This window comes from Haemaphysalis longicornis, unplaced genomic scaffold (genome assembly GCF_048455015.1).
Source record: "Haemaphysalis longicornis isolate Haplotype H1 unplaced genomic scaffold, Haemaphysalis longicornis Haplotype H1 scaffold_10, whole genome shotgun sequence".
NCBI lineage: Eukaryota > Metazoa > Arthropoda > Arachnida > Ixodida > Ixodidae > Haemaphysalis > Haemaphysalis longicornis.
In genome coordinates this window covers 138,292,205-138,363,604 of record NW_027526204.1, presented here as the reverse complement: position 1 = coordinate 138,363,604, position 71,400 = coordinate 138,292,205, and the positions used below count along the sequence as shown (strand labels likewise).

Genomic DNA, 71,400 nt, shown 5'->3' with positions numbered 1-71,400 from the left:
GATGATGTCATGGGCAGTGATCACTATCCTGTGGCGTTGTCGTGGGTCCCTCGAGGGCGAATGTTATTACAGCCGCCCCAGTGCCATCGGATAGAGGAACACTTTTCATGGGATGATTTCCGTACAACGCTCAGTGAGGTGGACGTGCCCACGGGATTAGACGAGCTGATCGCTCAGATCAACGATGCCAAGAAAAAAGCTACAACGAAGCTTTCAGTCAAATTCGATGCTCCGAAGCCGGACTCCCACCTTTTGAGATTGTGGAATCGTAGGCTTCGTGCTCTCAAGGCCTATCGCCGATCTGGCCGGACACTCCGTCGGAGGCGCACTCTCAAGCGAATTTCTCAAGAGGTTGAGCAGATGTACGATGAACCTCGCGAGGCAAGATTGGCAGCTGCTGTGCCACTCGCTCAGCGAAGCCGCTAACTTGTCGAGGGCCTGGCATATTTTTCGAGCTATGCTTGGACGCAAGAGGCCTATTTTCCCTTCCGAAAGCATAGCCCTGAAATTGAACGTCTCTCCGGAACAGCTAGACATACAAGCAGGGGAGATCTTTTTTCCTCAACCTGAGAATGTGAACGCCTTGCCTGCGGACCCGCCATCAGATGCAAAGGAATACGACGTTCTCTTCACGTTAGACGAACTGGATGCTTCCTTGTATGATCCCAACACTAATAGCGCTCCGGGGCCGGATGGTGTGCAATATTCAACACTTTTGAACCTTCCCAAGTCACATAAACTTGCCTTGTTGAAAGTGATCAACGAGTATTGGACCAACGGTTATCTTCCCCTGCCTGGAAGAAATCAGTAGTGATACCAATACCCAAACCTGGCAGGCCGAGTCGGACATTACAAGACCTCAGGCCGATATCCCCAACATTCAACCTCTGTAAGGTCATGGAACGCATGGTTCTGAGAAGACTATAGAGTGGTACTTAGGCAAGTACAACGTTCTGTCCCCTATGCAAGTAGGTTTTCGCCGCGGGCTTTGTGCGCAAGATATTCTCAGGAGGCTTCATGACGATGTTCTCGCGTACCCTAGCAGCGCACAGCTCCGAGTGGTAGTTGGCGTAGACGTGAAAAAGGCGTTTGACTCCGTGCCCCACTCAACCATACTTAACCGGCCCCACGCCATAGGGGTATATACGCGGAAACCTGTACCGCTTCGTGAAAGCCTTCCTTGCGGACACAACTTTCTCAGTAATGGTTGGGGATACTCAGGGTGAATGGCACAGCCCCTGAATGGCACAGCAACCAAACAGGCGTCCCACAAGGCGCTGTCTATCCCCGGCTCTATTTAACATTGTCATGTCAGGTCTCCCACCAATGCTGACGTCGATACCCGGTCTTAATTTTGCCGTGCATGACTACCCAGCAGTGCGGCACGAAAACCTATCCAGAAAAAAAACCGAATGCGTGGCTGTCGTGAACAGTCCGCGGCTGCGATCCGAGGCCGAACGAAACCGTATCTCCCTTCGTTTAGGGGGCTCAGTCATATGCCGGAAACGAATAATTCGTATACTCGGCATGCTTATTGACGAGGACGGAAAAGCTAAAAGCTGGCTTCATAGCACGATGAATACTTGCCATCAGGCCTTACACCTTATGCGTCGCGTCTCCGCCTGTGGATGGGGAATCAAAGAGGCGGGGCTTTGACAGATCACCTTAGCCCTCATAACGTCAAATATCCTGTGCGCATATTCGTACATGAGACTTAACGCGACCCAATGCCTTCAGCTTGAGAGAATAAATCGCAAAGCGATGCGCTTGGTCACTGGGCTACCGCAGCACTGCCCAGTAGTGGACCTGCACGCATGCAGCAGAATCAATGCCCTGCAGCATGTGGCAGAGCAGCAATCGCAAGCCCAGCGCGTCCGTTTTTCCACAACGGTGGCTGGCCGTCACATCTTGCGGGCATTGGGATATGACGTCGACAACCTGGAGCCGCTCTCGTCTCCTGCCCCACCATGGGAACTCATCGACTTAGTGGATGGTATACCATTACCAAAGAACACGAGTTCATCTAATCCGCAAAGGCGCAGAGCTGCCGCTAAACGCCACATGAAGATGTCACACAAGCTATCACTAGAAGGGTCCGTCTAGGGATAGCTTGTACACTCATGCCGCCCAGTTCCAAAATGGCGCCTCAATAGCGTGCCACGATTGTGAGACAGACACGGCTGTAGTTCAACGACTCACCGAGGAACACACGGCCACCAATCTTGAGTTCATCGCCATACGCCTTGCCATTACTCGAATAGCGGAAAGGCGGGATCCGTCATCTCGCACCTATTAAATTTACACCGACTCGCAAGCAGCGTACACCGCCTGCTGTGCAGGGAGCGTACTACTCCGTTCTTGACACAATTCAGAAAGAAGCCCGTAGCCTACGGGAGGAAGGCTCAACATAGTCATCAAATGGATTCCTGCGCATGAGGGAATTCCTGGGAACGAAAAGGCACACCGGGCAGCGCGCGCTGCAGCTCTTAATTTCCGCACCTTTGCCTGGATGCGCTGTCGTTTCCACTTCTTCTGCCATTGCCGATGTTGCACACCCCCCGTCGCCTCTAATGGATAATGCCGAGACACGGCATCGTGCTCAATGCTTTCGCCGCAGCATTGAGCACGATGGCCAACTCCGGCACTTGGCCAACCCCGAGGAAAAATATCGGCGACCGCCCAGCACTCTTCGAAGGATAGAGGCGGTAATTCTTCGCCGAGCCCAGACGGGCCAACTTCTGTCCCCAGCGCGGCTACACCTCATCAACCCGCGCTCATACGTGACCCCACAGTGCCCGTTATGCCCCGCAAGAGGCACGACTGAACATCTTTTGTGGAATCGCCCTGCCTTGACCGCGGTTCGGGAGACTGCACTTCAGCCTCTCTGCGGACGCCGACCTGGCACCCTCCAGGAGTGGATCGATCCACCATCGCACGTTAAACCATCGGACGCACTCCGGCATCGGACGCATTCCGGCTTTTCTTCAATATTTAAGGACGAGAGAGGACCCGGCCGTTTCTTCCCAGAGCCGACCTCGGGACCACCCCACCCCGAAGACGTGGACAGCGACCCCCCCTTCCCCTCCACCATAAATCCCCGATTTCTTTCGCAAGGTTTATAACATGTACAATGCAGAAATAAAGACGTTTAAAAAAAAGCTTGGTTTGCCTTTAAATGCAGAAATAAAGACGTTTAAAAAAAAAAGCTTGGTTTGCATTTAAAGGGTGCTCCACACTGAGTGCAGGTGCACTGCGGTGAAGTTAGCCCCTCTCGTCGACGGAGTTGCCATGGAAGAGTTGCACGGTTCGGGGAGGGGACACTTGCGGGAAAAACTAAGCAATGATCGACATCACGATGAAGAAAATACATTATAAAGCGCGTGTACATCCGGCGGCAAAATAAGCCGGGGCACGCGAGCGCGTGGCAAAATGCATCGCCGTTACATCTGACGTTGCACTTCTGGTGTCGAGACATCCATGCGCGCGTGCGCGTCCAGTCCCTGTATATTAACCTTGTCTTTTCTTTCGCTTCAAGATGCAAGCTGATAGTATTGAGCGCTTGACGCTAGGGGTAACTCTTTATGCTCAACACGTCTCGTTGGCACACGCTTCGGCGGCGAACTGCAAGGGGCTCTATCTGCCTGGCTCTGGTGAAGGAGGCATTGCAACGATATTTCGATATCTTAGTTTTAAGGGCGGTAGCGCTTGTTTAGCTGTATAAACGCGAAACTTTTGGTCTGTGTCAGTCTATTCAACGCGTATTGCAACCTATTGCTATTAGAGGCATTTTTTTTTTTTTTTTGCCTGAACTGGCTGCACTGGTGCAAGCAGTGCAGCATTTGTTCATTTTTTTTTTTACTAATGGATATCCCCAGTAGCACTTTGCACTGGTCTGCATGACACGTCTGCACCAGTTAAGGATGTTTCAGGTTTAAAAAATGCCCCTATTTTTGTTCTTTTTTGTTTAAACCCACGACCACGCCCATCTCTGTTTTTTTCGCAATACCTGCCTTAGAACTTGTGCAAGGTTACTTCTCATCACACCTTATTCAAAAAATCTCCTTCACGCCCCAATTCTTTTCCGCGTTGGTGTGCTCATTTTTAGTTACCAACCAACGGCATGTTTTAGGCGAAAAATACACAGACGCGATGGGATAAATGTGGCCCGGATCGCTACCGAGACGGCAGGACATATCTGTGCAATCGGGGCCGAGCGAGCAACGCACACTTCACCGCCTAAGCGTTTGTGAGCGAGGCATGTTGGGGGAGAAAGTGACCCCTATGGCCAAACGCTTAATGCGATCAGCTTGGCTGCTTTAAGTGAAAGAAAAGACAGGGCAGCGAGCGTGGTTGGACGCGCACGCGCGCATGGATGTTTTGACACCAGAAGTGCAACGTCAGATGTCGCGGCGATGCATTTTGCCACGCGATCGCGCGCCCCGGCTTATTTTGCTGTTGGGTGTACAAACAGCTAAACAGCTGGAATCTCAAGCTGCCGCCCGTCTCGCACAAGCTTCGGCGCAGTAATCTCTTCTTAAAAGCACTTGTGCTGTCATCTGCATTTCTTTACACTATTATCTATTTTCGAGCAGTTGCAAACAAAACCGTGCTGTCTGATAGATTCGTTACAAATATGTCAAAAAACAAAATAAACGCAACCGTTAAAAAGTTATTGCAGGCTCAGTGAAAATACCGCATAAAGACCAAAGAGAAGGCCGGTTAATTTACGTGAACTATTTTAAAAAAAAGCACCCGAAATATGTTGCCGAAAAAAGGTAAGCCGAATACGCGAAAGCAAAAAGGAATAGCTCCACGATCTAGGTTAGTTCGGCATCGGGACGCAGCCGCAGTGTGAATTAAATAGTGCAAGAAAACGTCGTTTACCTTTGTGCTTTCAACATTTATTGGGGCGAAAGAAGTGACGGGACGGGAAGGACGTTACTTGAACACTCGAAAGCGACGCAGGCCACCTCTTCACAAGTTCTTTTCTCCAGAAGAAAGCGAGGGTTGGGAGCAAGGAAGTTTTCTTGCAAAAAAAAAAAAAAAGTTTTTTTTTTCTTCTTTTTTTGTTCCTTGCACAAAGTTCCGGGCACCGTCTCGTGACGTCATCTTATGGAGCCTCCGCCTTCTTGACCCGCCGGTTGCTCTTGGTCAGTCCCTCAGCGGCGGGGGCGGCGATCTTGCCCTGCGGAGCAGCCCCTGCAGTGCGGCCCTTGGCCGGCGGCTTGGCGCTCTTACCGGGCTCCTGTGGCTTTGTGAGTTCTTTCACGTTCGGGGTCGTCTTCGGCTCGGGGTCTTCGGGTGAATCACCCGCCTTGTCCTTCGCCGGCGGCTTAGCGGTCTTGCCGGGCTCCTTCGACTTCAGAGCGTCCCCCGCGCTCGGGTCCTTGGGCGCGGGCAGGTTTTCCAGGCCCTTCAGCTGGGCACGGTGTTTCGGGACCGCCACCGTCCTCTTGGACGTCGGAAGCTGCTGGTGGTCCTGGATCTGCTTCTCGAAGCGGCGCTCCTGCGACCGCGTACAGGGAGGCGAGTACGCGGTCGCAGGCTTAGCTCCGGGGGCTCCGCGGACGCCCGACTCGCCGTCCACGTTTTCGACCCCCGACGACGACGTGGTGGCAGCCACTTCGGCCTTGGACTTCGTGGCTGGGCCTTTCTTCATCCCTCCGAGTCGACGGCTGCCTGGGGACGTCTGTACTGTGGGGAACGGCTTCCAGGCGAACGGCTTGTCGGTGCTCGCGGGCACTCGCGCTCGAGCCCTGCTGCGAATGCGGACGAGGTCACGGCAGTCACGGGTTGGTCACGGCGCGCTCATGGCATACCGTGACGCCACCTGTGTGATGTCATCGGTAGGATGCCGCGCGGGTAGCTGACCGAAAGGGCGAAGACGGCAGGTAGAACCAATGGAGTCCTGGGTTAAGGACCTTGCCCACCTACCAGCTCTTCGGTTGAATAGTTTTTTCCTCCTCGTCGTCCGCTATTCGCCGCGAGATCGACATATAGGGGGCGACAGCGCCGCGCTGCTAGTGTGGATGCTCCGCTGAGCGGCCCGGAAGAAAGCACACTGTGGGCACCCTTCGTGCCTTTTCGCGCCGTATGTGAGCGTGAAAGGCGCAAACAAGAGTGGTATGCTGCATCTTGGTTCCTCAACGTTCAATGCATTGCAAGGAAGCGGCAATGAGCTTTCATTGCTACGTCAAAAAAGCGGCCACTTATCGGGAATCTCAGAAGGGCTGCAGTAATGACAATGAACTTGTACGCCGTGGCTCGAAGCAAGCTCGATCTTTCCAGACTATGGCTTTATGCCTTCAATGAAATTTTAAATAGAAACAAATCAGAAAGCCTCGATATCTGGAATTCAGTTTACAACGGCTGTTTAAATCGCTTTCAGTGGTAGCATGACACATTCTTGCATTTGTGGGATGCCCTGAAACGGTAAGATCACTTAGGTGTCCCTACATTTTTTATAAGAGCTTACGATAGACCTGCGCAGAGATATAAATACAACCGTTCTAACGAGTCTTTTACGCGCAGCTTTAGTTTTTAGCGACTCTGAAGGCAGGTTTGATGAATAACGGTGCCGAACCCCTATTTAAGGCTTTCGTCACAAATGAACCTTGCGAATTAAGTTGCTAACGCGCGCAGTACGATCAACATCTCATGTTTAGCTAGACTTGCAAAGTGACAAGCAGGTATACAGTGTGTAAACCCAAGCTTCTGGGACGTCACAGTGAGCCCAGATTTTCTGTTACGGCTGCACTGTTGACCATTCGTGTTCCTTTTAAAATCTAACAGGGGCCTAGACAGCGAGATGTGTCTGCATTCTTGCGCAATGTCGCTTACGAACCATACAGATGGCAAATGAAGTTGCCCTGTTGCAGATGTGGTAAAACGTTCCTTTTTATTTCTCGTTGCGAAACAGCGCAACGGATTCCCTGTAACTGCTCTGTGTTGTAAACTAGTCTGAACCTCGCTTTTGTCTTGGCATTTAATTCTTGGGGGTGGGTTTAAAAAGGCACGGATAAAAGTTTTCTGCGCCTTTGGTTTTTTCTTTTGCGGGGGGAAGGGGGGGGGGGGGGGGGAGGGAGGGGGGTTCGGCCAACGTTCTAAACGCAGCGAGAACAGAACGCATGTAACGCGAAAAGCCAAACGTTGGCTATTAGTATTAATTGCTACTGAAAGTATACGCTAGGCGTCGTGTTCCGTGGCGGTGAAAAAGCAGTACTTTAACAAGTAGACGCCAGTATTTTCAGAACTGATTAACTCCCCTTTTGGCCCGCGATTGTCCAGGAATTGCGGCTCGGCTTTCTTCAAAATAATGTTTAAAGCCAGCATTGTGGGAGAAATAAAACTATCCAGCGAGTCGTGGCGTACACCCTCCACATATGTCGGCAATGAAGTGCATTATATTACGCGATTTTTCATCCTTTAAACCAGTGTGTCGAACCGCAAAAAATACGGGTTCGGTTACGGTTCGGGTTCAGGTAAATTTATTTTGTTCCGGTTCAGTTCCGGTTCGACTAATTCTATCCACGAACCGGTTCGCGAACCGGTTCAGAGTGTTGAACCGGTTCGGTTCAGAACTGAATTATTAGCAAGGCGTGAAAAATCAGTTTTGTATACTTTAAATTCATCAAAACTGAAGTACTTTTTTTCTTCACTCGAACTAGTGGTTTTTTGAAAATGAGCTGCAATACTACTGTCAAATTTGAAAATATTGGCCAGGTGTAACAGAAAATGTACCAGCCTCTTTTTCACCACCCCTACTGTCATCCTAGAGACTACACAAAGCCGCCGCCAAGAGACATGAGTGTGTTATTTATTGGTGCCCCTTTCTTCTTTTTATTGTACTGCTTAGATGCTAATAATGACTTAAGACATTGCCCATTTTGCTTGAATTACTTCCTTGTTACGTCACTGCTGATGCTGGGTGGCAGAAAATTTGAAAGTTTTTTCGGTGTTTCTCACCCACTTCTTGTAAAAACAACTTCCTTAACGAGTCACCAAAGGCAGATCTTTCAAACAAGGCAAGGTAGGGCTTTGTTTTCATGGTCCATTTAGGATCCTTGGCCAAGCATGTAAGATGACGCGGCGGAAAAATATCGCCGACCAGGGGCTGCGGCCCCTTCGTTATCGGGCTTACTGCGACAATCAAGAGCGAATGCTGCCTGCAAAACAATCAACAAAGAAAACTTCCACGTAAAGCGCGCAAACACACGCCCGCGCACACAACATGGCGTTTTATTCGCCTGTGAAGAGCAGCTTTACCTGTACAAGAGACTACCAAAGACGCTAGTGGAAATCAGCGAAACCAAACGTACAGTGCCCAACACTGGGCACACCTGTCAATTCGAAAGAACACAGTCTCTAGAATTTCGAATAGACACGTATCTTCGCTTACCTCACCCGCCGCGGTGGCTCAGTGGCTAAGACGTCGTGCTGCTAAGCCTCAAAAACGCGGTTTCCATTCCCGGCCGTGGCGGCCGCTTTTCTGATGGAGGCGAAAAGCGAAAACGCCCGTGTGTTCGAGGTTTCGGCGCTCGCTAAAGATCCCCAGGTGTTCAAAATTCATCCGGAGCCTTCCACTGGGCCGCGCCTCATCACCTGTGTAGCGTCGGCGCGTTAAACCTCATAATCAATCAATGTTCTCTTTCCCCGTGCAGTACGTTTAAGAATCTTATTTCTCCGGCCCCTTCGCCCTATTTTCCCCTCTTCCTCGTTTCGTGAGGTTCGCCTCAATTGTATAAGGCCGATGTCTCGAACCAATAACAAACATATGTGCGTCCCTTTCTTCGTGCGTCCCGTTAGTGGCGCTGTTTTAATTGTTGTGATTATGCACGTACCTAAAAGCCAAAATTTCAACACTCTTTAGCTGCTGTAAATAGGCATAGGCAAATGTAGGGCTTGAACCTTGGCTGGTACACAGTGCAACAATCTCGTGGACTGATTGCACTTGCACTGTCCCAATGAGGGAGAAAGAGAGAGCGACAAACGTTTTATTGAGCCTTTTAAGGCCCCTTGTGGGGGCGTGGTGACAGGCGCACCAGCGACCGCGGGAAGGGTGAATTCGGTGCTTCAAACATCGTGCAGGCTGCCAAGAGTTTGACATTTCTTCTTCCCAGCCTTGCACCCTGCTTGCTCGACCATCAGCAACATACCATTGCAATTAGAAGCCTTAATAGCTATACTGGTGTGCAGTCGTTTCACCATGTTGTGGCTATGGCGTTGTGCTGCTGAGCCGAAAGACGCGGGTTCGATTTCCGGCCGCGGCGGCCGCTTTTCTGATGGAGGCGAAAAGCGAAAACGCCCGTGTGTACGAGATTTCAGCGCACATTAAAGATCCCCAAGTTGTCAAAATTAATCCTGAGCCCTCCACTGCGGTGCGCCTCATCGCCTGCCTTGCGTCGGCGCATTAACAAACCTCACAATCAATCAAGTAATCAAATTGTCACCATGTTGTGACCGTGATGAGCGTGTTCGGAGCGTTTTGATTCATTGAACGGGTAAAAGTGAGCGAGAGATTGCGAAGTTGATGGCGCGTGAAAGAAAGAAGCCCCTAATGACACTTACCACCCGTTATCAATAACGGGATGGTCGAACCGTTTTGTCGAGAACCGGAAACCGTTATTTCTTTTTTCGGTTCAGTTCCGGTTCGGGTTCAGCCGGCTCAAAAAATAATGGTTCGGGTTCGGGTTCAGTTCCGGCAAAAATACCGGTTCGGTTCCGGTTTTCGGTTCGGTTCGGTTCCGGTTCGACACCCTGCTTTAAACTTAGGTCCAACTTACGAGGTTAAGAAGTGAGCATATTAGGCGTTTGGTTATGCTGAGTGAAACACATTTCTGTACAAGGTGATTCATGTCGGGATTTGAAAATGGGATACCTATATAAAAATGACACACGAAATGCCACAGGACAGACGCAAACTCACAACTGCTTAATTTTACTGAGAAATCCCCCTGAAATACTCTTGCGCATCCACAGAAACGCATTGCAACGATTGTCCAAAGATGGTATTTATTTTCGAACAGGTACGGGAAGAGTTCGATCACACAGGCTCTTGCGGGTGTAAAATACGTCCCCGGTAATGTATGGGCGACAGCGCACGGGTCATGCGCAGTGTTTTGTTTCTTTTTTCTAAAAGGACACAGCGCAATTTTACAAGGGCGTGGCAAATGCACAGGTACGCACAGGTCCTGTCGCTTTTTACCCGTTTCGCGTAGTAAACTTTTATCCTTTAAATAACCACCACGCTACTTCCAAAAAGCATCATTTGACGTTACCGAAACGGCAGACGAGATAAGTGCAATGTGTCGAAGCAATGTTTATAACACGTTTCACATTCAAGCGGTGACATCGGCAACGGTGTTTCGTAGAACTAAACTAGTGCATTATCCCGCTAGGGCCACTGATTATTGCGTTTCTAGACAAAATCTGGAAGCAGAGGTAACTATGCATCTGCTTAGTGCTAAACAACTGCACATATTCGTTATTTATCGTGCGCAGCGCGCGTCTTGCGCGGCGCGCAACGTGAACGAGCGATAATGAGAGAGCGCCATCCACACTAGGAGGGGTTCGTCCCGCCGCCGCCAGGCGCCGACTGTGTTCGATCTCGGGGAGAACAACGTGGCTCATTTCCTGCGCTTGTGTGACCACGTGCTTCGAGTTGTGGCCACAAGAGGCTGATTTATCTATTTATTATTTGTTTAACCGAAGGCCCAGGGGCATTAGAGGAGTGGTTATAAAAAAAAAAAAACGAACGAGGTCGCCCACTTTTCTTACATTTTTATCAGCTCAAATAAATGTTTCTGCGACAAATGTGGTGCTACGTTAATAAAAAAGATACATAACGTTGCCCCTGAGTACGCAATATTTTCAATGACCAGTTGGTCATTGGAAATGTTACCAATTTCTGCCGCGATCACGATGATTACTCGCAGCCGGTACTGTCCTGCAGGACGATGAAGTTTATTTCGAAAACGCAGTAATAGTAGAGAACCTTTATTTGGAAAGGAGGACCAATGGTCGCAATAAAAAGAAACGGATGGAGAGAGAGGGAAAGGGAAAATAAATACATGCTGGTAAGTTATCGGTTGATTGAATGAATGGGCCAGTTTTTGGTATCCGCCGTTAATGGGGGAGCTCATGGTATTAGCAGTGGAGCGATTAGTTCGTATAGGTTCAGCGGTTCGATGGAGCTACATACGTTGGAGGACACTCAAACAACAGAAAGGCACGCTGTAAGCTCATTATGGCGTACGTGCGAAGCATGTACGCCGATCTGTGTGCGCAATTAATACAAGAGTCCTATTGCAACAAGGCAAGTAGCTGAAACAGCGCAGGGACGGGACAAGCGCTGTCAACTGTGCATATTATGGGAAAGAGAGAGAGAAGGCTCTTTCTTAAAAGAAAGATAAAGAGAAAAAAGAGAGAGCCGACATGTTCGTCGGAATTTCGACACCGACTTGCTACTCGGCGCAGAAAGGCCAGATGCAGATATCGTCCGCATAAAGTGTGCCGTTGACGGCAGATGGGAGTACTTGCTTTAGGTGGATTAAAGTAAGGTTAAATAGCGGAGGGCTCAAGACGGCTCCTTAGAATAGCGGGAAGTTTCAGGAAGCAGGAATAGCAGGCTTGTTTAGAATAGCAGGAAGTTGGGCCTTCCGGAGTGTACATGAAAAGTCCTCGCTCTTGCAGGTAACTTGAAATCCAAACGTAAAGTTTTCCACCAAACCCAAGAGCAGCAAGGGATGTCAGAATGGCACCAGGAAAAACTGAATCAAATGCCTATTTACTGTCTAAAAATAAGGCAATAGGAACATATCCATTGTGTAATTCTTCTTCCAGAGATGAGTGCAGTCACGTTGTCAATGGCTGCTCTATTTTCACGAAAGCCGTTCATCTAAGGCGGATAGTTTTTTGCTCTCAAGGTACCAGTCCATTCTTATGAATATCATTTTATCCATAATTTTGCCGACAAAGCTTAACAAAGCTATTGGTCGCAAAGATTCATACGTCGTTGGTGGTTTACCAGGTTTTAGGACGGCCACCAGCTTAGCTAGTTTCCATTGGGACGGCACTGTGCCACAGAGCCAGATTGGATTATAACATTCCAGGAGACGCAGTCGAGAGTGATGGGACAGGTGAGAAATGGCCTCGTAGGTTATTTCTTCTTGACCTGGCGAAGAACGTGTGTTGGCACTAGAAATGGCTTCGTTGAGTTCGCGTATGAAAAAGGAAGGTCGATGGCGGGGCAAGCTGCAAGCGGGACTTCGGAGGGGCAGTGTCGGCGGTACTGATCTTGTAGGCAGTAACCTACAATACTCTTCAGCCACCTCTTTCAGTGAAATGTCGTCGTGCAGCAATGGCTCTCGGAACGGGTACAGCTGCTGAACATTGCTGCGCATTCCCTGAACGACGCGCCACATTCCCGATGGAGGCTTGCGAACGTCCAGTTTTATGGGAGCCCTTTTGGATAAGCAGCCAGCGCTCTATGTGTTCCTACTCGTGCTTCATCTGTAAACACTATCATCACCGGTGGTCAAAATAATTTCCATCACAATTGTCGTCGTCTTCATCGTTGCTTACCCACAATCAACATCACCGTCTGGGGTTGTTCGACGGCCGGCCCGCATGCCCGAATAAGAAGTCTTGCACAGAGTTACTCTTGTCTTGCACCCCTCCGCCTAACGACGACAATGCTTGAACACGAAGTGATGAATTCTTTGATTGGCCAATCCCACACTGCGACTATGTGCTGCTTGGAGGTGCGCGCCACTTTTATAGAGTATCCACAGCAACTCTCGGGTGTGCAATCCGCAGGCCTAACGTTCGGGTTCGGAGTGTACAGCAGCGAATTGGTACCTGCTGCTTGACGGCCGCTTCGACCGTGTCGAAATGGAGCTATCGGATAGGCACCGACTTCATGACGCGAGGTACCCAGGTTCGATTTTGGCCACGAGAAGCGCTTTTTTTCTCTTTCACTTCACCCACGACCACTCATCATTATCGTCAGAGAAAGTTGGCTTTCCTGCGGGGCGTATACTTTGCCGTACAGCGGCATCAGTTAGGAGACTGAAGCTTCGCTTTAAACGGTCGCCCCAACTCTCGTCTCTCAGTATTTATTGCCGTCTGCAATATACAGGAAAGAAAATTGCGTAAGAAGTCACAACTCTTTACATGAGAGTGAACAAGGAGGGGGAAAACGTACTGTAGAAGGAGTAGGAGGGAGAGGTAGCCTTTTGTGGCAGGAAGACTCTACGTCAAGTGGGGGAAGTGGGAGTAGAAAATGGGGTTTTCGTAGCTTGGGACATCTTAAATGCGGACAGTTCGGCCCAAAACAAACAGGTGGGATCCTTGAGAAGGCTGCGGAGAGGCTGCGTGAAGTGAGAAGAGCGACTCTAAACTGCCCGCGCTAGCGTAGAAATTTGAGCTTGTTAACTTTCAAACGTGTAGCACAGAAGACGAGAGACACATACAAGTAGACACACACTAGCGCCGTGTGTGTCTACTTGTCTGTGTCTCTTGTCTTCTGCGCTACATGTTTGAATGCTCGCGCTAGACCGCTTTTTCGAGAAAAGTGTGCAGTTAAAGCCACCATGGAGGATCGACATGCGGGCGAGTTGGTGCTGCTTATGCATCTTGAACGGCAGAGTAATAAACAAAAACAGGAGGGAAAAGAAGACGACGGAGTCGTCCTGTCGTCTTTTTTTTCCTCCTGCCTTTGTTTGCTGCGCTGCTGATTAAAATGCACAGGACAAAATATGTTTTGTCACTCCTGGTGCGGCAGAGCTAACAATTCGCGACTCGTTGATTTCTATTCTGCGGCCGGGTCACCATTTAAGAGGAGTTGAAGCACTAAGTAAAGTTCGCCTACTATTGCGCTACAATGTCTCATGTATTTTGTTGGCGAAATGTATCTTCGTAAACCAAGACTGGTTTCTAGAGCTTTCTGTGGCGTCTCTCTATTTGCACAGGTTTTTTTATATATCGTAATGGTGTCAATTTCGTGAAGCTGATCTCTGCTGACAGGAACGTTTCTTGTTCACTTACATCGAGTATATGCAAGCAAACACATTTCGCAACAACTAGGCATGGTTTATTGTTAATGAACCCAATCGGCATGCTTCAATGCCCGCATTGTTAAAGGAGCGCTGACATCACTTTTCGGTGTTAATATTATTGCACAGTTCTCTTCCTTCACTCAACAGAATACTCTGGCTGAAATATGAGCGGCCTGCGACGCGAAGAACGTAGTTCAATTGGATCGCATTTATCGCGCCGACGGAGAAGCGCGCGGAGCGGCACTCAGCAAATGGACATGAGCATGACATCACTCCAGGAGAGGAAAAAGAAGTGACGCGATAGCGCTAGTCAAGAACTCGTGACTTCACTTCACGCGCGCGGCCCCACGAGCGGCGAGCAGGCGCAACACCCTCTCAAGCAGGCGCCGGTGACGTCCGCACAAAGCGGTGAGGTGAAACCGGGAGGCTGTCATATGCGCCGTTCGGGATGAAAGCGCGGGAATTTGAAACAAACGATTTTCAGGCCGTTCAATGTAATTAACTATCGCGGGCTGAAGTATTTGAAGTGCTGTTTCAGGTTCGCCACACCATTAAGCATCGATAAAAGCAATAAAAGTGTAACATAAAATTTTCGTGTCAGTGCTCCTTTAAGCGCAAAACAAAGCTCGACACATCTAGGCAGAACTAAGCACATAAAGAAGGATTTCCGTTATGTGAAAGTAAAAAAAAAAATCACCGAGCAGGCAAATGCAGGAAGGACGGGGAACTCGAAAGCGCGTCATCCCTATTTCATATTTGCCGCGCTTTCGAGGCGCTTTTTCAAAGAAAGTGCTACGAGTTGTGCCGTGCCTCCGCCAGATGGCGCCACGGGTCCCGCGACCGAGAGAAGACGCAGTGAAACATCCCCCTCGCGAGGGGCACGATCAAATGCAGAGCATTTCCGGGGGCGCACGACGTTAAGTAGTTTGCGTTACGTTAATGTTGTCGCACTTGTGGCAACTGCTGAGAGAGAGCGCTCGTCAGCAGTAATTTGAATGAGTCAACGATATAAGGCGCGTTCGTAGCGTCCCAATCTGTGTCGGCTTTGTGGCGCAGTGGGTAGAGCACCATGTACATTGCGTTCCGCCCGCAGGGTCGAGGGATCGAAACCGGGCGCCGGATAGTATTTTTTTATATATAGTAGGGAGGGGTGCGGTGCGGACTACGGACGTCAACGCGGGGGACATCGTGAGTTACTGAAATGCTCTGCATTTAAAATTGATTAGCCTTCCCATTCTGTGAAAAACGATCCAATGCTATCCTGGGTAGGCCAGACTATGCTCACATAAACTGTAAATCGAATGCATCGTTTCTTCTTTCCCGCCAATGTAATGCGGCCCTCACAGCCATGAGGTGCCGCCTTCCAAAATTGAACATATTTGAGCAAGCCCGCTGGATCTGCATTATTAGGCGCGTGCCCGTTTTGTAATCAACCCGAATTCTTAAACCGTTTTTGTTTGAATGTAACCACTTCTCAGAGCTACACTCGAATCACTTGGACTTGAATTAAAAGCCTTCTTACTTCTCATCCGGCGGTAGCAGCCCACAGGCGAAGCAAGAAAAAAGTTCCCTTCTTCGTGAGTTCATCATAGCCCCCGAAAGATTCCTACGCTGATCATTATTTGCCCACCCCTACGGATCCTATGTGCTCTTTTTCTTACCAGTTATTGTTTTGCCATTCTAAAATAGGCATTTTTAACTAATTAGACCACTCACAAGCCCTGGCCAATTCCTCTCAGAGGGTATGCGTTATTACCCCGAATGAGAAGAAGGAGGAGGACGAGCTGCGACCGCTCACCAAGAAACATCATCATCATCGTTGTCGTCGTCATCATCAGCATCATAATTTTCACAAGCAGTGAGGATCGAGCGACTGTATGCATTGGCCGGGGCGCAGCTTATTAAAGAGTGCACGAAACAAAACACGTTTGCTTGTAATTTGCGATTGAGCATACTTCCTAGCTAATTAGCTGAATGAAACTGACAAGGGCCAGAGTTTTATTCGAGCGCACGCGCATGGGGCGGTCCGTTTTTTTCCCGTATATACAATCTTATGTATTGACAGCACACGGGGATTCCGCAATATTTAAAACTTGGCTAGGAACTACATAACTAAGAACATAGACGAAACTCAGCGTAGTGTTACAGTCGGCTTAGCGGCAAATTTTTATATAATTTGTTTCGGAAAAGTTTAGTTACAGCCATTTTCTGCGACACTCCATCCGTAAATGGCCATGTGTTGGCAGCACGCGGGAGTGTTGTAACGTTTACAACTTCCCCGTGAACTAACTAGCTATGACAAGTAAATGAAACCCGGCGTAATGATATAAGCGCCCCAGCGTCCAACTTTCGGGTAATTTTTTTTTTTTCAAGATACGTACATTATAGATTTAGAGCTACGAAGCATTCACCAGAAAGTTCGCTTCGCCGTCAAATTCGGCGATGAGCTTTAGCCGGGTTGACTACATCTGCGGTGACGACTCCAGCCAAGTCATGAAGACATGGAGGAAATGAAGATCAAGCAGGAGGACTTTATTCGCCGGCCCCAATGAAGGTTTCCCAATCCAATCCAATCTGTTGACGCACGCAGTTTTGTTCATAGCAGCTGAGCTATAGTATGCGCTGTAAAATTAACCCATACTCATGGTGGTACACGGAAAAAAGCCAGAACAAAACAGTGTTGTGCATGAACATGTCTAGCAATTTCCGTCAAATGGTGCGCCTTTGAGGAACCTAGTAAATCCATTTCGTTAAGCATCTGGTAAAGTCTTTATCTTGAGCGCCAACTTCAAGGACATTTTCTGAAAAAATTCTTCAGTTTTTGCCTAATTATATAAACGCGAAAAGTCGTCACTCGCGGGTGTTTACGGCATACTTTGGAACATTCATTGAACCCCTGATACACTAGCGTCCGAGCGTCATTTGGACCAAATGTCATTTGACTCAAATGCGAAGTTATGCTGCTCCACTGGGTTTTGAAATGCCATTCGGCTCAAATGACATTCGAGCCGAATGAGCACCCAGAGAGACATTTGGGCTCTGGAATGCAATTTCGATTCTATAGCACTCTCGTGCGCAGCATTTCAAGTAAGCGTAAACAAATACATTACTGACAAAAATATTCTTAATTGGGGGACTTTGTTTACTTTTCATTCACTTAAGTCATGATATCAAGATGTAATAATTTCATACTATCTGCATCAATGGCAGCAAGCGACAAACCAGACAGCATAAAATAGCACAAAAAAAAACCTCAATTACGATCCAGAATTAAGCAAAAACCCAAAGCTTACGTTATTTATAATTTGATATCATTTTAATGACAAAGACTGCTGCTAAATTTGACTGTTGCATTAATGTGTAAAAACAGAACTCGACAACAGCAGCGATACGCAGCACGGCGAGGGATTTTAGAAGTTTTGAAATGCCATCGAAATTGTAGTGGAGCACGGCAGATTCTGAATGGCATTCGAAGCACCTCATTTGAATCAAGTGACATTCGGTTCGAATGACATTCGTACGCCAGTGTAGCAGGGAAATTTTTTAGCTTGTATACCTGCCCCGGCAAACTTTACAGAACACGATAGAAATTATGAGTGGTCGTATACAATACCGATCATGTTCAAATTGATGTCATGATCTCGAATTTTAACTCCGAACAACGTGAAAGATGATTTTCTTTTTAAAAACGCGAAACGGCATATTTTTTCCCTGAAAGAGAGTTGTACCTCGCTTTAGACGCAGAGTATAACCAGAGTCCTTCATTGCTCTCTGGTATAACCAAACCACGGAAAGACGCGGACAAGCAACATGAGAGCCCTTACGAACATCATGCTTGAGCTTTGTGCTCCCTCCCGACCCTCTTAGTCGCAAAAAAAGAAAAAAAAAGGTACTATCCGCTCTATATGTATACATGCTGGTAAGCACACTTTAAGCATTTGAAGGTAGATGTGAATTTAGAGAACAACGCAATCGCCGCTCAACTTCGACGTGGTGCTCTTGCGACCAGTCGTGGGCAACTGTTGACCACCGCTTTGACTGCGCTGCCATCAGCACGAAAATCCAAGGCGCAATTTTAAAATCGGTCAGCTTATAAAATACCTTTATATTGGAGACTTTACGCTGCAGGGAAAGGTTCTTGAACTTTGAAATGAGGCGTCAGACAGGTGAGCTGCTGTGCATCAGTAGCCTTAATTTTCCGATGGTATGTCCGTACATACGCATTTTTGTTGCCTTGTTACATTTCTTGAGGCTTTCATTTATGTTGATTCAATGCGTGGGCGTTGAAGTTTGGCTACTCGTCATTTACACTCCTTCTTTCAGCCTTGGATACTGCGTTCCTTAGTTTAAACTTAACTATATCATACCGCCATATTTCTCATCAATCAGTGTTCCGTTTATGTACTTCTTACACTCATGTGGTCTGCGTTTGTATTTGCTAGGGCTATATATAGTCTTCACCTGTCTCCTTTTTTTGTTCCTCAGTTTTTGTGGTTTGGCACGTTCTATCATCGCTGCACTACCTGACACTTCTTCTACTAGTGATCTTTTCATTTTCTCCGCCTTCAACCTTCTATTTTTTTTTTTCGATCAGAAACAATTCATTACTGGTGACAACAGGCCAGTGGAAACACTTGCCAATATTCAGCTGCATCGTTGTGAATAACTCAATCTTTTATTTTTTCTTCAACCCGGGTTCAATAATTTCGGGCTTAATAGTGCCGCCCCTCCCCGACCCCCTACCCCTAAGAAAAAAAGACCATTACAAAGCGGGACATAGTACAAGTATCGCAAGGTGGCCTCACGTCTTGCTCACCTGACGCGTTCTTGACCCCGTTGTAACAAACTCGCTGTACGCTCAGTAAGCAGCCAACATATCGTACCACGTACTCTGCAGACACAAAACAACGACGAAACTTCGCCTTCCCACATCGGTAGGCCACAAAAGATGCGCTTTTTAATATGAAGGAACGTTTGACACCTAGCAATTCACACTCACCGCTTCCAACTGCACCGTCTTCTTAAAACTAAAGCAAATGGAGGATTGCTCGACATTACTATAGCGGGCCGTTATTACAAGCGATGCTGTTTAAGTTGGTGGTTGGGCCGGCGAACGTGCGCAAGATAACGTGGCCGAGCGGTGACGTCATCATCGCGGCCCGGCACCGCTTTACCGTAGATTTTCCTCGCCTCGCGCGGGCGGGACTCGTGTCGCCACCTGTCAGAGGCGAGATACAACTGGTACAAGAATGGCTGTGAAAATGAGTCGCGCGGTGCACGTTCTATCGCTTGTTGCGACGAGTGGTGCAGTTTTGGCGATGGAAAGAGAAAAATTAATGCCAAAATGAAAGAAGCCAAAAGGCCGAGAAGCGATAACATTAATAAACTTCTTAATTAGCGTCCCACACGCCAGACCACACGAGCGAACTGTGGCCACCGAACGAGCTAAACATTTTGAGCAAACGCCCGTCCCGCTGCACCCTTCGCTACTCTTGGAGCTTCAGCGTAAATACGCGGTGGGCACGCGTACATTGTACTTTGATGACAGAGTGTTCATTGCTCTTTGGGGCGACCCCACGCAGAAAACTTGACCGAGTTTTCAACCATAATCACCCATAAACTTAACCGAACCAAGAATAAGCTATAGGTGAGAACGCCAGCTTCGCTGTTTGTCCAGTCTTCGCGCCACTAGTGCGAACTTCGTCGCATTTTCTTTACACGGGCTAAATAATTCGCAACACGCACAGTAAGCATTCTGGAAGAAGTGTCAGCGTGACTCAGGGATAACTACGGTTATCGGACAGTCCCGCGTGTCATGATTCATACTTCGTAACGAGAATTTGGAGCGCCTTAACATCAAACCATATGGCTTTTCGCAGCGTGAGTAGTATCATCCTGAAAGGATATGAGTTACCCTAATTCTTTCAAATTTTCCCGGTCCCAGTTAACAAGCCATATCATATCTGCTTATCCCTGCACAACCCTCTTCGTGGCAAGCACAAAAGAACCGGAAACAGAGATATGACTAGCGACTCCTTTTTCTTCTAGCTTCTAATCGGACTGATTATTACCTCCCTTCGGAAGCTCTGAAAAACCTAAGTGGCTCACCCTATCTAGCACTTCTATTCATTCGTCAGTAGAACACCCCTCCTCTGCCCCTCTTTCAAGCTTCCCTTTATATTGATGTTAGTCACCACATACATGGGCGAGTTGTGTAGCATGGCGCCGGAAGCAGTACGGAGGAGACTGGTGACCCCGTTCTCTTTTCAAGAAATATCTGGTTAGATTGTAAGAAACTCTATCTCGGCACAACTGACTGTATACGTGTATGCATGACTCAGGTGAGCGCTTGTTTGTATCTGGGGTGAACGGGAAACGAGAAAGATAAAAGGGAAAGACCGGGATCGCGTTCCTTTAAAAACGAAGGACAGGATCCCGGTTGTCCATACTCTTCCTGCTCGTCAAGTACACTGCAGCCGAAGCGAGGCGCCATGGACCTCCGGACCCTCATCTCATTTTTCGTCTGCTGCTCTGCGGTTGGCCTAACGGGTAAGCGTTGGTGAAACGTCGTCTGCAATGTTTTTTTTTTCCCCGATCCACGCTTTAGTGTCTGTTTGTGCGTAGATGCGTTTTAGTACGCTTTTTGTTTCTTCGTAAAGACGCTATTTTCTAGCATTTATGCTCACTTACATTTAGAGTATACACAGTAACACTGGCACTTCAGTGTCCTGGAAAGACATATCACTAAATGAGAGTCCTTTTTTACTATCAACCATAATTTGGGGTTGATTGCTTGATTCGTTTTCGCACATTTATTTCTGTGGGATAATTCTACTGCTCAGCGAACGGGCTAGTAGCTGCTCGCATACAAACGCATGCTTGGCGCTTAATTAGCTGAAACGGGCAACCGGAACAATGTGCAGTTTCTTGTCTACCCCACGCGGTGCCTCAGTGGCTAAGGCGTTCTGTTGCTGAGCCCAAGGACGCGGGTTCGATTCCCGACCATGGCGGCCGCTTTTTTGATGAATGCGAGAAGCAAAAACGCACGTGTGTTCGAGATTTAGGCGCACGTTAAAGAGCCCTATGTGGTCAAAATTAATCCAGAGCCCTCCACATCGGCGCGCCTCATCGCCTTTGTATCGTCGGCGCGTTAAAACTCACAATCAATCAATCAATCAGTTATTGTCTATGCGCTTCTTTATTATTATTTATTTATTACTGCAGCCTTACTTACTGCAGCCTTCTGCGTAACAGCTTGAAAAGGACGCGCGAATTTCACCCCAGTCGTGAATGTTATTTTTCATATAATGACCAACGCAGTAACTCATGTGAGAGTAAAATGCCGGTGTTGACGTTTGGGACGCAGTGCATGCAGTGCATCGATCTGCAGCTGCGTTTGTGCTAGGACAAAGCGAAGTGATATTTACAGGCACAACGCTAAATATGCTCTGCTAGATTAAAGGTACATGAATCGGCATACAACCTTTATTTTTTTAGTGTTCCTTCCAGCATAAAATCAGAGATTTAAAATGGATGCTTTAGAGTCAGCAGCTGAAAAGAACTCACGAATCTACTTCACCCCACAATTAAGCTGACATACCAGTCATTGTAAACTAAGAACCAAATTTCCGCAAGTTACTCGACTCAGTCTGCACTATCACGTCGTGCAAGCATGACGCTTTTAACGCCATGTCGCCACAGCGCCCATCAAATTATTGCGTCGAAGTTCGGCCTCGTCATTTGTCAAATCCTGGTACGCGATTGGTCGTCTGGGGGCTTTATGGCGAGCCAGACGGTCGGTGAACTTTTTAGGGAGCAGATACGGTGCACGCTGTCATGCTGTCGTTTCGTCCATCCACTCGTCGTGCCCGTGCATTTCGTCCCCGCACTGTGCTGATGTGAAGTGAAGTAACACTGTCTACCTTTCGTGTGCAGTGGCCAGCTCCGTGTTCCCCTTCAAGCCGTACTGCCTGGCCTGCGTGCCGCGCAACTGTGGCCGTCCGCGTAGCCCCTGGGACATGCTGCCCGGAGGCCGTACTTACGGCGGCACAAACTCCACGCGCGGCCGCTACCCGTGGCATGTGAGTGGAGGGACGTCTCCTCTTTGTCAAGGGGCCCTGAAACACGTTTTATTCGGCGCCTAAAGCTCGCTTAGAACGTGGTCAACGAGCACGTCATTTGATTAGGTGACCACTAAATTAGGTGACCACTAGCTGCCCTAGCTCAAAAGATTTTTTTTTTTCTGGTGTTCTTCGAAGTCCGGACATTTTTTGTGTGCTTTCAAATTTCGCGCTACACTGCGTCAGCAGTGACGCAATAGAGGGGAGCCTTATCAGTGTGTTGACTGCACGCTAGCAAAGAAGGGATTCGATCAAACCGAAATAAAGGCTGTAATGCAATTATGGCACAATGTATCTTCAATCAATGTATAATGTATCTTGGCGGTGGCTTTTGTCGGTGGCCGTCAAGCACCACTAACGAGATACTATGACGTAATAAGGACTAGGCGGAAAAGTGACTGTCGCCGCTGCTTCATCTGTTTTCCTTAATATCTCGATTATTTATCGACACTCTGTGGTAAAATTCGTATCCTTGTTATCGGGACGAAGCAGTCTTTTAATGCACCAAACGTGTATTTTGTCTTCATGGCCCCTCAGTTCCAACTAACCGCATACTTTTCATCCTCCGCAAAGGCCATCATCTACGCCGACGGAGTCCCCATCGGTGGAGGCGCCCTCGTCTCCTGCAACTTCGTCTTGACCACGGCCTACCTGGTGCAAGAGTGAGTACCGGCTCCGGATAAATGATCTTCTGCAGAAGCTTAGCCGGAGAGTCAAGTAAAATTCAAATCAATCCAAGTCAAGCCAGAAAGTCAGCGGCGGAAAACGAAATCTTGAGCAATTCCGAAAGCTGCTAAAGATGCGAAAGCCCATATCACATTTGTCGCAGATTTTTCTACCAGTTATGGTTAGATGCGGAGGAGACAAGTATAGATACGTGGTGATGGATGTGAATGATAAAAAAAACAACGTCTCCGCGACCTCTGTACCTACCACATCCTGCACAGCTGCGCTTGAACATAGCGGGACTCAAGGGACTAAGGCCGGTCGACAGACAGTCGAGTGACAGAATAAACACGACACATAATTTAGCAACATGATCGATTTGTCTGGCCTGTATTCCATGGTTCTGAACAGTTGAGCGCGAAAAATACACAGGAACTAAAAAAAGGACATGAGACAAAGGCGTCTTTGTCTCGTATCTTTTCTTCAGTACTGCCCTGTCTATTATTTCCGCTCAACTGTTCAGAACCATGGAAGACGATTTGCTGCATAAATGCTACCGCATTTACCCGTAAGACCATAATTGGTAGCGTGACAGTACATAAACTCAATAAACACGTCAATTTTCCCCACACTTCACGCTGTCACTGACGGTTGTCCGCTTGTTGATGGCGCTGTCGTGTTGAGGCCTGAAGGCCACCTTTGAAGGAGAGCTCCGTTGGTGTTGGGTATTTTGTGAGGGTGGGAGAGAGGAATGGGAGGCACAGCCGGTCATGCTATAGTACCGGTGACGGTCTGTGAATTTTGTGGCCTCTCATACGTTTCGTATACTTTCCAGCTACCGTCCGACGCGGCTGGAGGTGAAGCTTGGAAAGACTGACCTGGACAAGGAGTCGCCCACAGAAAGGACCTACGCCGTGCGTATACATCGCTCTCGCGCATGCGCTCGCAGAAAACTTCGAATGCGAACAAAAACGTCACTTATTTAAGCGGCACGACCGCCAACTCAGTCGCCTGATGCGGGCGGAGCACGCCCGCCAGCAGGCGTTGGCAGACGACGTTGCCTATCCTTGCTGTGAAATATCCTTCGCCTTCGGACAAAAAATGTCAAAAACGTCTGTTCAGTGTGTTCATGCACATTCGACATAATCTTAAGCGTAATCTGGGATCTTTGCAAACTCATTGTCAATGGCAGCACTTCGAAATAGTAGCCGGGGAGCTGGAGTTTCATTTCTTTTTCTTTGAAAGCCTGCATGCGGAGAATACATCGAAGTATGCAAAGTGCCACCTTTTTCTCTGGCTGTCGCAAATCATAAATGCTGAGCAGCGTCGCTGCTTCGTCCTGTCATAGGTATCACGGCATCACTCTTACCACGTTCGGTGTGAGCCCCGAACCGACCCTCGCGGTGATCATGAACGTGCCCTGTGCAGGTGTACCAGCGTGTGGTGCACCCCCGGTGGGACCCCGAGCGTGACATGTACAGCTACGACCTGGCCCTGCTCCAGCTCGAGCGAGAGGTGGACTTCGCCTCGGCCAACGGATACATCAACGCCATCTGCCTTCCCGAGCCCCGCGTCGACGCCCAGGGTTGGCTCACGCTCACCGGATTCGGCTATGACCAGCAGGGTAAGAAGAAGCCCGACTGCGATATACAGTGGGCACCCAGGAAATTCGAAACTCTTTCCTGGCCGCCCGCGCTTCCCAGCGAGCTGCGCACAACTCATGTGTGTTCTTGCAGGCCGACGCAACAGCGTCATGCAGGAGTTGAACATTGAGAAGCTCCCCAACGAAAAGTGCCCCTTGTTCAAGAACAAGCCGTACGCCTTCTGCGGAGTCGGAAAGAACGCCGGCATCTGCACGGTAAGCGCCGCAGCACTGCCAAGGGCCCTTGCGCCCGGTGCCATATTTCTCCTCTCTTGTGCGAAACTGTTCGCTCACACATTGAGATAAAGAAAGCCGTATAAAGATACGCAAATATTTCCGTTGAAAGTCGAACAGTCCGTGGTCTACTAACGAATTACATTACTTCCGCAAGCTTTAAGCCACTTACACTGCTGCCCGATGTCCTCTTTTGTCGTCTTTGGACGCGTCTTCGGTCCCGAAGGCAAACCGTCGATATGCACAGTTTTAACCACGTGTCTATATCAGAAAGCAATTTGTCCTAATCAAGGTAATGATATGGTCAGCCTCAATCTTCATTGACTTGATAAGCGTGTTCACGATCATTTCCGCACACGTGTGATATGATATGTCTATGTGCGCAGGGCGACCGCGGCTCCCCGGTGGTGCAGATGTCCCCGACGGGCGAGTTCACGCTCGTGGGCGTGGCCAACGACTACCAGTGCCAGGCCGGCAGCACGGACGTGTACACGCAGATCTCCTACTTCCTCAAGTTCGTCTGCAACATCCCAGTCGAGGTCTGAATGAGTCTCCGCCGTGCAGCACGCGCCTCCATCGTCGTTGTCGCTCGCTTCTTGTACATACATCGTCGATCACCGTTCCAACTCATTGGCGCAGCCAGGGGAATGTGGCGCAGGCGTATAGCACGCGAACTGACGAACACAATAAAGACCCAGAGATGAAATGCATCGTTTGCGAGTCTCTTTCTGCGCATTATTCACTGGGTCTCGGGGTGGATGGGGATGTCGCGAAACGTGTAATAACGCTTCCGCATAACTGGAAGCAGAGATTTATACGCACCCCCTAACACCCCCTCCCAAGAGCATTTCGACACCCCCAAAGATAACACAACCACGAGGGATTTATACCCCCCTCCCCCCCCCCCCTCCCCCCAAATCGACATTCTGGATAACCCACTGACCGGAAGATATAGTAATAATACATTATTCATACTCGGGGCGCGCGTGGAGCCAGGCGTACACGACCGCAATAGCAAAACTGAGGCTTGCGTACCCAACCTGGGACCCAGAGAAGTCGCTGTGGGGAGGAACTAACCACCTCCGTGCGCGGATGAACTTTCAGTTTGCGTATGAGCTGGAATGCCCAACTATGACCCAGATTATTCTTGTTCAATGCAAAGAAGCTCCTAGGTTGGGGCCTGTATTCTATAATAGACGTCTGAATGGTGAAAACAAAGGTGACGCGATCGCGTTTTCAGTGCTACTGTTTTCGCTCATGTTCTTGCAAGCACGTGTTCTTCTTCAGCGTTGTACGGATTTCCAGCTTGATCGTATAGAGTGATCGGAAAAGGGCCACCTTGAACTAATGAGAAACGTGTGAGGACAGAACGAGCTAACGAAGTTTTTTTCTCAACAAAAATAAATTTGAACACTATATCGCTTCGAGCGCGGATGTCAGGAGTGACCGCTGAGCTGGAGCCGGCCTTGTGCATACCCTGGAGGCCCATGGACACCCCAGGAAGCAAAACACGAACAAATTTGAGAAAAAGTATTGCTCTTCCTCGCGGGTTTTCCCTGCAGGCACACGGCTGAGAATCAAGGATGATTTTTTTGAAGGGGCGGCGTTGTCGAAAAAATTTTCAGTCAATTACAATCAACCGACAAATTTCGATCAGCGATCAACCAATTAGTAAACCAATCAATCAACCTACCTACAAATAACGACTTCAGCTGCTGTTGTTCGCCCCTTGAAAGTTTAACATTTACCTCGATCTGGTGTAGAGCCCAACCCGCCAACCGTACAACGTCGTCTAACTTCAAAGATAAGATAAATGGAGCACAGCTGTCACGGCGTGCTGTAAAAGAATTATTACGGTACCAAGTCACAGCTGCTCGTATCAGCGAAGCGAGAACGGAAAGGGCCGCGTTTTACGTTCTCCACGAAGCGCACTTGTGGAACCCGAGCGCAGGCACACGGGTGGTCGGCCGTGAACCGCGCACACTCGTCGCTCCCGCGATAAAGCCGTACGCCATGGAAAGTGTTACGAAAGAGGTTGTTACAAGCCCGGACGTCTGGAAATCTGCCGCTCCGTTCAGGTGGGAATCGACTTCTTTTCAGCACCGCCTCGCGCTCTCGATTCCCTGCCCACGGCTGCTCGATGGCTTAATTGTTTCCATCGAGAGGCCGTGCCCTGCCCGTTCGGGCGTTTTTCTAATGTATATGAAAAGCGAAAACGCCAGTGTTTCGACATTTCTACGCAGTTAAATGTCCACGGAGAGTCCAAATTAAATTCGTAGCTCTCCACTGCACACCGCCAGTTTGCTCTTGTGTTAAGTCCAGATACGAAAGTCTTGGGACAAGGTAAAAATATGCGGGCTCCGCAAAACAAGAAAAATTGGGAAAATAAAATAGTAAAGGAATCGGCGGGGAGATGCGCTTACATTTTAGCAGCAAAAAACAGAACTGAATTTATTTTCACTAACAAAAAATATCAATGAAAAGAGGAGCAGGCAAAGGGCTTCACAGAGCCCCTTCTGGTAAGTACTCAACGATTTTCGTTCTTCGACGTAAAATTCCCGTTAAGGCTGGTCTTTCTCGACATTATTATACTGAAATACTAACATTTGGCCCTAAAAACCATTTGTGATCGGTGGGCGCCATATTTTGTGCCCAAACTTTGTATGGTCGTGAATAATGGCCTGCTTGGTTCCGGACCTTTTGAACGGTTTGTGTCTGCGGAAAATGATCGACTCAATTCTTTCATCATAGCTCAACTCTACTCGAGAAACAGCGAAATTGATGATTACCAGAATTGTGTTTACTAGCGACAGCTACTGTGGACGGATATGGATGTATGGATGTATGGATGGAAAAAAAAAACATTTATTAGAGAGTAAAAGGAAGAGGGGTACTGGGGAACGAAGCAACAAAGATGGTAGGTGGGACCTGAACAGGGATTTATACACCCCCCTCCCCCCAACACACCCCCAGCACCCCCCCCCCCCCCCCCCCCCCAAAAGGACTTCGACACCCCCTTCCCCAACGTCCTCCCAACACCCCAAGGACTTTGAAACCCCACCCCCTATCCAAAATCAAAATTCTGGATAATCTCCCGGACCCGAGGTCCCAGGCTCCAGATGCAACTCTTCGTCCTCTCGAATCTCGATTAGTGAGCGCCGATCATGAAAGGACGAGCTGGCCAGGGCCGCCCCCCATGTCTCTGTTGTAGTCGTGCGTGTGGCGTTTCCGTCTCCATGCCATATCCGAGAGCAAGCGCATGGAGGTTGCGTGAAATGAATGGATACTCCTGAAATAAATAAATGGATGAAATAAATGGATACTTCACCCCTAATTCCCCCCCCCCCTTCTCTCTCTCTCTCTCTCTCCTTTATTGGAAGGGAGAGCAGAAGGGCCTTCCGCTCTCTGCGAACAAAGTCTTGAGCTAACGCCAAAAAACTAGTGGACTTTCTAATTTTCCACTCGTTAGTCCTCGCGGAATAAATCTGCGGGCCCTTAATTTTCTGGGTACCGCCACGTCACGATGGAAGAAGTATTCTTCCGTCGTGCTCCACGTCGTTTCGAATTCTGATTCCGGGACTTTGGGTTGACCGAACGGACGCGGTAAATGACGATAATGATGATTAGGTTCCTTGGTAAAAACCATGTGCCTACTCCACCATACAATCATCAGGGCAGTTGGCACATCCAAATCGGCCCTCGTTTTTCTTCAAACAAATTAGAGACTACTTCGATGCACCAACCCCTAAATACCGGGAGAAAGCACCGTACGTTCCCGCCTCATTGCATGCAGATATGTGCAGAGAATGCACAGGGTTTTCAGAGAACGCACAGGAGCTGGTCGACGCCAGCTCCTCGTATGCCTTTATCAGTAGGGTGACACGATCGTTGTATGAGGTCGTTGCTTTTTAGGAGCGAAGCTCCTAAAGCCATGGGTCTGTCCATCCCTTGTGTCTCGTGGTACGTGACCGCCGCATGCTTTCGGAGATGTCGCAAAGTGGGCCGCGTTGCACGCGCAAGAACCGGCTGCAACCGGCAGCGCAAACTCGGCACCGGGAGCGCGAGCTTGTCTGTGTTCGCCAACGGAGGCGCGAGCGCACGTGCACTGCGAGGGGGAGATCACGCAAGAGATCACGCCACGAACGCAGGCAGTCGTTCTCGGAGATCGAACGAGACGCAAGGACCTTTGCTCGTTTTCTCTCGTCTTGTTCGGGCACAATTTCGCCCTAAATAAAAGTTCTTTCTTTACCGTTGTGTCCCATCCTACGTGTGGTGGTGCGGGGTAGTCCTCGATGGCGCGGGGTCTTTCACCAGGTCTGGGCCTGGGAGCATTGACTCCGAAAATAACAGTTGATTTGTACAATGTACGCACACAGTCTTACGTCTTTCTTAATGATGTAATGGGCGAAGGCAAAAGATAAAGGTTAAGGCAAAGGCTGCTGCACCCCGGGGATCCTTTCCCCCGGGGTGCTCCAGCCTAGCCCGATCGGGGCTGGCTGGAGCGCCCCACGGAAGTGACGTCACCTGTTTTTTGTTATTATTTCTTGAATTTGGTCGTCGTTGTTGATCGCCGAAACTAGTACGAAGTACCATGCCGGCCGTGCAAAGCGGCCGTGCCGGCACTCATGTTTAGGTCGGCTGTGCTTTTCATTGTTTATTGTTTACGATGTTCACGATTTACGATGTTCACGCCCTTTTTGTACGCGCCGTAAGCGCAGGCTGACAACTCTCCTCCTTGGTACATCGGCTGTCGTTCGGTGTTGTATTATCTACGGCGCACCTGCGCGGGCAAGGCAAAACCACTCCGAGTGGAGGATTCGGAGGATCGTGTTGCACGTTTAAATTCGCCGGCTTTTGTGACCGCACTTCTTTCTTTCTTTTTATTTTGGAAGGTGTGTGCGCGCCCCATATCACGCCATCAGGTTTGATCTGCTGTGGCTCAATAGGGAAGAATGGGTCTGTGTCCTCAAACGTGGGCACTGGCTGAAGACTCTGCCGGCAAAGGTCTAAATAGTGCTCCACGAAGGCTGCTGGCGCTCCCATTTAGATCATAGAATCTGTGGCTTTTGTGGGGAAAAGAATAGGCCGAATTCAGGAATACCTTTGAAGGCCCTCATTTGACAAGAGTTCTCGATTACTGGTGCCCAGTGCACTTGATCTTCCACTCTGGTGCACTGTAGTACGCGCCGCTGAACACCAGCGTTTTTGTCCGTATAGTTTTGGCGCAGCAGCCTGAAATGTTTTGAAAATCACCATACTTTCTGTGCATAAAGAGACCAGCAGGTGCCTTATTTTGGGGAGTGAAATCAGCACAGCTGCGACAAAAGAGGCCTGAATTATATTAGATGTGACAAAAAGATGTTTGGAGTAAACGCGTGTTAATATGCCGTCGTGCCTACAACTATCTGTATATTTGGTCATGTTGTACCAACTTTTCCGAGCTTCCAAAGTTACAAGGTACACTGCAGTGCTGATCACAAAGAGCCAAAAAATTTGGCTTCTGGCACAAGCACAACTTTGCCACCCTTGGTAGTGATGGCCTGGAAAGAATCACGCCGAAGCAGGAAGCACCGACCAATCCAGGAGATACACTGTACTTCATTTCACCAACTTCACACACCGTTGTAAAAATTGTGCTGGTAACTAATAAACAGCGAGAGCACAGCGCTGTACTACACGCTGGTAAGGGCAGCAAATGTAGCGCCAATATAGTCTCCCACATAAACTGTGCCCACAGCTCCTGTCAACACCAAATTGATAAAAGCGTTGTTGCACATAATTTGTATACAAACGTCATGTAAGTAGTGCGCATGTTGCTTCTGGTCATAGCAGCAGCTGTCCAACAGCCTACCACTGCAAGTGATGAAGAACCGGCCAACCATGTGACGTTTGTTGTCCAAAAAGAAAGAAGCATGCAGGCCTTCGTTTTCTGACAAGCAGACTGGATGCTCATCACCGGCTGAAGTTCCCCAGCAGTCAGAGCTGTGTGTGCGCATCCGTTTACGCGTATGCGTGCTGCCACGTGCACCTGCAGCTGGCAGCACGTGGCAGCAAGGTTCCATTCTGCCAAGGTGCCGGTTTAGCGCCGCAGTGAGAGGATTTGGCTGCTGCTCTGGCGAAATGAGTTCAAGTACACCAGTCCATACAGCGGTGGCCCCGCCGACGCCACGTATATGTACGGTCAGTTTTCGCGTTTGATGTTACACCTTCGTCTTTAAAACTGGCGAAACTTGCACTAAGTGACGCAAGGCGAGCTGGAGGATTTCTTTTTAGATCCTCCTGAAGCACTGAATGACCCCACCACGTATTGCGAAATTTGTTTATTTACGTGTTCCGTCGTCGCTTCTCACTGTGGCAGTAGTAGTCATCGTCATACAGTCGAACACGCATATATCGAATTCCAAGGGGATTTCAAAAAACTTTGATATATCGATAATTCGAAATATTCAATATGCCCATCTAAATCTTATCTGAAAGCTCCGCACATCACAGAGCTCTTCAAAGTCGCGATAAGTGGTAACTTGCGGTGCAGCATTCGATATATCGAATGCGCCCGTGATCGGGAGCTCAGTACACGCGTACAACGGCGCTATGCTTTTGCACGGGATTTCCAAGGGGATGTTCAGACTGTTCGATATGGACAATAATTCGATATAAGCGTGTTCGATATATCCGTGTTCGACTGTATAAGGTCCCTAAAATTATCGTCATATCCATCTTCCGCATGCATGACTGGCTGACCCGGATTGCTTTGTCCGCAGGCTTTCCCATTCCTCCTAAAGTGAAATGCGTCGGCACGCGGTAGAACCGGCTTCGCGAGCTGGGCGTCTGCGAGGTGTCTTGCGCTCATCCTTGTGGCGCAGACGTACGTGACTGTTTTCCTGGTATTTTTCCGAGCACCACGGGCAAGCCAGGTTGATGCCGCACGCTCATCGCAAAACGCTTGCACACGTGCGTGGTAAACGGCGGGAGTAACTATGACATGTTTTCTGATGACGCCGCACACATTACGGCCAGCAACGTATGGCGGCTGGTCGTAATTATTATTCATTTTATAATGGGCACAATAGCAGTATTGTCGTAAAAAAGAACTGCAGCTAAATTATAAATCCTAATTGTTGTATGCTAGTGACATGTTGCAAGAAAATCGGAAATGTAATAGTTATATCCCTTCGCTCAGCAGCTGTACAAGTTGTACCTGCCCCATGGACCTTCAAATGCTGATTAGTCTCATGGCCAACACATGAGCCATACATGCTCAACTGTTCCCAAAAGGACTAAGCAAACACACAACCTCCAAGGAAACACATCCGGCATTGGGAAGAAACATTTAAAATTGGCTCACTTTATTTGACCAACAACCAGTACATTTTGCTTTTATAGCCCACAAAAGACCATCGCCAGCACTGCATTATGGCTGAAGAACTTTTCTGCAGTTGGCTTTGGCAACAAGCAGAATGCACCATTATGAACTGGAAACACATATGACAAGCCACAGCTTTTACCAGCCCATTGGTTGCACTGGGTGTCAAGAGATAAAAAGGAAGAACCAGCAAAAATGCTTTAATGTATTTAATGTATGCACAATGATCAAACATTAATTCAGAGTGTACAAAAACATCCCTTCCAGCATGTTCGGCTGATCAACCCATTTGTGACAGCCTTATCGAAATGAAGGCAAGAACGAGTCTGTGGCAGGATTTCAATGTGGGCTTTAAGAACTGTAGGCTGTCTGCAGTCATAATTACTATTGTGCGCCAAACACCCTAGTACAATGAGTGCAGTGAACTTCAGCAATGAAAGTAGTCATAAGAAATTTTTATCGTATGGTGACCGTTGCGAATCCTAGTAAACCGTTACAAGCACCTGGCATGCTGGCAAGAGAGAGGTAGAGATAGTAAAAGATTTTTGAAAGGAGAAGAGGCCAGCCTGAGAAACTGAACTTGGGCCTGCTACTTAAATCCCACTGGGGCAAGGAAGGTACTGAATACTGAGGGTATGAGAAATGACAGTGAAATCAACCAATGAACTTTGTACACTTAAAGCATGTATGGGGCACAGAAACAGACTAATCACTGCATAATTCGCATAACTTATTTACTGACCATAAAAAAAAGTTCCGCAGTTTGTGAAATTTCACCACATAGACCCAAGAGTCCTGACAGGACAAACAGCGATTTGACAGCTCAATCTTGCTTTTTCGTGTCAGCCCACGTGCCAAAAATCTTTCGTTCAGACAGAGGGTAAGCATTCAAGCGTAGTAAGGCTGCTTCAAGGTCTTTTCACCCACTAGTATACCTTGTTCAAAAGCTATGCAAATGATCAATTGTCTCTGTACAGCCTTACACAGAAGGCAGTCTGGGCTGTCCTCGCGTCTGATTGTGTGCAGATACTTTCAGGTCAATGCTACTTTAAGCCGCAGCCTGTGTAACAAGGTTTCATTGACTTCTGTGAAGTTGAGGGGCATGAGCGAGCCAGAACCTTTGCTCGGGATCAGTCCTGGGGAGCTGTTCCTGTCAATCCTGTGGGTCAGACCAATGCAAGGCAGCAGCTTGTGCACGGGCTCTGTAGAGTATTGCATTGCTATCTTGTCTTATGATGTGTGTAGCCAAAACAGTGTATATCCTTTAGCCGGCACAAGGCAGCACTTCCTTCACAGAAAATTAGTTCTATAATTGTAATTACACTAGCTAGTTTCTAATAATTTTTTCAAACAAAGAGCACGACTACAAAGTGTAACAAAGGGAAGGGACAGCAACGACTTCCAGCTAGTGTGCCTTGTTTGAAACGTATGACCCATATAAATACCATGCGCTTTATAACATCAACATAGCAAAAACAGCACGACGCCATGCTGCAACTTTTCTGCTACGACCCCCATGAGCACTGCCAGCTTTCATGTCCGCAACCTCGTTAAACTCGGTTTCCCCTTGAGAACATGATTTTAGTGCTAAAGATGACAGACACACTTTACTGGTGCTTGCATCTATCAATCAAACACCAGCAAACGTCAGTTAATTTGAAATGATACGGGGTAAACTTGGAAGCTGGCACAACTAGGTGGGATGGGAGTGGCAACAAAAATCTGTGCACAATACAGCCCTGTTGTGGCATTTTGCAGCACGGCGACAGTTGTCACACCGCCCTTGTTAACCTATATTCGAATCTCCTGATACTATGGAGAGACTTGTTGCATTGGTGGCACACTGGAATTACCACTGTGTTGAACCATGGAGCCTGCCAGTTGCCATTCGAAGATGCGAGTCTGCTGATGGAGATTTTTTCTGGCGACTGTTGCACTGCCCTGCAGTGCTTCATGAATTATTTCCTGCTGGCACAGCCATTCCATTCCACGCAGACAAACAAAATGCGCACAGGCCGCATGCAACAGGCATGTGTTTGTGTTGTTGTGTGGGAAGCAGGTTTGCCAACGGGTACCAGTCGGCTGCGCAGTAGCACCCAGTGTATGCTTCGATGCAGATACCTAGCGGGTCCACCTTGGTTCATTCCACAGAGGCAAAAGCAACGCTTTCTCATGTTTCTCTGATGGTGCTTTTCAATGGCCTCAACTTTGCATTGCATTAAACAATGAGACAGAGAAATATTTTATGGATTTGCGAGCAGAAGGATGTTAGGGCTTCCACCCCATGAGAGCTGTTCTTAGTCCAAATGCACTGAAACCCACAAGCACCGTCAAAGTCACCCACCCCGGACTTTCACTACCGCCTTCACCATCGCTACAGTTACATCTGGATTTTTTTAATTATTAGTAACGATTAATTATTAACAGTAACTCTACATGGCTAGTCAGTGAGTGGAAGTGGTTTGGTTAGTTGGGTCAAAATCAGAACAGACTGCTTTCACTTTATGTTGTGAAGTGGGCGTGACAGTTACCCTGGCTCGTCAGTGAGCAGGAGTGGTTTTGCCGGTTGGGTAAAAATCAAGCATGGCTGCGTTGAGGGGCAGACGAAGAGTGTGGAGCACGTCAGACATACTTTTAGCCTGTGCGATCAGTGTACATGCTTTGTGCCATTGAAAAATTTAGCAGGTATATCCCGTGTATTGTTTTTTACAAGTTTGTCCGACATAAGCGTTAAATCATTCATTCCTTTTAAAAGCAACACGAAGCCAGAAGGTGAGAAAGAAAAAGGTATGCTAGTAATACTAAAGGAAATTCAGGCTATTAGCAATGGTTCAGAACGACATGCAAACAATCTTTGCTAGCATGCACAGTAGCTGACGAAATACTGCAGGGTAACAGTAGCACATGCACACGTGATTACAAAGAGGGTTATGGCATGTACAGGTAAGTGTGTAAGGTTGATTTAGTGCTAATACGCTGCGTGCACACGTAAATAAAAATACCCTGCAAAAAAGATGAACAAGGCAACTGAGGTTAGAGCAAATAGAAACAACTACGCAGAGTCACCTAGATGGTATGCTTATAGCATCCTCGATAAACCGCACCGGTGTGCACCGTCCGTCCTCGATAAACCATGGCGCACCGTCGCGGGGCAATTTTCGGTTGCACCGCCGCGCACCAAGAGAGTTGACGGTGCGCCGGAGCGCAATCCCGAGATGCATCGCGGACGACGCCGGCGAAGGGGCTTCCTCCGCCGTCTGCTGCAGCGACGGCGCATCGCCGCACTCGTATCAAGGCGGGAGGAGCTGTGTATTGTTGCTGACAAGGATGGTGTGCTTGTGAATTCATCGGGCAACGATGCGACAGGCTCCTAACGGGCGGTAACAATGGCCAGAGATTGTAAATGAGGACGCGAACTGCGTGTACTTCAAAGACGGCTGCATGCATTGCCAGACAGTTGGGGATTGACATTCGTTTCGTTCGATCGAATGATCATGAACTGTCACCGGAGTGCCTACGCGATGAAGACCTACTTGTTTTGCTGTAACGGAAGGGTGGAACAAAACAGGCACTCGCATTATGGCTCAAACGAAGATGAGAAGCCGCTTGTATGTAGCTGTTTAGTGGAAGCGGTGGCGGTACGTTGTTCCGCATGTGTGACGGATTTAAGTTGTGCGTACATATAATCATTGGCCTTCAATAAATACCACTTTCTAATAGCGCTGTGTCTCATTACAGTGCTGTATTGCTACTTGTGAACGTTTTTATGAGTTGATTTCTTAGATTAAGCGATGGCGCCTGGGTAGAACCGCCCCGTTTGTCCTCGATCAACGCTCCGTGCCGGTACGCACCGTCGTGGGGCACTGTGCACCGAGCCGGTTTTGGGGGCAACACCGGTGCGTGTTTATCGAGGACGCTATTAGAATGTAGATATAACAGTTCAACACAGCACGTAGCATCTGTTATTGCTGAAGCCACTGACGCATCACCTAGCCTGTCATAAATGGGCACGATCACGTACGTTTGGCGACATCGTAAATTTTGGAGCACACGAACACAACACACGGAAAATGCCACAGTAACTCACGACAGATATCCGGCAGATTTTTTGGCCACGTTTGTAACGACAGGGATCACGGCAAGTTGAAGTGAACGAACGAAAACTCGCTGTCACTGCGACGCACCATTGCTAGCTGATGGGGCTCTAGATTATTCACGTATACACTCCTGCAGCGACACGAATCTGGACACTTGCAAGTCGAGTACGGAGCAGTATCAAAGTATTTGCCTCGCGTTGTGATACCGACACAACACCGTGTATAACAATGGCTGTGATGATAGCATCGGTGACTGCGGCGCCAGCAGCTTCACACAAACAAACCTCTGGAAAACTATGACGCACCACACACATCGGTCACGTTTTGAAGGCAAAACGGCGCTTCGTACTTCACTGCACATTTTGGGGCAACATTTGGTTCTGATACGTACGTATTTGATATGAAAACATTGCGCTCTGCGCAAGCGCTGACCAGCACTTCGCGTTGCTGCCACGAATAGTCTGTGAATTACTGCAGAAGATACAAGCGCGGTGACACAGGCTTGGAGCTGAACACCTCATATGAAACGAAAACACAGCGCAGCACCGCACAACTCGTGAGCTACTCCACACAACGCCGACGCTCGTAACATTCTTGCTTGCCTTGGCACAGCGCGAAGCCGGAATATTTCAAATAGGCCAACGGAACAAACTCGGAACAGACAAGCCCGTACTAGAGTGAACTCTACCCGTACGTATGCCAATACGGGGCCAAAATTCGCTCTTCGATGGAATTCGGCCTCTTCTCCATGCCGCTCGTCCGTAGGTCATCCGTAAAACACGTGGTAAATCTATAAAAAGTGCTTTGTTTACACAACTTCTTCTACGCGAGTGTCAAAAACAATAACAAACTCGAGTTTCGCAGAGAAAAATATAATGCAAACATCTACAAAGCATGTCCATGACGTCACGGTAACTAGGTGACGTCATATTAAAAGACAATAAACTCAGGCTAAAAATAGATCTTGATACTGTAATATTAGTGTGTCACTGCCAAAAATATATGCAATACTATTGAAGTAATTGCAATGTAATGCAATTACGCAATTTTTTTGTTGACGTACGTCACTTCCGTGGGGCGCAGCAGCCAGTTCGGGGGGAATCGGCTCGGAAGCCCCGGGTTGCAGCAGACGCAGCCAAAGGTTAAACGAGTGTCCAGAAACGTTCGCGCACGAGAGCCTAATTGGCAAGAACTCCAACTTAAACTGTATAAGTAATTGATAACGGTATAAAATTGCTTATGTGCATTAAAAAATTGCTCAAATTAAAATTAATCAAAAACTTAAGTTATTCAGTGAAACGCTGCCGATCAAGTTAGCCGGCTCACTCTCTAGGAACTCGGCAACATTGGGCGGTAGTCTGCGTTTTTGAATTTTTGCTAGCATTAAGAGGCGTGGACTTGGCACGTTGTCGTGTTGTCGTCGTCACACAAACAGGAAAACCGCCGCTGAAAGCCTTGGTCTGGCGATTATCTGCAGACGACTGAAGTACTACTTGTGTGACAACGCCCTAGACCCTAGACTCCTGTCTCGGCTGTGCCAGTAACTGATAGGTGTTCTCAGAAGTGTTATCACGCTCCGGCGCGCGAGAGGAACAGCGCTTCGAAAAAGCAGAGGGGTCTCGCGTTGCATGTTCGCCTCGTTCGTTTCGCACGCGGTTTTGCACCACCTTCGTCCAGCTACATTCCTTAGAAGCATGTCGAAAGTAACGCGTGAGGTCATTTGTACCGAGGCTGCCCCCAAAGCCATCGGGCCATACAGGTGAGTTGATCTAAGGCGTCGGATACAGTGCCAACGCCCATGTTCGCCCTCGCTAGCCCATGCAACATCTGACGTCTAGTACCTAAAGTTGAGGCGTTAGGCAATATAAACAAGGAAGACTTTCGGAATACGCGTTTTGTGGGGACGCCTACTTTTTCCGGCGCAAGATCCTAATGTTTCGAAGCTTGCACCAAATGAAACCATGCTCGATCTTGCTAGAAGCCGTATTGTGGCAGTCAGTAATTTAAATATGAAATTACAGAAACCGTCTACGTCTACGTACAGAAGTTGGCGGCCTTAGAAGGGCTGTTTTTCTAAAAGTCCCGAGGCCCACATACAGCGCGAGCTTATGAGAAGGTGCACGCTTTTGTCAAAGGATGATTTAACCAAAGTTTTCGTTTCAAGTAATTACGGGCGTGGCAGTGGCCCGAATGCATAAACACGCTAGTGTAGAGTCTCGAAACGGATTGTAATTTACGTAAGCGGTGTTGAAGGCGCAGCTCAAACCATGCCTGGATCCATCGATACCTGCAGCCAAGGTATGCGTGCGCAACGTTACCCCCGAAACAAGCACAAAAAACTGCTGCCGATCATTCAGCCAGTGTCAGCGTTGAACATTTTCACATATTGTCATTTTATACCACCTAATATGGTAAAAATATACGTTTTCTTTTTCTGTATATAACCGTGCTACACTCCAACACAAAAGTCGTTTCGGAGGAAGCATGAGTTTGTATTGGCTTCTAACTATTTCACAATTTTTTATGCAGCCAAGCCATCCGTGCTGGCAACACCATGTATGTATCTGGCCAGCTTGGCATGGATCCAAATACCGGCAAGCTCGTCCCCGGAGGCATTGCGGCTGAGACCAGGCAGGCAAGTGATTATTTTATTTATTTATTTATTTATTTATTGATACTGCAATCTTTTACAAGATCATAGCAGGGGTGGTACAAAACATGAACATCAGTGGTAACAGGCAAACAAACAATCAAAAACAATTGAAGTACAAACTTATGTAACTGATAGCTGCAGTGATTCTTCGAGACAAAAGAATCAACAAAAAGCAAGGTACAAACATAGATAACAATCATTTCTGCAGTGAATCTTCAAAAGCAGACAATGTACTTAGGGTAACAACATCGTTATGTAGATTATTCCAATCCACGATTGTCCTAGGAAAAAAAGAATATTTGAAACAATTGGTTCGTTGCATCAATGGAGAGATGGTAAGATTGTGTCTCTGTCTTGTCGCGTAACCCGATGAAAAGTGAACGATATGTGATGTGTCAACTGCATAGTGACCTTTTATCAACTGGAAGAGAAATTTTAAGCGCAATATTCGATTTTGGTCCGGAATGTTTGGCAATTTGCTTTTCAAGAGAAGGTTTGTAATCGAAGTAGGACCGTACGAGTTATAAATGAACCTAACAACCTTTTTTTGCACCCTTTCAAGTTTTTGGATATCAGTCTGAGTGAACGGGTCCCATATGACCACAGCATACTCCAGTATAGGACGGATAATGGCATTGTAAGCGAGGAGACGAATAGTTGGTGTGGTTGATCTTAAAGAACGCCTTAGGAAAAAAAGTTTACGGAGAGATTTAGCTACTACAAAATCTATGTGTTTTGACCAGGATAGATTTTTTGTAATCCAGAGACCAAGGTACTTGTATTGAGTTACTTCTGACAGAATTGTATTGTTGGTGGAGTACTGGAACAAAAGAGGGTCTTTTTTAAGGGTAATTCTCATAAAGACTGTTTTAGCAAAATTAACAGGCATCTGCCATTTGTCGCACCACGAAATTACTTTTAGAAAGTTCCTATTTAGTTTAATTTGATCGTCAACTGAGGTGATCTTTTCATATAAGACACAGTCATCGGCATACAACCTAATGTGAACAGAAAGGTCAGTGACGATATCATTTATATATAACAGAAAAAAAAGAGGCCCAAGGACGGATCCCTGAGGAACGCCTGAGTTTACAGGAGCGTGTTTAGAAGATGTATTGTTTACCGTAACGAATTGACGCCTATTTGTTAGGTATGCTGTTATCCAGTCAAGGATCTTTTTATTTTGTAGAATACAAGTTAATTTGTGAAGTAATTTAGCATGCGAAACTTTATCGAAGGCTTTTTGAAAATCCATAAATATGGCATCCGTCTGCTTCCCTTCGTTAATTGCTTGAGCAAAGTCATGCATAATTTCCACTAATTGAGTATTCGTTGAAAAGCCCCGCCTGAACCCATGTTGAACATTTGTTAATACTTTATGAGAATTAAGGAAGCTAATTATATGTTTATGAATAATGTGTTCTAGAATTTTACATGATGTTGATATAAGGGAAATCGGTCGGTAATTCGGAATATGCTTGTGAAGCTATTATGAATTGCTTGTATGGATGAAAGCAAAAAACAAGACGTTTTTATGGGGAAAAATGGTGTGGAGTGCAGAAAGCAAAGCGGGCTGCTTTAATGCTGGACGCATTTCTACAGTACTTGTAAAATAAGCGGCCTGCATGTACATGTGCAATCAGTCGCTGATGAGTAGTATATTTGTTATTTTGCTGTCTGCTTTTCTCCTCAATAGCATAAGTAGCGAGATTTCACATAACCCTCCGCGGTGGCTCAGTGGCTAAAGCATTGTGCTGCTGAGCCCGAGGACATCGCAGGTTCGATTCCAGTCCCGGTGGATACTGTTCTGACGGACGCGAAAAGTGAAAACGACCACGTATCGGTATTTCGGTACACGTTAAAACATCCCCAGGTGGTAGAAATTAATTCGGAGCCCTTCACTGCAGCACCCCTCATAGCTGACATGTGGCTTCAGTCTGAACCCCACAATTTTTGGCATTGCACATAACTATTTCTTTAGAGAAAGAATATAGCATTTCGAGCGAAACAATACCTATGTTGGTGGTGACTGTAAGATTTTGTGACAAAATATAAGAAACTTGGTCCTGTCTATTTTGGTTAAACCCTTGTTGCCAAGTAAAGAAGCTTGCACTACCTTTTATTATTGCACCTATCTTCCCTCCCAGCAGTACAGTTCAACAAGCCTTTGCAGTGCATGCAGCAAAGTCTGTAGGAAGGTTGACTGGAAGAATATTGACTGAAAGAGCATTTTTTCACTAAACGTTAACATTATACTGGAGCAATGGCGTAAGCAGAATTTTGTTTCGTCGGGGGCCTGTATGTGGAAAAAAAGAACAATACAGTTAAAAAAAAACACACAACACCAAGAACTAAAAATCAATAAAAAATACTGGGGCATTCATTGGGGCACATTATAGGTGACTCTATGATAACTTATTATTCTTCTTAATGGCATCGCAAAATGACTGACCTTGTTGAGAGCAGACGTCCAATTCGCGCAAGTTTTACGGTATTTCACTTGCAAACGAACGATAATTTTCAGTTGTTTTATTTGGACAATAAGACGAGTCAGTGACGTTGTCACATCTCCGGGTTTGCGGATGTGGGCCCCGCGAACCCGGAAATTTCGAAGGGGGCCGCAGCCCCCTAGCCCCCCCTTGCGTTTACCAGTGTACTAGCATTTCCCGCAAGAGTTAACCATAAAAGCAAGTGGAAGAGCTCTGGTGACACACGTTGACATTCGTATGCTGCCCGCATGCAGGCCCTGACTAACCTGAGCAAGATCCTGGAAGCTGGCCGGATGTCTCTGAAATGTGGTAAGTGCGGCACCAACAACTACGCTTGTAGGCGTGGCTTCTTGGGAAAGCTGGTCATTCGTGATGAAAATAAGCACTGGGGGGGACAAAGGGCATATTAAGTAGACGGAGCACAAGAAGCTAGGCGGGGTTCATAGTTGAAAGCGTGGGATCGCTGACCAGAGGTTCACTATCATAAAAGAAGTTTTGGTGAAAAAAATATGACTCACTGAACACTGTTTGGGAATCTGAAATGTCTTTTCTAATAAACCTTTGTTTTTGTGAACCCACGTTTTTAACTACGAATCTTCTACCCAACCAGACGTGATTTCGACAAACCTTGGATTTCAAGTTAGGCGGGACACAGCGCTGCCAGTGTCCTGTCTACTTCCTTAGTGGGAAGCAGCTCGAACATTGCCAAAAAAACGGAGCACAAGAGAAACAGGACACGCCAATTTCCTGCCTACTCTGCGTGTCCTTTGTCCCTCCGGCACTTGTTTTTGTCAACTATGCTTGGCGACCTTTGTCTCCACTGCACGATCATCCTTGATGTCTGCTTTCCTGTAGTTTCTGGATTGCTTGGACGAACTTGTCAGTGGCCAGTTGCATAAATGCTGCCAGACACACTTACTATCTTGAGCCTGCAGATGTAGCACATTCACCCTGTCCTTAGCTCATGTCGTTTTTCAGTGCCCTGCACTTAAGGGGCCCCAGGCTTGGTCACAGGACAGTTAAATTCCCGGAAGGTGAAAAGAGGTTCTTGCATGTTAAGAAGCCCTTGGGCTGTGCTCTTTCTTTAAATGAGAGAATTCCAGGGACACAAAGGTGCTATGAATTATTATGCGGTGCATCAGGGCATTAGTGTATGCCGGGAGTTGGTGCAACAGTGTTTGCATGGGTGAATAAACGTTTGTTAGTCATCATTAGTCAAGTCATCTTTGTTCTGTTTTTGCTGTCTCTCTTGTTGCTTTATTCTATGGGTTTTCTCGCTATGGCACGTTCTCTTTTCTCACTTATTTTTCTTTCACTTTTTTGGATGTTGTTTTACTGCTGTTTTTTTTCTCTTCTGCTTCAATAGCCGGCTCATTAGGCCGACATTTCTTTCTGCCATCTTTTTTTGTGAATTCCCTCCGATAAATTAATATAATTAATGCTCTTCCCCCTTCAGTTGCCAAGTGCACGGTCTACCTGGGCGACATGAAGGACTTCCAGGACATGAACAAGGTCTACTCTGAGTGTGAGTAGGACTACAGAAGCAATGACTTGCTTTATTGTAGGCATAGCTTGGAGGTCGAGCTTTTCCCTCCAGCAAATACTGCGAAAGCAAACTCACTTTGTGCCTATAGTACTTAGCTTATTTATGGAGGTTGGAATGTGACCACATTTTTTTTGTGTGTACAGCTGTAGTTTCAAATTTTGTTATGTGACATGAAACCCTCCCTCATTGAGTTGTGTTTCAAAGTGCTCACTTTCAAGTCTTTCGGGCTATCTCAGGCAACAAACTCAAGCTCACTATTTACTAGTACTTCCTTCAGTTGATGATTGGGCGACACCTATTGTTTCTGGTTCTACAATTTGCCATACAAATCGAAGCCTGGAGTTCCTCACCCCGATCCATTTCACAGGCATCATCGTGATCATGATGCATGCTGCATCATGATCAACTGAGGGGCAGCTTGCTGAAAGTCCCCATCTGAAGCTAAGCACAGTGGGAGCAGAAAAAAAAAGTTCTACAAAGCCTCATTGGTAGCCGTACCTTTGAGAGCTCTCTAGGCTGCAGAGCTTCTTGCAGGGAATTTTGACATGTGGAGTTCAGGCCTGCATGTATGGCAATGACCTTGCAGGAGAGGTGCGCTTCATCACGCATGTGCAGTGGCAACTTCAAGGAATGTGAATTAAATTTCTGAAGGCTGGTGAAATCTGAGAAGTGAAATACGCTCGCTGCTTTTGTATCTCTCCTCAGATATAATTGTAGTTTTAAAGGATTAGCCTTGGAATTGCATTTCTGGGCTAATTAATTGCCTTCATGGCTAAGTACTGCAGATTTTCTGAGTTTCTGTCTAGGTATGCTGATGCTTTAAAAAACTAATGCACTCAAACACAAAAAAAAGAAACCCAGGTTTTAATTTTTTTTTTTCCCCAGGGACAGTGAACAATAGTAAAACTCTGTCATTATGATCCTTAATGTGTAACTGCATAAATGCAGGTCTGATTTACGAAGCAGTCATGCGAAATTCGTGAACAGGCATTCTATTAGCTTTGAATGGCAGTAGCCAACTTCCAACAAATGACTTTCAGTTGGCGTTCAGGATGACTTCATGGACTTAATGCATACTGTTGTGGTAATGCCGCTTATATCTTTAACCGATGAGTGTTTATGAGCAGGTTTGGCTTTAGTTAAACTGTGCTCCATAAGTAATGTTTCGGAATACTTTATGGGTATAGTGTAATGGTGTTCTACTGTGGCACAGCTTTCTATTCTACTGCAGTTATTGCTAATTAGGAAGGGCCAAACTTAGTCTGATGACTAAAATTGTGCGGTTATTTTATTTAAGCTATAGTTAGAAATAATACCACAGGCTTGTTTTGGGGCTTTTCATACGCCCTCTTTGCAAGCAAGGCAGTTTTGTTAAGTTGCGTTCGTGCTTTCTGAAGCACCCCTAAGCTCTTGTATCGCCTTTCACTCTAAGTTTCTGTACTTTCCGACAGCAGTCAGGGTATTTGTCTGAGCAACTATTTGTGTGCTTGCTTTCTCAGTTTTCACGGAGAACCAGCCAGCCCGTGCTGCATTCCAAGTGGCCAAGCTTCCACTGGTAAGTGGGTGGTGGTTGTCAGCATGTGAATAGCTCTGGGCTTTTGTCAACGGGTGGCTTTTTCTTTTTTTAAAAAGCTCAGGGAACTCTGGAGGTGAGTAGCTCCGAAAAAGTGGGTCTCAAAGGCATTGCTAGGGTTCGCAAAGCCACACAGCTTCAGTAAAGCACCCCTAATTCGGCTTTTTGCTTTTTTAGCAAGTTGTTTTTACTTGTGCACAATGTAAGTTAAACTGGGCCGCTTGGTGCGTCATTGTACTGGTGTTGTGCGGAGCAGTAAAAAAGTGGCGAGGAATGGCAGGAGTGCAGGCCACCAGACAGACATGTTTGTGATGACCTCTGGGCAGAAAAGTTGCAGTCAACCCTCACTATAATGAAATTGTTTTATTTGGCTTGTTCCTTTATCTGCAATTGTCTGTGGCCCCAACTGAAGTACATCAATTTTGGAACGGATAATAGAGGCGCAAGGATAAGACAATGCTTACAACAATGTTGTAAGCATTAGAACACTTTCATAGAAACGTTCTTGGTAGTGCGTAGTGCAGCTGTGTGAGCATGAAAGGCAACATAGCTGCCTCTTTTTAATTTTTACACATAATTATGCCATTTTTTTTTTTCTGAGAAAACAACATAAGCCGCCCCGACTTTACGGCCTTAAAGGAATGGCCATGTCAGATGCCAGACCAAACAGAATTGGAATCTCTTGGCCTCCCAGGAGTGGTGGAGAGGGAAATCAGGTGCATAGGCGGCAAAACCCTGGTTGGAACAATCGGTGTCATGTAAGCCAAGATTCCTTTGTGAGGCAAGCAAAGAGGAGGGGGCACTGCACTAACACTTTGCAGTCCAGAACTTACCCACTTTCCGGCCGTTCCGGTCCACAACAATTTTGGCAGTTTCTGGCGCCGCAAAGTAAAACACGAACCATGCTAGAAATATCCACAGGATATTTATTTTTTTTTCTCTTGCATTCTGCTTGCAACTCCTTTGCCGATATTTGAGCAGCGCGTGACACCGCTCAAAGCATTCTCTTTGGTGCTGGCCGGGGTAGATATAACTGCAGGATTTGCAGAAAACTAGCTTCTCTTCTGCCTCCTTTTCTTTTGCTATCGCTACAAACAGCACAGTCCTTGCTGCTTCGGCGTGGGAGCTTGTAGATAAAATGGCTCGTCCCAAATAGCCTTTCCTCACACTCCATTTGTGCTGTTGGGCCTCGCTTTTTGTCTCAAGCCCTCAGATTACCCATCAGCTGTTGGATGAGGTGGCGGTGGTAGTGCAGGTTTTGCTGTTCTTTCTTCGCATGATTCTGCAGTTGTGTACACCTCAAAGTAAACCTGTATACAATAGAAACCTCTAGATGCCACTAAAATTTTTTGGCCACCTATTCATTGTCTTTCGACAAAATGTGTAGCTCACGGAGTAATAATCCACCCTGTGCTGTCTCCACCATCGTCGTGGTCTTCGTCACATGCTTCTGTTGAATCCCTGGCATCACTACCTGATGGAGGCGTGTAATTCTGTTCGTCACTGAAATCATCATCGATTTCGCTAAGTGCTCCACCGTAGGTTGCCGCAATGAGAAAGTGGCCATTTTTCTCAGCGATCAGCGTGTGTGGGAAAATGCCTTGGAATCGAGAAGGCCCGTGCAAAACATCGTGCTGCACACTAGTGCAAAATGAAGAAAACCTCAACAAATAAAGTGCACTTATCCCTCAAGAGATGGCGCATCATGTTCACAAAGAATGCGTGCATGGCACTTAAAAAAAAAAAACGCGAAATTTAACCTTGAACACTGATTTCGGGCATATCCCAACAACGGACTGGTACGACCGTTTTGTGCTGTCAGGCATAACCCGACAGCGGACCGCAAAAAGTTAAGGCAGAACAGTCAGGAGGGCTGCGAAAGATTCTGCGTTTTGGGGGAGCCCAAGCTGCCTTGCTAGCGATGTCCGGATGTTGCCTTCAGTATCCCACCAATCAGTGCTGGTTCTCTGTACGCACTGCTGCTGCTTCCACCAGACAGCTTTTGTCCGAAAATCACTGAGGCTGCAAGTGTGTGAAAGGAAAACGCTGCATGACAGCAGGCACATAGGACAGTTTGCTTGCTATTGGCCGGCCACAGTTGCCCTCTGCATTTTCTTTGTCTAGATGACGGCCTTGCCACCCGGTTCATTCATGTCATTGCTGGAATCAGCTTGAGCAGATTTGACGCAAAAATGGAGGTGCTGCGAGGTGGCCAGCCCAAGGTGTAGAGAGCTTAGAAATTTGACGTCTCCACCTGCCGCAGTGGCTCAGTGGCTAAGGCGTTGCACTGCTGAGCACGAAGTCACGGGTTCGATTCCCGGCCGCCGCGGCCCTTTTCTGATGGAGACGAAAAGCAAAAATGCCCATGTGTACAAGATTTCGGCACATGTTAAAGGTCCCCAGTGGTCAAAATTAATCCGAACCCCTCCACTACGGCGAGCATCATCGCCTGCGTTGCGTCGGTGCGTTAAACCCTACAATCAATCTACAATCAACTTTGACAGCTCCCAATCACCAGTACTGCCAACAATGTTTAGAAACAAGAAGTTTTGGACAGTTTTGATAAGTTCTTTGTAGGCAAAAAAAAATGCATATTAATTTCTCAAAGTGTCCCAAAATGGAAGCTGCTGCTTAACTCTTTCGCTACCGCGCCTATCAAAATCGATCAATTTGATCGATACTTTTGGGAGCGCCTTTTCATAGCGTTCCAGGCGTTTCTCGAACAAGTAAAGCTGTTCGGAGTTAGATCAGAAAATGGCCTTTCAAAATCAGTTTTGTTTTCATTTTTGCAACGGAAACGTGATTTTTTACACGCTTTTGAATCACCTGGTTGTGGAAAAGGGGCGTGGTCATCGCGCCTGAAGGCTACCAACGAAGAATGCGTGCAACTCGTAATTACTCTGCACCAGCGCTTGTTTTTTGCTATCAGGGCGTGAATGGGGAACTAGCAAACGATTTTCAATCGTCAGGTTCACGCTCTGACAGTAATAATCCCAGAAATCGGCTGAAAATGTCAAGCAGTGCCTGGTTGCAAAGCTACTTTATGATTTTAGGCAGTTTTATTGCCTTTGCGCAAGTTGTCCTAAGTACTCTGGTAGTTCTACTTACCCCAGGACCATTCCCAAACAGTTTACAACAGTTTCGGTTTCGTTTCTGCATCGCGAAATTCATATTTAGCGCAACTACGCAGTTACCCAACTTCAAGGCTAACTGCCATGGCGCCTGAAGCGTCCGCGACTGATCCTCGAACAAAGCACGCCGCTCCTCATGTCCCCCCACCCTAACCCGATTTCTGCGATAAGAACTTCAGATGCAAGTCAAAAGGTCACACCCAGTCGCCAGATATCTGTTCCGCCGAGGACAGCGCTTCAAACCGGCCTTACACTGCCAGCTGTTCGCCTTCCAGTTTCGTTTTCATGCGAGGGTATATCCGGGTGTCTAATGTTGCTGCTTAGTTGAACTGTCTATTCGGACGGAGTCTCTGATAAGTTTTTGTACTGTTTCATTTGAAAAATGTTAGGTGGCGCTTCAATAGAGGAGGCTCGTTGTGCTGATCTTTTTTAGCGCGCGACTGCTACTCGGCCAAAGATCGCAGGGGACGATTCTAGCTCATCGTACCTCATTTTTGCGAGCAAGGCTACAATTGCAAGTAAGAAGATGATAATAAAGCTCAGCTTTATGTTTTGAGAGATAACTGACCGTGAACGACAACAAACATCAGCCCCGGCGTTCCGTTTTCAACTTCATGCATGTTTTTTTCTGCATCGCGTGCTTGTCCCAAATATTGTGCTCGCTGTAAATGCAAAGTCAGCCATTGACAAGATGTTTTTACGTTATGTGGGGGCAAATTGGTGCCTCTGATAACGTCAAACCGCCAGATTTATTCCAAGGAACCACCCAAAACTGCACAGTTTGAATTAGAGATTGGGCTTCACCGCATGACACGAGCACCGTGCGTGCTAACATTTTTTTTTTATATCTGAAAAACTGTTCCGCGCAAGTCGACATTTTTTTTAGGGTGTGTTTTTGAAATGTTTCCCTGCAAAATGTATATTCTAATTTTTTTCTACTACCGGTGGTTTGATATACACAACTCCTTTTTTATCATTTTTTTCGACAACTTGACAAAACTTTTGATTTTGATATTTTTTTTTCACAACTATGATATATGAAAACCTTTAAAAAACTGGTGTTATTGGAAAGGCCGTTAAATAATCTGCATTTTGTGCTCCTGCAATTAGTGCCTAAATAATTTTTTAGCAGAAAAAAAAATGTTTTCTTGGACCCCCCAAAATTGGTCAATTTTCTGCGGTAGCGAAAGAGTTAAAAGCGTTTGAAAGATGCCTGAGGTATCGACTTGCCTGTCGATCTACCCTGTGATAGGGTCTATTGAATGCTGGGCCACTGGCTTTGCACCTGAGTTAAAAAAACTGCTTCATATGCAGCAATGCTGGATTGGCATTGAGTCTTCTCCAATCTGGCCGTGGAAGAAAGTTGGGTCATTAACCGGGGCAAATACACAGTGCGCCTTGGCATGCAAGGAGGATGACATAGGCTTGCTGGTGCTGTGCCCCCCAACAAGCCGTGGCCCATGTGTACTGGAGAAACTGAAAATAGCTTTCCAAAAAGGAAGTAAGGCATCAGTTAGAGGCTAACTGCACCGCAATTTCACCTCGGCCAAATTTATCTTGAACATGCAGCGCGTACTGTTGAATCTCCCGACGGGTATGGGCTGGTCCTTACCATTGTCATCACCATCGTGTAGACCGTCCGAGTAAGGTTATCGTCCCCGCTAAGGGCAGCCATGGCCCAGGTCTGCCTTGCGGCGTTCTTTCGCCACATTTTTTGATGCCGTTAAACCCGGGAGGGTGACCGCACGTGATGAAGGAGACCACCGACGTCACCTCCGGCTTGAGGTACCCAGAACCCCATTCCGTTGGCTGCTGTTTCCGCTGATCATCCCCGCCCTCAGCCGGAGGTCGGCATGGCTGGCCCAGATCGTCTAGTGACGATCGACAGTAAGTGTCGAACGGATAAGCTGCGCCAGCAGCAACACATCTTTCGCGTAGCTACTACAAGACTGCTCAAGGCAGCGAAGGAGCTTCTGGAAGCCCCGTCTCCATCTCCGCACGACTTGCAAGTGACCATTGATCTGCTTGAGAGCAAGGATGCCACAATGTGTGAGATAGACCAGAAAATTGTCGATATTCTTGATTATGATGAAGTTGAGCGTGAATACTTCGAGGCCTTGGCGTACCGAGGAGATATATGCCGCGCCCTCAATCGGCTCCGCAATGCCTTGAAGGTCTCAAAGGCATCCGGCATGAGAGGCACCACTAACGCCACTAACACCAAATTTCCCTCGACTAGTGACCATTATGTCTAACGGCGTTCGCACGGCAACCCGTAGAGGTGACCCTTCTCCTGTCCACTTACATACATCAGCCTTGCAAGTTGACCCACCAACGCTGCAGGTTAGCACGGCTAGGAGTGCGTCGCCTCAACTGCAGAGGCTTGGGAACCATTTCTAGGCGACGTCCCGTGATCACACGGACTTGTCTCACGTGCAGCGGCCAGAGGATTTGACGTTCACGCCCATCACGCGCGGAAAACCTACCGAGAACCCATTTTGCCTCTTCCAGCACATCGCGACGTCCGCAACCTCGACTCGTAATAATGGGAGCCCGAAAGCTCGCTCGCAGAACTGCTCCAGGAGGGAAGTTCAAGAACCTGTTCAGTCCAACGCGACGTGTGACGTGCGGATGCGGTTTTTGCCTATACGAGAACGCAAGAAAATGATAGAGCCCAATACCCTGAGCATTTCGTCCACTTGCGCTCCTGAAGTGTCCGTCAAGGAACAAGCCATCATAACAGCCGAAGCTTCATCTTTCCTAAATGACGACGTATATCTTCGAGCGTACGAATGAACGATAAGCGTGGCGAACATGATAAAGTGCCTGTCGCCGTCAAAGAAGGTTCAGCGACAGCAACCCGAGCAGACGACCGAAAACGTGAAGTCGAGGATGTGAAAAAAACTGTCGAACGTCAACCGTATATGTTCGAATACATTTTTGTTCCCGAATTCATGAAGGATGAATCCTTACCGGACCTTCCTGGAAGCCAGCTAGCCGAGTTCGTAGTAGTCCAAGTGGGTGCACCTAAGCGCTCATATGAGTCCTTCCTTGTTGCTGAGGGTGGAAGGTATAAACCACCCTTGATGACCCTTTCTCGTCACAGTGAACATCCACAGAGGCCTGGTCCGAAAGGAGCCGAACCGTATGCTAACTTGGTTCCCATCAGGAAAATGTGCTCGCAGGCATCGGAAACTGTTAAAACGCAAGCACGAGACAGGCACAAGACAGATCAGAATCCACCGACCTACGTGATGCATCAGAGCTGCAGGTACAATGAACAGTTGAGACTTTCACGGCAACAGCTTAAGCAAAATAACTACTCAACTGAACGACTGGAGACATCGCAGCAGGCTTGGAGCCTAGTTTTGATGTCTGCTGCTGCACCTTGGCGGCGTTTGGCTGTAATGAAAGCTGCGAGACGATGGATGCACCGCTGGAGACAAAAAAAGGACAGCATTTGCGGGCAGCTTCACTGGGATTGACAGTGGATTGCTTGTTCGGAGTCCTTACAGCGTTTCTACTTGATGCCGGATGCAAACGTTGAGGGCGCGGGAGTGTGTTGAATCTCCCGACGGGTATGAGCGGGTCCTTACCATTGTCATCATCATCGTGTAGACCGTGCGAGTAAGGTCCCCGCTAAGGGCAGCCATGGCCCAGGTCTGCCTTGCGGTGTTCTTCCGCTACACGTACCTCCAAACTAACTGGTACATGACTGATTGCGCTGGGAAGTGACACGTCAATCAGTACGCAGTGTTTAAAATAGCTCCGTAGCAGACGATGCTGCATGTGCTATCTGATTACGAAAGCAGCCGTGAAGGGGAAGTGACACGCCGGCCGGCCAGGGGCTTTGTCGGTCAGCCAGCCACGCAGCTGGAGAACTGGTTGAGCTCCTGTGGGCACGCTTCCCCCCAGGCTGCCGCACGCGCAAAGATGTTGCGCACAGGCCTTCTCCTGCGCTGCTGGGCAGCTGCAACGTCACTTCGGCCTCACCGTAATGGCTTCACTCTTCTCAGTTCCAGCTTCAAAATCGGCAATTATTGATGGTCATTTGTGCAGTGCGTGTGTGTATTTCAGCTGTCATGTTTCGTATCTTGCAGTCCTTTTTTTTTTTTTTTTTCGCAAACCGTATGGAAATGTGGTTTTCAAGAGGTCAAAATTTTTTCCGCAGTTGGCCTTTAATAAGTGTCTGCTTTGTTCAGAGTCTCAGGTCACAAGTCAGCAGAAGCCACTCTTAGTTTGAAATTTCAGGATGGGCCCCTCTAGGTAGAGCAAGCTCAGAAAACGTTTCAGTCATCTTTTTCTCTATTACATCGACGCTAATTGTCACCAATGTGACAGTACAAACATGTCTTTTTGCTCATATTTATACATCTTTTCCAGAAATCATGCGGTGCATTCCCGACCCTACCTTAACATTTGTAACACCATGTAATGAATCCCTTCCACAGTTATGATGACTCCACTCTGATGAGGGTTTACTGTGTTTAGACAGCATGCCAGCATTGTTCCCTCTCCCTTCCCATGTGAAGTGAAACATCATTTTGCCAGTTCACAAGGGTTCCCTGACACAGCTTTTGTTGAGAACCAGTGGTCTATATTTCACCACAGCCCATATTTTCCCTCATTTTAATGGTACGTTGTTGTTGTGAGAATAGCAGTATCAGTGATCCTGTGCTTTGGTATCTGGGGAACACTGTGGGATGTTCTAACAGGTATGTGCAGGGTCATTTGTGGCAGTATTGAGTCTCGGGCTATGTTTTCCCAGCTCAGTTTCTGAGAGGTTTTCATAGAGATGGATGACATGGTTAATTAGTTGACATTCGGTTGGAGTGGATGTAGCTACCCGCTAAGCCAAGATGAGTTTTTTTAGCATCAGCAGGCTAAGTACGGGCAGTCTTTTTTATGACGGTTAATGCAGTGTCATGTTTTAGGCAGCTGCTTTTGCATTTAGAAGGTGAAATGAAAGGTACGGCACTTAGATAATGCCCACAGGGGCTATTGAGACAAAATACAACTGTTTTAATTTTAAAGAACGGAGCTTTTGGTAATTCACACAGCTCCATTCCAGCCACAAACGATGTTTTTCTGACCGAAAAACGCAAATGTTGAAAAAATTTCGAAGTTTGTGCTACAGTGACGTAATTTGAGCAGGAGTGGCGTAATATGAGCCAGTGCTAAAAACATGGTTATTGGCATGCTAGCTGTGTGTTAGCATTCAAGTGATACAATGAAATGGAACTAGAGTCCTCGCTACAATCGCCCAGTCATGTTTCTTGGCGGTGGCTCTGGTCGGCGGCCGCCAGTCACACAAACAAGATTCTGTGACATCATAGAAAAGTTGCCGGAAAGCGGCTGGGAGGACCACACTGTGTCGTCTGTTTTCTTTAATGTCTGGATTATTCCTTAGAAGTTTGCACTAAAATTAATATCATTGTTATCAGCGCAAATGAGTCTTTTTTTAGCCATTCAAGAGTGAAATTTTTTTGCCAAATGCGAACCCCCAGGGTCGATTTTTTTTTATTGCCGATTTAAATTCTTTGGGCAAATCTTTTTCAAGAAAGAATTGCCGCCATATTTTTGGGGTGACCATAAAGTGGCAAAAAAAATCTTTTGAGTTGTTACATACACCTGGATTATTCATGATTAACGTACAAAAAATTCTAGAAAGGTTTCATGGGTGCAAGAAGGGGGAGGAATGGAAGAAGCGCATCAGTTTCACGGGCTCAAGAAGTGGGAAGCGTCCGGAGGACGAACCCGAAACTAGTTGCTGCACGCCCGCGCATGACCGGATGTGCAAGCGATAGCTGGCGCACGCCTGTTGTAAAGCATTAAAAAAGAAAGGAGAAAAAAGAAGAGCCACCGGCATAAGAAAGAAATTTCTCATATTTCGGCAGTGTGGCAGCGCATGTCAAGCGAGAGAAATGATAAAAAAAATGCACTTTTTATACATACAAGCGATGACGTACATGTACGTTTCAGCGTTAATGACGCAGACTTTGTCTACACGGCCCCTTTAAGATGGCAGGCCCCGCTGTGCGAAAGCTAGCAAAATGCAGGCCAGCAAATAAATGCCTATAGCAAGTTTTATCCCTATGGCTAGTTTGGGCTGTGCTTGACTATGAAACTGTGCAGTGGCTATGGAGACTCCAAAACTGCAGCAGTTGTTACCCATAACAGCTGCTGGCTTTTCATTCATGGTTCACTGTAGTCGATCTGCCAAGTGCACAACAGTGATCTTGTAGTTTGCTGCTGCACGCAGTGGGAGGAACATTGCTTTGCATCAGAAAGAGAGATTGCGCATTAAAGCACAAATGGGATTAAAAGCACTTGATAATGTTTTGGCAACAACGTGAAAAAAAAAAACAAGGACAAATGAAGCAGACAAGACAAGTGCCGACTCAGAACTAATTTAATCGCACAAACTATACAAAGTTGCCCAGCTTATCACCCTTTTCCACTTGTTAACACTGCAAAGTCCTAAATTTCGAGACGAAAAGCTATAAGTACAATTCCAAGCATTGTGGAAAGCCATTGGCTCAAAAATTGATTATGTTAATGCTGCATGGTCTGTGTGAAGCCTCTTGCCGTTTTCAGCTTCAGTGCATATATTCTTCGCTGCTTTGCTGTGGCTTAAATTCAGCACACTGCAGTGGAAGCTGTGAATTTGTGCTCTGTAGTTTATATTGAAATTTATTTTTTATTTTTATGTAACGATACTGCAGGCCAGTATTTTGGCCCTGGCAGGAGGGGCTACACAGTATACATACAATATAATGAAGATTAGTAACAACAATCAAGACAACACTAAGACTATAGCAACGTTCAACCATCAAAATTTACAATGTGGGACTCAAGCTCTTTCATAAAATCAGCAGATTCAAAAACCTCTCGTGGCAAAGAATTCCATTCAGACACAGTTCGGGGGAAAAATGTGTACTTGTGAGTGTCAGTTCTGGCGAAAATTGGCAATAATGAGTATTCATGGTTATGTTTAGTTGTCCGTGAAGTTAAAGGTTTTATACAATTAGGAAGTAATAATTTAGTTTTCCCTACAAGACAGTTATGAAGAAAGCCAAGGTGACTAACTTTCCGGCAAGCCTCCAGAGTCAATACGTTGTATTTCTGCATCAACAAGGATGGCGAATTATGCCTTCTATATTTACCAAAAATAAATCTCATTGCCTTTCGTTGAACTCTTTCAAGCTGCATAACATCCTTCATAAAATGGTGATCCCATACTTCAGCAGCATACTCCAGTTTTGACCAAACGCATGTATTTACTGTCTGGTTCACACTGCAACTCGAATAAAACCGAAAAAAAAAAAAACGAGACTGATAAGGAACAACAACAAATGCTAAAAAAAAGTGCAGTGCTGTTCCTATGTCAAGTGGTTGTCTGACTTGTCTTTGTGTGGGGCTTTTTGTTCTGCATTTTCGCACAGAGTGCTGCGGTGGAGATTGAGGCTATTGCCGTCGACTGCAACTAGGGACTCGCCGCAGTGGACTTTGCATGGATCAAAAAAAGTTGTCCTTGTTGTTGGAGTGCTTCTATTTTTTTACTGGGGTGCTTTCTGCACTAAAACAGACTTTCCTGTGAACTAACAATCTCATATTTCTTGTTACAACTGAGAGGCTTGCCCATCACCCCTGTTAGCCCTACACGTGCACTATTAGTGTAAATGTGCTTTGCTAGTTCTGTAATTGGCATGCTCAAATTACTCCTGTAGGCCTCAATACGTGTCTCTAACCCACGTTTCAAAGTCAAAGACCGTAACGCATTCACTCGGTCTACCTTCAGTCAGCTAAGGGCAAGGATTAGCCATGGATGCACGCTCACCTTACATTCCGTAGGCCCATTCATTTTAATTCAGTAATATTTCTTGAATTGATTTTTTGCTGTCGGCTATTTTGTGTGTTATTTTTTGGTCGTGCCAACGATGACACTGGATTTTCAACCTATCAGGTCAGCCTATGCTTTTTCACTGAAAGTTTCACATCAGGCAAGAATTTCATGGATGTGCTTTTCGTAAATGAAAGCTCCTATAGCGCGCACCCTGGAAGAGGATGGACCACAGTGCTAAAAGTAAACAGAAAGCACATTCTGCATAATCGTTCCAGTAAAAAGGATACCTCGGTATCATGTCCTCTTCAGGAAAGCATCTTGTGGAAGCTCGTTTCCTAGAATTGTTCTTGCAAATGGAGAATCAAATTTTTAACTTAAATAATTAATTTCTCAGTGAATTAAACCACTTGCTGCCAGAAAAGTGCGGCGGCGCTATAAAACACCAGATCTTTTGAATAAAACAATTTTGTATTTTGTCTGCATGGCCCCTTTAAGGAACCATTTACTGAGTGAATTCTCGTGATTCCCAAGCATGACCTGCCATTGTCATTCATAAAACACTGAGTCCCCGTCCACCAACTTGGTTCTCTAATGACCTCCAGACATATGGTAACTGAAGCAAAGCGCTAAATGTGCTTGAAAAATAATGATAAAATAGATCCCGCATGCACGTCAAGTGTTTTATATAAAAAGTTTGATCTTGGTGGTGTGTTTTCCATTCACTGTACTCTGCAGGCCATGCTTATTTGCACTACTACTTCAACCAACAAAACAAACAACTTAACACTTCTTGCAGGCAACACATTTCTTTTCTATGCACCTGGCGACATCCCTCCGCTAAGCCATAAACAGTCCCCCGCTTTGCACACGGGTTGAAGTTTCAGTGGTCACCCCACACTGAAAAAAATGACAGGGATGATGACACATTAAAGAAACTTGAGCCAACTCTGTTTGAAAGTATTTATTTGGTCTGGTCTGCCAGCATAAACAGGTGCAGTGAAAAGTAGATGGAGCGTGGGTTCTTGAATCCAAGATCATTTATGTGCTACAAATAATAGTGCGAGTGGTTTTCAGTTCAAAAAGTGAATTAAACGCTCACTTAAAGGTGGCTGGCTTGGCAAATCGAATTTAAATTTGTTGAACTTTATCACCCAGTGCTCCACTTACCTTTGACTGCAGTGCTACGTGAGCATGTATGCCAAGGTTGCTATTAGCAACGTTGCGCAGTTGTGCACATGTCCTGGTGTTTGCAATGTTTGACTGGCTGCATTATTTTTGTTTGTGTTGCATGGGTGTGCTTGCTTACTCCTGCGTTTGCTCACTGCAGTAATGGGCGGCAGGAGTGTTGAGGTTTTGAACTCTCCTACTATCTCGATTGTTTCAAATAGGTATTCATGGAGTCGGTAGATTTTGTTTTTGAAGGGATCATATGTAGACAACATGTAACTTTGCTTTATTCAAGGATTGGGCAGAAATTACCACGCTGTAATTTTGATGAAAACATTGGTTCCGTCACTGAGGGATTAGGGTTTAAAGAATCAGAATTCAAATTACCCACTTACTGCGCCGTAATGACATGTAGCAAAGGCTCTTGGATGTACATGAGGGAGCAGAAAAAATAAGGGCAGTCAGCAAGCACACTGACTCAAGGCTATCGTGAAACTGGCTGTTCAAACCTAGTAAAACATAGGCGGGGTGTTTTACCATGTAATAACACTACGTCGTGTACGCCACAGCCACGGGCTTTGTTCTGATTTTGGGTAAAAGAACTGACTGGAATGAGACAGCCTGAGCTTACCTGAACCGTTGGTGCCTTATGAAAAAACAGTGCGCTGTGGTCTTTTTGTCTTCAAAAGCTGTCCCGCTATTACGAGAGCCACTCAAGAGATGGCACAGCATCCCTGCTACTCATACCATTTGTTTCATACTTACTTTTCTCCCATGGTTCTACCCTCTAGCCATTTGTTAACCACCTTATTGCTGCAAAAATTGCGTTGCTTTCTATTTAAAATACTAGGAGGTTCGAGGTGCTAGTCCAAACAATATTTGAACTTGCAGTTAACTTTATCGGTATCGGCCATTTAGTTAAAGATATCCAGCATCACAAATCGGGTTCCGAAAAATAGCTGGTGCATTGCCACCCTTGCTTGTGTTTTCCTTATAAATAGCTTTTTCAATGACGTACATGTTATGGCATGTGTAATATTATGATAAGGCAAGTTTTACGTTGTCTTCGGGGCCCCTTTGAAGGGCTGCCATCTTGTTTCAAACTAACTAAAGGCCCCTTCTAAACGATTTTAAAGTCTTCCCATACAAAACCATTGCAAAGTCCTCTAGAAAAAATACTTATGTGTACTGAGGGAAAAAACTACTTGTGCAAGTTGATGAAAAAACGGCAATTTTCGGGGCGCCGGATCTCCGGAACGACATCACGAGGCGCCGCCATCTTGGTGTGGAGAAGATTGGGAAACATGGCCGCCAAGCGAAGCAGTTGCTCGTGGTTCAGGCAGAGTGCTCTTCGCCCATTTCTACCGTGGTTTTGGTTATGAGGGTGGCTGGGTTTACATCTAGTCGTTTGGTCTGTTGCGGGAAGTTGCGCGACTCGAAAGACAGGAGTTCAGAAACGTGGCGCCCGCGAATTCGCCTAGTTTCGGCCTTGAGCGTTAGGCGCGGTGCGTCCTTGAAGTGCAATTTCGGACTCATTGAGGTGTTATAAAATGCTGAGTTATTGCTGCCTTTGAAAGCGAGCTTGCGAGCGGCGGGAATGGGATGATCGACACTGCAGAAGTGGCGGCGCAGGCTACATCACCGCAAAATGTTCGAGCAGTCCGATAGCGGGTCGGGCTATTATTGCGCGCTAGTAATAATAGTTCATCTACCTGAAGGAAAATTTAACGCCAAGAGGAGGGAGGTGGGTAAATATACCAACATTACTTAAATTACAATCGTAGTGAACGTTCACATTGGGGATTGAAATGCGACGACTTTCACCTCGCCTTGCGCAACTTTTGCCGTGGCTCTACACTTGTGCGTAAAGCCCAGTCTGGGATTAGAAAAAGAATAATTTCTGCATTCACATGATACTAAAAATGCTTTGCAATTGCTCAGTTTTTCTATTCGATATTTCCAATGGCGCTCCACGCTATCTATGCATAGAGCCTCAGAATTTAAAAATGGTTTGTGAAAGGGTAGTGGAATAGAAAAAAACTTTATGAAACGCTGTTTCAGTGTTATGTACGTTCAAAACCGATTAAAAAGTGCACTTTTCTCCCCGGAGTTGCCAAAAATGTGATTTTTTAGGTTCCTATAAGGCGACATAATAAATGTCGTTCTTCTGCTCCAAATAAAGATTCTTCTGCTCAAAAATTGAGATTTCGCTGCTCCAAAAACTGCTCCCAAATGTGATTAAGCTGTCTCACCCCTGCTTAGTATAACCATTGTGGTGAACTAGCTTGCATGTGAAATTTTGTCCGCGGTATTTACTAGTCACAGACACTGACACCTGTCCCAACAACTTCAAAGGCAAGGATATTTTAGTTCTGTTCCCTGTGAATACTGCTCTCTTTTTGTCAGTAGGAGGTAAAAGGAGGCATGATGCTAAAGAAAACATGTTTAGTTAATTGTCGAGAAAGGGGAGGGGGTCAGGGCAGTGTATAAAACGTAGCGAGTTACACAAGAAGACTTCACAACTTGAAGTGCCTCTTTCACCCAGGGAGGCCTGGTAGAGATTGAAGCCATCGCAGTGGACACGGAAAAAACGACGAACTCCACTCGGTTTCGTGCTAATCTCTAGCCCCGACCTATTGCATGTGTGCCAATAAAGCGAGATTATTTTTGAAATGTTGTCATTTATTCGCCGTACCTCTAATTGATTCTCAGCACTGCAGAAACATGGTGCCGCTTTGTATCAGCCATGGAAACTACCTACCAAAAGTTCCCAGGTTCATCATTATGTCTTGTGCAAGCTCGCATGGGAATACTGTTTGTCAGGGGTGCCTTCATCAATCTCCGGGAATATTCTTTCATGCTTTGTGATTTCACAAACCAGAAAGTGGGACAATGAACCCCGGGGACGTTGCCTGTCTTTACATTCTCTGCATTGTGTGGCTATATCAAGGCACTGTTACAGCGAGTATGGTTTAATTATACTGGTCTGCTCAGCCCATTCAACACCAAGCAACAAATTTATGCTTAATTTGGAATAAAATATTTTTCACCAACTTCCAATTAATCGAATATTTTCAATGTTATTGTCATGCTTCCGTTTGACTCCCATAGAAGCCTCCTGACCATTGATGGACTAGCACGTAATGGTGTAAAACCAATGGTCCAGGTCCCTCCTGACCATGAAGTTGGTGAAAATCTTTTTTTCATTGTGACGAAAAGACTGACCGGGCGTGGGCAAGGAGCCTGGCTTGATGAAGCTTTGAGTGGTTTCTGTCGCAATGAAAGCAAACGTTGCAGTGAGGGCCCTCGCCCTGAGCCTTCGACGGGACCCTGAAGTGAAAACTTCCGTAGTGAAGGACCATGCACTGGCTTCCTGGGATTGTAGCTTAGCGTGGCAGCATGGCTGCATAAAACATAGCAGGCATATACTGGGTGGATTATTCCAAAAAAACAAACTCGTCATTGCAGGGATATTGCAGGAAGCAGTCTGGCACTGCTGTCGTGTTAAGTTTTTTGTTGTCTTAATCGACAAGGGTTTGATAGGCGTTGAGTGATGATGCTGTGTAGAGCATATCTCATATGCACGTAATGTGCTGTTAAGGCCATGCTCAGTTAGAAAAGGCATGCGCTACACAAAAGTGTTCAGCAAAGTGCCAGTAAACAGCACTTTGAAAGCACTTCTTATTGCCAGCACTGAGAAGCACTGCGTGCATTGCTTGCTGCAGGAGATACTCTCTACTTGGGCTTTGATTGAAATTTGTTGAGTGGCTCTGGAATTCGTTTTTTTTTTTGGAGGGGGGGTGCAAAGAAGCTTGAGCCAACAGTTGCAACATGGCTTGAATGGCGTTACTGATGCACGCAAATGATGCCTCGGCCGAGAAACAAGAAAATGTTTTGGGCTAGTGTAATTTTATTTATTTGGTATGCGTGGAGCAATAATAATTTACTGTCCAGCTGGTCTTTCTTCGCTGCTATGGGGGCCTATATAGCAGCCCACTAATCATAGAATGTCAAATTAGAGGGTCGACAGCCGCGTAATTATTATTTACAGGCTGGTTTATTTGTGTCAGTTTCGGTTTCGGCTAAACGACACCGAGGTGGCCGCCATGACAGGAGGGCGCTCCTGACGTCACTGTTCTCGTCGCACCACTGCCGGTGGGACGCGCGCGCGCGCGCGTCCAGATCGGCAGTGGTCTCCCCCATCTCCACGCACCGGGCAGCGTGACGTGAATCCCAAAAGCATGACGTGTACACACCGCGGAACAGCGCGTGCCAACCGCAGCCAGAGCGTAGATGACGTCACGGGAGCCCACACGTCGGCAGTCGGGGCCAGGCGGAGCAGATAGCAGAAAACCTTTTCTTTCCTTCATGTAGCAGAAGATGGTTGCAGACGGCGACACACTGATGCGGATTGCGAAAGGGTATCCGTTCTAGGCTTTTTCGGGCTTTAATGGATTTAAAATATCTTATACTGAATGGTAACTGTTTAAACTTGCTGGGATATATATATATATATATATACCGTAAAATCCCGAGCAAGCGCCCCTACCCGGACAAGCGCCCCCCCTCCATTCTCGAGTGATTTGAAATTTGCGCCAAATCCCGAGCAAGCGCCCCCTGCCTTTTTTTTAACCTTTTCCGGCGCTTCACCCATTTTCACAAAACCTCTTACCTAGTTGTTTAGTATTTTCTTTTCTTTTTTTGCTAAATATTTGCATGTTAAATTATAGAATAATGCAATTTTTTAGAAAAATAAACTGTTTGGGCTTACGTATGTCTCGTGCAGTATCCGTTCCCCATGCGTAGCCAGCACACGACCGAAGCCGAAGCTGGCCGAAACGTGAGCCAGCCGGAGCCAGCATAGCTGCTGTCAGTCGCCATTTGCCATTATCGAAAAACGTGTGGACCGTCCCACGTGTGCGGGACGTAAGCGAGAAGGATGCATTCGTACACAGTGAAAAAAAAAGGTTGAGGTTGTAGAATGGCATCGACAAACCGGCAGAAACGTGCACGCGACTGCGCGGCATTTCGGGATCGACCGGAAGAGAGTGCGCGAATGGGACAAGAACTTTGAAACCGTACTACACCGCAGCTACGGAAAAGGAAAGGCACAACGGAAGCTAAGCAACGGTGCGCCTGTATTCAGTGAAGAACTAGACGACGCTCTTTTTGAATTTTTCGAGAGTGAGAGGAGCGCCGGTCGTGCCGTCAGCAACAGGCTGTTGGCTGAAGAGGCCAGAAAAATCGCGGACAACCTGAAGCTCGGGAACTTCGCAGCATCGTCGCAATACATCAAGAGGTGGAAATAAAGTTATTTCTTTTCTCAGCGAGTGTTTTGCGTCCATATTGAGTTCCGGTCCGCTACCGTAAAAACTTTCGCGGGATAGGTATTGGGGGAGGGGGCGCTTGCTCGGGATAATACGCCGCCATTTTGAATTTCGGTCGACGACCGAGCAAGGGCCCCCCTCAAAAATTCCTCAAATTATCTGTTACCACAGGGGGGGCGCTTGCTCGGGATTTTACGGTATATATATATATATATGTCTAGAGAAAGATAAACTCACAAAGCGCGCAGAAATAGTATAAGTAAAGAGTCGGATACACAGCAAGAACAATAACAAACAAGGTTTACTTACGTAGCGGCAACGGGACTTGCCTTCATCAGAGTAAAGTTACATGATTTTGCTGTAACTTTATGTAACTTTACTCTGATGAAGGCAAGTCCCGTTGCCGCTGCTACGTAAGTAAACCTTGTTTGTTATTGTTCTTGCTGTGTATCCGAATCTTTACTTATACTATATATATATATATATATATATATATATATATATATATATACAGTAAAAGCTCGTTAATTCGGATCTCACGGGACCGGGAAAAATGTCAGAATTATCCGAATGCCGAATTAATGAATGAACAGGAAAAACAACATTAAAATCACGTTGGAGAAGCATACCTTTATTTGCTGAAGTATTTTGTATTAGTCGTCTGCTTTTTCGCGCAGATTCCGGCTGACATTACAATTTTTCTTAAAGGCCAACTGCACTCAAATTTCACCTCGACCAAATTTATTTTTAATGCGTACTAAGTACCCCCAAATCAGCTGGGACACAAGTGGTAGCCCCGTGAAACGCCTCGTTAATCAGTCAGAAAAAGCTCCGCCGCAGAGCACGCTGCTTCTGCCGGCGGATCGGGTAAACAGCCACGACGCGCCTGTGATGTTCCAACCGACAGGGGATTCTTCCTCTGGCGAGCCACGAAACTGGAGAACCGGTCGAGCTCTGCTGCGCCGCTTCACCCATTCGCTGCTCCGTGCGTTCGTGGAGCTTGCGCGCAGACATTCGCCTGAGCTGTTGACCGTCCGGCCGCTCGCTGGACGGCTGCAACGTCACTGCAATGGCCGCGCTCTCCTCGGTTTCGGTTTCAAAATCGCCGATTTTTGCTGGCCGTGTGCGGCGTCCACGCGCGTATTTCAGCTGTTGTGTTTGGCATGCTGGTTTCTTTTTAAGCAGACTATAGGAAAATAGGGTTTTCAAGAGGTCGAAATTTTGAGTGCAGTTGGCCTTTAACTATTTCAAGTGGCCAACAGCACGCAAACTGTCGGAACTGCTCAGGCAAACGTCCGCGTACATCAAAAGCGCCTCCGAGACTTCTCGTGATGTGCGATGAGGTCGCGGCTGCACCTCCGCGCATGACTCGTGGTCTTCCTGGATCAGAATCGTGGTCAGAATCGTGGTCTTCCTGGGTGCCCGTGACATCATTAATAATTTCTTCATAATTTCTCCAAAATTTCCACTTTAGTCGCCACGTACTTGGCTTCGTACTTCTGCCGCTTTGCCGGCGTTGCCATCACTGTAGCGCACGATGGTGGTGGCATGCAAACGCAGTGGAGCGAAGAAAGAAGACCACACTTGTGTAGCGGCAGATGTCAGAATGCGAACTCTGACGAATTAACGAGCTTGTACTATATATATATATATATATATATATATATATATATATATATATATATATATATATATATATATATATAGAAAGGAAGCCTTTTACACTGTTATCCCAGCTTTGACATTTCGCGTCAGTAGTCCTTTGAGGGCTACACGTGCTTGTTCTCTACATTCTAAAGGCATTTCAGATGTGCAAAAAAGTTGGAAAGGGGGTGGCCGGGACCTTTTAAATAAATGCCCATTGTTTTTCCTCTGTGCCAGATATAGCACTCTGCATGGGCAGTTTACACCAGAACTGAACAGTATCAATCTTTTTATCTCGGCTTTGTCTTCGTTGCGATTTTGCTTAGCACCTATCGAATGCATTCATTGCTGCAGCTGCAGGGAAAACCGACGATATTGCTTGTGTGACGGCACAAAAGCACGCAACAAATGCCCGGACGCATCGAAGGACGCAGAAAAGTGAGCAAGACCTTTTGAGTGATTTTTTCCCCCCAAGTATTTCATGTTCTGCTGACTTGGGTGTTCCGTGGATATCTCATCGTTTCACATATTTGAAATGATGTTTGAGGGGCCCTTCAAGCTGTTTGTACAATTTTTGATCCGAACACATTTATTTCAACACACGAGAAACTTCACAGAACGGCGTGCGGTACATCTCGCGCCATATACTGACTGGTCTGCAGTATTAAAAGCTTGAAGGAGTGTGCGAGCTTCTATTGAGATGAGTTTTAATTATTTCGTGGAGGCTCTCGACCAGCGTGCACCACCAATCGCGCTCTCCGCACAAGCCCGCGTCGCTGCTGGCGGCGGGTTTGAGGTCCAAGTCGAGTCCGTACACGGCCAGGCAGACAGGGCTGTCGCGATCCATGAACTTCCGCATTACGGGAAACGCCTTCCTGTCCACAAGGAAGGCGCTCTCGTACGTGACGAACGTGCCAGGGCCGTGACCGTACACGGTTGAGACCGAGGAGGCAATGCGGACGTGGCGGTCGGTGCAGAAACGCTTCAGGTTTTCCAGCTGCCACGAGTGGCACCTCCCTCCGAGCTGCAATGGTAATGCCGACGGGGAAATGTCCTCGGCGCGGAACACTATCGCCCCTGCGTGCACCGAGAAGCAGCGGGTGAGGAGGCCGCCCTCCACTAGGCTTAGGGCGCGGTGGGAGAGCAGGACCTCAGCTCCGCGAAGCGTGAGTCGCGGATGCGCGTCGTACGGTTCCAGGGGCGTCGCGTACCCCGCCACGCAGCCGTTTTCGCCACTTGGCACGTGCGTCTCGAGTATGAAGAGCCGTAACGGCGTCGCCATGGCGTCTAGGAGGTCACTGGGGATCAGAGACGCAGCGTTGTCGTCTGCGAGTCCCTCGAAGGACGCGCCCAGAGCCAGGAACATACCTGGGTTCGTCCGCCGCAAGAAGGACAGGGCTGAGGTGACAGCGGGGAGTTCCTGGACCGGCAGGCGGACATTGGTGAGCGCCAGTCCCAGCATGTTGGCTCGAACGAGCGACGCGTTGATGCGGCGGGCTACGTGGTCGTTGAGCGAAGCGAGCAGAACCTTCCAGTCGAAGGAAGGCATGAACCACGTCACTTTGTAGAAAACTGCGCGTCTCTGGAAGAGGCGCCAGCTCTTCCTGGTGGCCGGGTTGCTGACCGCTGGGACTAGCGAGTCGCTGGCGATGTCGTAGCGGACGTGCGTGAAGATGATAAGCTTGCAGATGCTGTCACCAGGGTAGGCGCGCCTCACGAGCGCGTAGGGCCCGATTGTGCACACGAGCGTGCGTTCTGGCGACCAGGCCCCGAAGGCGGTCCTGCGACGCTGCGATGGGCACTCGCTGGCGTTGAGTCGGCATCGGCGGAAGATCTCCTCGTACGGGTCGCTGTGTCTGGTCAGGTGGACGCAGATGCATATGAGGAAAACGGAGAGGAAGGCGCTAGCTGCCAGTGTGGTTATTGCCATCCAGCTGTAGGCACAGGCAAGCACGAAAGACTTGCCATGGCGCTCATTCTTGTGGCGACTCGTGGGCTTCTTCTCCTTGTCCTTCGAAGGACACTCGGGATGGATTTCGTCAAAATTCTCTGTGGACTCTGCGTCATCCTGTCGACTTGGGGTCGATTTCCAACGTCCATCTCGTCTCTTCATCGTTCTTCTTCTTCTTCTTCTTCTTCTTCTTCTTCTTCTTCTTCTTTTCGTTTAGGGTAATGGCGAGCGTTCACCGAGGGGGATTGATCAGGGCGGGCTTGAGGATGGTCTAATTAGTTAAAAGCGCGTACTTCTGAATTCGAAAACAATGATATGTAAGAATAAAACATTCACACTCTGTAGGGGCTGGAGAAGACATAAAGGGAAGTGCGGGTCGCGTGTTTCCAAACGCTCGCTGCCCAGAGCACCCACGTGACGTGTGATGTCACTGCGCGCGCTATTCTTTTGAGCGCCTGCGACAACGAGCCCACCGTTCGGGCTCTGTAGCCTCGATGTAGAGTACTGATTACTGGCGCTAACAGCTTGCGTTCTAGGCCCAGCAAAACTACGATTTTTTTTATTTTTTTTTTTCTAAACTGAAAAGGTCGTGTTGTGTTTGTTAAAAATGCTGATTTTGTATGTTTTAGGTCGCTTTAGGTTTGGGGTGCAGCCAATGACCACGTTGAATTGCCGTTCTCCATCACGCGAACAGACATGTCACGTGGGCGCTCTGTGCAGCGAAGCGTTTGGAAACATGCGTACGGGTCAACACAGGTCTTCCGATGACCATGATGAATTCGTTGTCTTCTTCTGCCACAGGCTACACGTCCACCTCTTTCCTAAGGCGGTTGAAAATGATGATGATTCTTCTCCTTGCGCGCACTTATTCCGGGACAGTGATCAGGGCTTGGTGTTACATTATGTTGAAAGCTTAGCATCCACTAAGCAATGAGCAAAACTTTCAGGAAAAAAAAAATCGCGAAATAAGGGGTCAGAAAACTTTGTGTTACGAGATAAGGCGGCCTGGAGCGAAAACGGTCATAAATTCAGGCATTTTTGCATGCGAATGGTCGTGACAAGCAGCACCAAACAAAATGTTAACAGCTACAATGTAGTGGGCCCATGCGTGCGTTTATACAAACCTTTGGTGTTTCTAAGCGCACGGCTAATTACGAAAGCTCGGATTTGCTGTTTACAAAAGCTTCCATAGCGTAATTTTAGGGTTGTTAGTTTTCGGGTTTTATATTTTTTTAGAACAGGGGGGTAAAAATCGGGTGCTATTTTTCAAACGGATAACCGGGGAGAAATCGGGTTTTTCTGTGAAGCCATTGCGAAAAATTCGGTTTTTTTCGACAACGTTCGACAACGTTCGACAACGTTCGACAAGGCGTTCGACAACGTTAAACACTCGGCAATTCTTGACAACCTCAGCCGACTGGGCCTTGGGAAACGGGTATACAACTACGTAAGTAACTTCCTATGCGAACGCACAGCTACTCTAGCTGTAGGGGGACTCCAATCAGATGTGATCAAGCTTGGGAGCAGGGGAACTCCACAGGGTTCAGTCCTTTCCCCGTTTCTTTTCAACGTAGCCATGATGGGGCTTCCCGAAATACTGCAAAAGATCGATGGTCTCCAACACAGCCTCTATGCGGACGATGTCACGCTTTGGGTCAGCGGAGGCAGTGACGGGCAAATTCAGGACACCTTGCAACAAGGCATTGAGGCGGTGGAGCGGTACGTAAGTCCCAGGGGCCTCAGTTGCTCCTCGCAAAAGTCAGAATTGTTGCTCTACAGGCGCACTAGTAGGGGTAGACGTACCGACCCGAACCCCCCGGTTGTGAATATTTTCGCGAATGGAACGCAGCCCATCCCCACAGTGTCCAGTATACGGGTTCTCGGTCTCCGAATACAGGCCAATGGACACAACTCGGAAACCGTCCTCGCGCTCCAAAAAAGCGTGCATCAGACTACCCGACTCATATCGCGAATCGCTAACCGGCATCACGGTATGAAGGAGCACAACCTTGTTCGATTAGTTGAAGCCTTCGTCCTCAGTAGGATAACCTACGTCACCCCTTTTCTACACCTCAGAAAGGACGAAGAACTCAAAATTGACGCCCTTATTAGACGGGCCTACAAGCAGGCCCTCGGCATCCCGATCACTGCTCCGACCGAACGTTTCGAGGCGCTGGGGCTTCACAATACCCTTAGCGAACTAATAGAGGCTCAACGGCTGGCTCAACGGGAACGGCTTAGCCACAGCCAGACGGGTCGGCATATTCTCGGCTCCCTGGGCATCAACCACCTGCGAACAGGCACTCACAAGATACCCTTGGCTCCCGAAGTGCGCGATCAAATTCACATCCCACCGTTCCCTAAAAATATGCACCCGGTTCACAATCAGGAACGCAGGCAGGCAAGGGCGAAAGCCCTGCACAAACGATTCGGAAATTCGGAGGACGTGCTGTACGTGGACGCGGCCGACTATCCGGGTCGCAATGCTATGGCAATTGCAATAGTCAATCACCAGGGCAATTCCATCAGCTCCGGGTCGGTCCGCACGAGCGAGCCGGAGGTGGGCGAAGAGGCGGCCATTGCCCTGGCAATGACGGCATCCGCAAAAATCAAATACGTGGTAAGCGACTCAAAGTCTGCTATTATAAATTACGCAAGGGGGCGCATCTCCCCAGAGGCATCTGCAATTCTAAGGATTGGGCTCAACAACATTCAGCGTTCGGGCAAGATATGTCTAATATGGGCACCTGCACACTCTGGCCTGGCTGGGAATGAATGCGCGCACGACGCCGCTCGAGGATTTTCTGACCGAGCTGGTGACGACAACAACGCTCATTCACTTCGCTGTTCGGGTAGGGATCGCCTTGTGTCCTACAGGGACATAACTAATCATTACAGGCTAGAGCGGACCCGCTTCCCCCCGGCTCATCCTACCCTCAGTAAATGGCAATCCGTGGCTTGGAGACTTCTACAGACCAACTCGTATCCCAACCCGGTTGCGTACAGTCACTGTTACCCTGGGCAATATTCTGACAAGTGCCACCGGTGTAAGGACAGGGCAGACTTAGCCCACATGCTGTGGGCTTGTCCACAGGCGACAACGTTAGGTCGCAACATCGCTACTGTAGAGCAATGGGAGACCGTATTGCTCAGCTCCGACCCAGCTGATCAAGTCTGGGCCATTCAGCTGACCGAAGACGCTGCTAGAGCCCAAGGGCTCTTGGCCGACGTCTAGGACTACTGGCTGTTATGCAATAAAGTTTTCACTCACTCACTCACTGGGGCATGATTAAATCTGCAGATGTGCTCTGTAATACACTCAGTTTGTTTTAATATTAGCAGAAGACATGGCGAGCTTCCTAACTCTAACGCGTTAAAATTGGTGTTTGTTTTAAGCTGGTAGTCTGGGGGACATCAGGGTTTTCTAGCAAATACTCTCGGAAACTTCGTGTTTCAATCAGTAATGAATCTGATGACAGCATAGCATTGATAACTTCTCAGAAATTAAACATTTTATTCACAAAAAGCTGGTCATCGATTTTTTTGCACACCTTTGTTCACCTACATTATCATCTATCTGCATGCGGAACATGTCGGCCTCCATTCGAAACCTGTGTAATCGGTGAACGTATCTCAGTTGAGAGAAAGTTCTCTCGACATCACAGCTTCCGTTAGCTCGGCACAACAACGTCAGTGCAGCATATCTGCCAGCCTGGGGTAGCGAGCGGCAGAGTCATGCCAATACGTAATGAGTTCGAAACCTGTGTTTGTGGGGCTTGCTTCCAGCAAGGAGGAGGAGGAGGATAAACTTTATTGGGAGCATCGTAATGTGGTGTGGGGCCCTCATTCCAGGACTCCATTGGAGACCCCTGCCGCTACGGCCCTTTCCACCAGCCTAAGCTGGGAATCGAGACCGGAGCTGGACAGCTCCTTCTCCTACTGCTCACGGGAAGGGTGCGTGGGGGTTGAGAACGGCGGACCGTCAGCACACAGTTGTGAAGATCGCTACAGTTAAACCTAGACATAACGAAGTTGACAAAAATTTGCAAATTTTTCGTTACGCGCAGGCTTTCGTTACATTCACGTTTCAGATTAAGGCTCGCGTGAATGAAGCAGAAACGAAACCGAAATTCTATGACTTCGTGTAGCGTAAAAAAAAAAAAAAAAAAACGACAGGGGACACAGGGAGGCGACGAGCACAAGCGCTAACTTCCAACTGAGTTTATTGAAAAAAAATGCGGGAATTTAAACACTGGGGCGGCACATTATCATAAAGAAACAAAGATAGAAACGAACAGAACAAAAGCAAGGCATGATAAATTTTGCACACAAAATTATTCGCACAACGCTGTGACGTCGACAAATGGCAGCACGAAATTCCAGATATCAGTGATGATGAACTCACCTTAAAGGATTTATTTCACCGTGACAAACTGCGTGATTTGCAACTGCGGGATTTGCAACTGCTGCTTTACCACGAGCTTAGTCACTACACGGCACTCCAAAGAAGCACGGTCACTTACCCACGTATTCACAAACGTAACTTCAGTATCACTTTTGCCTTTTCACACTTTCCGGTGCCTCAACCCATTTCAAGGACCTACTACTACTACTAAGTGGTTCAGGTGAAAAGGAAAGGAAATGCACTGAGCCCAGCTGGGGGCTCAAACGTATGCTGAAAGGGTGCCTTTTCACGAACTTGATACTCTTTGCCGCACTAAAAATGTTCGAGAGGGCACTTGCTGGGAACTGCACCGGGCGGGTATACGTTCTTCTTTCTTGAAAAGACAAAACTTTCCTTTTCTGGCAGCAGATGTCATAATCGACGAACTGACACCACAAGTGGTAGTGAAGACTCGCGGCTACACGCCGACAGGCAGGCCTAACCGACACTGCACTCGCAAAGGAAACGCACGGTAGTTTACGGTGCGGGCGAAGTTCGCTAAATTAGCGCATTTCTCAGCCAATTTTTCAGGAAAAGCGCAAAAAAAAAAAAACAATGGGTCATCAGCGTAGCAATTTTGTTACATCAAGGTTAACCGTCGCCACGCCTTTGTTACATAGAGGTCACAAACACATGGGTTTCAATGGGGCTGGCAATGGAGAATTGAAAAACTTCGTTAAATCCAGGAATTCGTTACACACAGGTTCGTTACATCCAGGTTTATCTGTATTTTGGAAATGTCTATTCGGGAGATACAGGCGTAACCCTATTCTTCTGAAACATGTTCGTGGTGCAAAAATCTGGTAAAATCGGGTTTTACCCGATAACGAACAACCCTACTATTTTACACCATACTTCATACTGAGGCAACATGGTATTTGTTGTGGCTCATTCCTCAGCGATTCCGTTCAGAAGGCAAAGCATTCAGAAACCAAGCAAAATATTCTCTAAGGAGTGATATTTCGCGTAGATGCAGGAGTCAACGTAAATGCGAATACTTCCAAATGCTTGGAGCGGTCTGAATAATTCTGTGTAAATGTACGTCAAAAGTACGACCATTTCATGTTCGTTTCAAAGTGTCCATTTCGAGCGAGCCCTGATTGGCTGAAAGCAGATGATCAGTTGTGACCACGTGGTTGTGACGCAGCACAAGAGAGGCGGGGCGTCGGTTTCTGTGCACGCCATTGGTCAGAGGCCTCGCAAGACCACAACTACGTCACGATTAAAGCGGACGTGAAATGAACATTGCTGAAACAGCACAACCCCTCATTCCAACCCTAATAAAACAATCGAAGCGTCACACGAAGCAAGCTGTCCTGCTCAATATCCATTGTGCCAACATACTTTGCGTAGCACTCAAGACCCTCAGAGGCACCAGTTCTGAAGGAATCGGGATTAGCCTGAAAGCTGCGCCTCGAAGTCCGCTGGATGCATGTAAAAATATATGAGG

At 47.3% G+C, this 71,400-nt stretch overlaps 2 protein-coding genes across 4 annotated transcripts; both read left to right on the top strand.

The window, feature by feature from the left end:
* The first annotated feature begins 19,243 nt into the window (after window positions 1-19,243).
* On the top strand, window positions 19,244-25,418 carry LOC144157967 (U21-ctenitoxin-Pn1a-like). Its single transcript, XM_077688672.1, has 7 exons — window positions 19,244-20,606; window positions 21,993-22,138; window positions 22,751-22,839; window positions 23,679-23,757; window positions 24,272-24,467; window positions 24,580-24,701; window positions 25,106-25,418. The coding sequence occupies exons 1-7, from the start codon at window positions 20,549-20,551 to the stop codon at window positions 25,262-25,264; spliced, it is 849 nt and encodes a 282-aa protein (XP_077544798.1). The 5' UTR covers window positions 19,244-20,548; the 3' UTR covers window positions 25,265-25,418.
* Window positions 25,419-26,614: 1,196 nt separating this feature from the next.
* LOC144159449 (2-iminobutanoate/2-iminopropanoate deaminase-like) lies at window positions 26,615-59,257 on the top strand. 3 transcript variants are annotated; one of them, XM_077690947.1, is made up of 6 exons: window positions 26,615-26,797; window positions 38,709-38,814; window positions 41,576-41,630; window positions 42,778-42,846; window positions 44,367-44,422; window positions 59,130-59,257. In XM_077690947.1, the coding sequence occupies exons 1-6, from the start codon at window positions 26,733-26,735 to the stop codon at window positions 59,208-59,210; spliced, it is 432 nt and encodes a 143-aa protein (XP_077547073.1). In that variant the 5' UTR covers window positions 26,615-26,732; the 3' UTR covers window positions 59,211-59,257. The 3 variants fall into 3 exon arrangements, with proteins under 3 accessions (XP_077547073.1, XP_077547071.1, XP_077547072.1); XM_077690945.1 differs by lacking the exon at window positions 26,615-26,797 and adding an exon at window positions 37,546-37,938; XM_077690946.1 differs by lacking the exons at window positions 26,615-26,797; window positions 59,130-59,257 and adding exons at window positions 37,548-37,938; window positions 55,017-55,901.
* Window positions 59,258-71,400: the final 12,143 nt, after the last annotated feature.

Coding starts and splice junctions, on each gene's coding strand:
- LOC144159449 (XM_077690945.1), top strand. CDS start 37,808: ATGTTCGCCTCGTTCGTTTCGCACGCGGTTTTGCACCACCTTCGTCCA. Junction 41,631..42,777: donor CCGGATGTCTCTGAAATGTG/GTAAGTGCGGCA, acceptor TTCCCCCTTCAG/TTGCCAAGTGCACGGTCTAC. Junction 42,847..44,366: donor GAACAAGGTCTACTCTGAGT/GTGAGTAGGACT, acceptor TTGCTTTCTCAG/TTTTCACGGAGAACCAGCCA.
- LOC144157967 (XM_077688672.1), top strand. CDS start 20,549: ATGGACCTCCGGACCCTCATCTCATTTTTCGTCTGCTGCTCTGCGGTT. Junction 20,607..21,992: donor CTCTGCGGTTGGCCTAACGG/GTAAGCGTTGGT, acceptor TTTCGTGTGCAG/TGGCCAGCTCCGTGTTCCCC. Junction 23,758..24,271: donor CCACAGAAAGGACCTACGCC/GTGCGTATACAT, acceptor TGCCCTGTGCAG/GTGTACCAGCGTGTGGTGCA.